We start from the raw sequence: 72,089 nt of genomic DNA on the forward strand, positions 1-72,089 counted from the left end.
TCAATAAAATCTTTAGATTTGCTGAGTCTGGGTTTTGTTGAGACTTAAATTAGATTCAGGTTACCACATCTTTCAAATGTGCTTGGATTCTTAGCACTGGCAAAACTCTGGAGATCACCTTGTTCCTTATAGCTCATTCCACTAAATGATCTGATACTGTCTCAAAAGCCCAGCTTCCAGCATGTCCATGGGCTAGTCTCATTACTTTCCAGTCCTGTGCCTCCAGAGAACTCTCTTCAGCCTACTGCTCTGACAGCAGCCTTCATGTCGGGTCTGCCGCTGGCCGACCCAAACAGCCCTTGCCTCGCTATCAGTCTCTCCCTTGGTGTTCCTTCTGGTGGGCAAGCGAATTGCCCGGATACCTCTTTCCCTCCGGTCCGTTGGAAGGAGACTGGGAAGAGAGCCGTGAAGAGAGGTGAGCACAGCCGCCAGCCCCAACCAGCCGGTTAAAGGACACTCAGACGCTGTGGGGGTTCTGTCCAGCAGTTCCATTTATTATCACACAAGCACTTACTTTTAAAGGCAAATGGGGAAGGGAGGTTTTTACATCCTCCAATCAGCTTAAAGGTTATGAGAGCATGCATCCTGTCTCAATGCCTAGCTATTGCAATCACGCAGTGTTCACGAGCGCGGAAGCACGTATTTGGTCAATAAGAGCTAAGGCAAGGTTCCCGCAGACACTCCCACCCTACTTCCTCCCAGCGCCATCTTAGGCTGCCACGTTAATACGCCCTTGTGGGCCCATAAGAGCGCCACTTGTAAAGTCACTTAAGGTGGCATTAGTTTTTTTTTTTTTTTTTGTCTTTTTTGTGACCAGGAAGGGGATCACAACCCTTGGCTTGGTGTCGCCCACACCGCGCTCAGCCAGTGAGTTCACCGGACATTCCTATATAGGATCCGAACCCACAGTGGGAGTACCACTGCGCTCCCAAGCGCTGCACTCTCTGGAGTGGGCCACGGGGTGGCCCGAGGTGGCATTAGTTTTTAAGGCCCGATACCTTCAGAGAGCTGCTTCAGTGACTGGATGAAGGCTTGGAATCTACAAAGGGATTTCTGTCAGCAATCCTGCCCAATACTCTGCCTTTAACATACTACATTTTAGCACTTAGTGAAGGCCTTTAAGAAAGAGCTGGACAGTGGGTGCCTACTCTAAGACTGGAGCTCCATGAGATTGTGATCTATCATTCCAGCCAACACTCAGCCATTAAATATCTGGCTGGTCTTTCTTTGCCCCTGTTTATTGTGTATTCCTCCTTCTCCCACTATTTTGTAAGGCAGCTATAATTTTTTTCTCCCTTAGGAAGTTCTCATTACCTTTTGTATTTAAGTTTATTTAAATTTATTTGTGTCCTCATCTCTCTGACAAGATTTTTTAACTGTTTTTTGAAAAATTATTCTCTAGTTTGTGCTTGTAGTGAAGAGGAGCAAGTCTTTTTTATTTTTAAATAATTGTTTCAGAATACCTCCTCAAGGAATTCTAGACCCAGTTCTCCTCTTTTCAGCAGTAGTGATGATCACTTAGAAAAAGAGTGAAAATCCTCCCTTCTTTTCTCCCCTCACAACTTAACTTTACATGAGCAGAGTTGTCATTACTTTCATTCATATAGTAAAATGCTACTTGATCTCCTTGTGGCTGTTATGTCTGGCCTTGTTTCTCATTTTCCAAGTCTCCCACTCCAGTCATGTTTTCCTTTTGTCTCTGTACAGTTGGGCTTCCCTGTATCTGAGAGCACTTTTGATCTTGGATAGGAAATATGTAAGTAGAACTTGTCCTAAAGGCCCTTGACTCAGTAAATGACTAAGCTCCATTCTTGGACTGGTTCCTACCACTGATATAATGCTCAGACATTTTGCCTACATCCTTAATGTAGCTGGCTCTTTGTTCAGGGCTTCTCACTCTGTTTTAAAGATTGCCTCTTTCTGAAACCTTTTGTTCCTTTAATACTAACAATCTTGCGTAGGCTTGGAACATGAAACTACTACCTCCAAGCTGGTCTGACCTTTTGGGTTTGACCAGTTGCCTAGATGAACACATAAATTTGCCGGTTATTCTTTGACTTCTCAGGTAGTCTATTGTAATGATCTCTGACCTATCTGGAAAAAAAAAAAAAAAAAAAAACAGTCTCTCAGTTCCTCTTCCCTCCAATTACTTGAACTTCATCTTGAATAGTCTCATTGTTTCCCAAGTCACTTACTAGTTCTGCTGTCTCATCTGAGATTATTGTTCTGCTTATTTGATTTAATATATACCCTTAAGATACTAATACAGGAGATATTATATTGAGATACTAATACTAAGAAAGTACATTATCCTAGAAAGATTTAAATCTTATTCTTCAAGAAAGAATTGAATCCCAAGTTATCTTCAATTTGTAAAACATACGGAGATATAGTCCGAGTATAGCGGGCTTCCTCTACTCCCTGACTTCCATTGGCTATTACTAACCTAATGATTGTCTTGGTTTACCAACCCTATCATTGATCTCACCCCACTGGTTTGTCTGAGAACAAAGTACATAAAACAAATGATGAAATTTCAAATTATGTACCTCTACTCATCAGCTATATTACCATTGTTGCTTGAGGTGTGAAACTCCTTTCTCCAAATTCCATTCTCAACTCCTTCCACAGTCTCCCAGAAAGTATTCAGCGATAACTAATCTTGCTGGTTCTATCTCCCAATGTTTCCTATATATTTATCTTTTCTGCCCACTGGGCATCATTTCTCTTGCCCTGATCCTTGTCATGCTTCTCATCTGGTCTCTCAGCCTCTGGTATCCTTCCCACCCCACTTTCTACTAATTTTCAACAATGATCCAGAATGACCCTTTTGAACGCACATATGATCATGATTAGCATAAAGTCATAACTCACTAACTTTATGCATTGGATCCTTTATGATTAATTTGCTTTCAGGTTTTCAGCCTAGTTTTATTTTCTATTTTTTCCTCCACACAGACTATGCTCCAGTCACACAGATGTTAAAACTTAAATTTACCATACTCTTTCATAGTACAGGGTCTGTGCACATGCTATTTTCTTGCCTGCAATTCCATTTTTGACTTTATTCAGCTAACTCTTCATCAAGTGTCTCCTCTTCCAGGAAGTCTTTTTTAATCTCTAAGTGTGAATTATATTAAATTTCTCTATGTATCCCATGCAAACCCTTCTCACAGAACCTATCACATTATATTGTAATCACTGATTTACTTAACTCTCTCCATCACTACATGGATTGCTTTTGTTGGTAAATTATATTTTTGTTGGACAGCACTGGTATAGAGAATAACAACTTTGTCCACTGCCTGATCTGATAATTGGCATTTCAAAGGAAGAATTTCCATATGCATAAGTTAGTATTTTTATATTCTAATTATTCTATTTAAAATAGAGGAACAAAACAAGAAATTATTTCAAATTTTTAATAGCAGATGTCACTGCATTCTAAAGTGTTGGAAGGAGACTGCTGTGTTTGGGAACAAACATCAGAAGGTGTTTTGGTTATAAAAGAGAGGTCTCTAGGCTGGTCTTATAAGAGAGGCATTGAGAGAAAGTTACAGCTAAACTGCTCTGCATAAGAAGAAGTTTTAGTCTTCACCTGCAGCAGCTTGAGAAAAGAGGACTCTGGACTCCAGGACTTACAAAAAAAGCAGTGGGGAAAAACTCACTGGAGAGTCAAATGGGCTACCGGCAAATTAATGGCAGACTGGGTTCAGGAGGAAGGGGGAAACACTACTATATGACTCTTGATAGAAAGCAAACATTGCACTTTAATAAAAAGTAATATCTGACAGTCAGTTTCAAATTTCCTTTTTCACACTTAAATTAGTTTTTGTTATCTACAAACTTTTGGTAATAAGCTGTTACACGTACAGCTCTCTGTTCATGGTGACTCATGGTGTGACAGAGAGGAACCATATTTAAATGTGCAGCAAGGGGATGTAGAGAGAGCATAAAAGCATTCAGAAGTGATGATGAGAAGCACAAAGTGATCGAGACTTGAGTCAAAAGCACAGCACAGAAAACAATGACCGTCAATTAGTAGCAAAAATTTGTAAGCCTTTCTTTTCACTCTCCCAGAGAAGAGGGTTTAGGTTATTATATTTGCCTTTAACCAAAAGGGTGACTCTGGAAGACTGAAGAACTAGGGAAATACATTGGGTAATTATACACATGAATCTCTACTCAGATATTGTCAGTTTCTCACTCACTTATAATTCCAACCTCAGATTTAATATCTAGTGAGAATGAACAAATTTGTTTAATTAAAGGCTCTAACTAGATTTCAAAAAAACATTATTTTGAGCTCAGGGGATACTAGGTGTGGAAGTGATGAGATCTCTATACAGGAGCTCTCTTGAGACTTAAACTTTAAAATTTTGATTAATTTCAATTAATAAATTAATCAAATTTATTTTTACATTTAGAAGATTACGCATATGATTAGGATGTTAATATTTTTAAAATGACAATCCATATAATATTGAACTCACTGAGACTTCTCCCCATCCCTTCTCACATTGGTGGCTACTGAGGCAACTTTGATGAAACCTGGCAGCCAGAATCAAAGGTGCCCAAGCTATGTTCTGTTTCACAAATAAAAATAAAAACTCACTCTTTTAAATATTATTTTTAATATTTAAATAATTTTAATACTTTTCTAAAAAGAGGAAATGGAAAAACTGCAAAAAACAGGAAGATGAATTCATTCAGGTTTTTCTGAAAAGAAATGTGGGATCACCTAGTAGTGACACACTATGATTGGATTCTGTCTCTCTATCTCTACTTTATAATCATTGTTTCCAAAGACACTTTTGAAAATGAGGAGGAATACTGGCTAGTAAATATATCATTGTCATAATGAGTGAGATCTAAATACAGCTATCTTTATCTAATTGGGCTTTATAATTCATTTCCTTGCCACATTAATCCTGAGCTATTTCATAGTCAGGGTTTTAAATCTAGTCTTCATGGACAACTTCAAGGGAATCTATGAACCCTTTGAAAATGTATACAAATTTTTTTTTGCATGGCTCTTTCTTAGGAAAGGGAAGTCCATATCATATTTTGGATTGTTAAAGAGATCTGTGACCAAAAAATAATTTAACAACCTCTGATCTGGAATATAATTTGAATGAGCTCTAATTTGATAAATCCTATTATCTCTTAAAAAGAGAAACTATGATTGTATTATACATAAAGTATTTGGCTAAGATTTGAAAATACGAAGAAAAGCAAGAACTTTGATCTATTGGGGAGAAGATCGGGAAAAAATTAGAAATAATTTTTGTGAGTATATTTGCTTAAAATCCTATCTCTCCAAGAAGCTTTAGAAAATTATTCTTGCTGCCTTTATCATTCTCTTCCATACAAGTCTATAGCAATTATATTCCTTTCACAGTCTTTAATGTAAAGTTTAAGAATTAATATTATATTGTTATAAAAGGGTACTTCAAAAAAGTTCATGGAAAGATTCATATTATCTTTTAATTCTATTTTTCCACAAACTTTTTTGAATTACTGTAGAGCTAGAGCTAGGGTCTGGAACTCACAGACCCCTTGAGCCCATTCTCAAACCTTTCAAACGCAGGTCTATGAGCTAGGTAACCAGCAAAAAGGTCTTTGGAGCCTTGATTGAAGTAGGAATACTCTTTATTCAGCACACACACATCTAAGAGTTAAACAGTCCAAAAAGAAATTCAGAAGCTAAGCCGCTGCAAAGTCCAAAGAAAAACTCAGCAGCTGCCAGTGGAGTAAACATGCTCTATTTTTAGACATGAGCTCTGCCAGCCAGCCTGCTTCACAAACTCAAGAACACACAATCGCAAAAAACTAAAAAGATACATTGGTACACATGTGCACTAACTCCATCCACACATGACTTGTTTACAAGAAATGTGCTGCTCAACCCCCAACCAGACCTGAGCTAAGGAAGCCTGACTAAATTATCCTATTTTCCCCACAATCCACCCCTTCAGGGTCCCTCGCCATATAAACTACGTGTTAAAAATCTTCTGCAATGTTCCCTTAGCAAGGATAAATGACCCCTTTATTTATACACCCTATTGTCTGTTTGATATGGCTTAAGGCTTGTCCTTAAGGCTTGTCCTGTAGTTCTGTCCTTTAGTCACACATATCTGGTCAGTAGTCATCATTGTTGTGATTTTCCATGGGAATCTTGTAGTCATACTGATGTGAAGTTCAGTGCATATTCAGTAGATGATCACACCAACATATGTACATACCCAGTCGACTCTGTTGCAGTGCCTGCAGCCAGAACACTATGGGCAAAGAGACAGAAGGGTTATTGGTACCAATAGGGGAAGTTCTCACCCCTCTGGTAAGATACATGCCAGTTTACCATCCTGAGAAAGGATGGTTGCAGGAATAGGTATTATATCTGGTTTAGGACTCCCACAAGGCCATACAAACAGAAGACCAGTAACTCTCTGACTTTTGCAATGGGCCCACAAGAATCACCTGCCATAGTGTCAGGGGCACTCTCACATGAGTTATCTGCCCATCAGGGGCACCCATCTGCTAATCGGGAGCACATCTGCCCATCAGGGGCATTTTTTCTTGGGTTAATGCTGAACCTGGCAAGCTGTTGACCACCTAGCCTTGCATACAAAATGCTGCATTCTCCAATGTAGCCACCCAGCTACATCAGCTGCTGGAGCTCTCTCCAGCCACCTTACCTTAGCCAGCACATCAGCTTCATCATTGCCAATTCAACATGAAGCCTCCGGTCCTCACCTGCCCCCAAAAGACAAGCACATTGGCCTGCTCCCTAGTCAAAATGGAACAGTTCATCCGCTTCCTTGGGAGCAGCCAAAGAGTCTTTTAAATCCGTTGAACATACCTTGCTACTTGTTTCCAGATGTTTGGTAAAACGCTGTTCAGGGCACAATTGCTGCCACAAGGCAAACAGAACCACATTTGGCTGCCGGTCAATTTTCTTCCTATCAACCCCTGCTGCAAGGAAGTCAAGCCACATCTGCTTATGGCTAGTCTTGCTCGGTCCCTTTGGGATAAAATCCTGAGTATTTCCCGGGGGTTTGGTCTTAGCCACCTTTCAGACCCCTTTTGCTTGTCTCCTCTCCTCTACTTCACCCAAGCTGGCTATCATGGTTGTTACCTCATGTACAGGATGACCAGTGTGTGGGGCCAGGATGGCCATCAGTGATCCAAAGGATGTTGATGGGGCATTTTGCAGCACTATGTCTCTCATGCTGCCTGTAAAATTTTCATCATCTGGGCCACGGGTGTTAAACATGGACTGCCGCATCCCCGGCTCTCGAACGATTTGAACTAACTCAGCATACGTTTGCCATTTACTCACAGTCTTGGGCAGTTCTCCAGCATTTGCCCACATGGTTCTGGCAGCTACTCACCCATTCCATTAAGGAATGATTACCTGGGCCTTGTGCATATCTGTGGCTGTTCTGCAGCCGCTGCCTCGGGGACAGGTGTATGGTGATAGAAGCCAATTTTTCCATCTCCTTACCAGAGCATATCACACTATCCACCCCTAGGTTCCATAACCACAACAGACAAGCAGCCAGGGGCTCCCCCTGTTTCTGCCAAAACTGTTTCCCCAAGTCAACTAACTCAAGCTGGGTATAGAGGACATAGGTGGTAAATTGGGTGACCTGTGAATTGCCCACTGTTTGCCTTCTCGGTCCCATAAGCTGCTTATGCTTCATTTTCTGATGGACAACAGGTCATACCTGGGGACACATGGTCTCCCCCAACTCACCACTGGGCTCGTTGTCTTCCCTAGTGTGAGAGGCAGGAGTCACCACATGTCACCCTCCAGGAAATCCATCCGCACTTCCAACAACTCAGCTTTTCATTTCATAACTTCTAGTCACTCCACTTCATCCTCTAGGATAATTGTCTGTGCTTCCAAAAACCTTGCTTTCTGCTTCAAATCTTGATCAGCTTGCAGCAGAGTGAGCAGCAGCCAGGCGCTAGTCAGCAGAAAAGTGGCCACTGGGCACTACACGCTCAAGGACAGCCACCTTGCATCCCCCTCCCAAGGGGTTTTCCACTGTAGGTCTATGCTGGCTTGCAGTGCAGTGAGTAGCAACCAGATCCTAGTCAACAGGAAAGTGGCCACAGGGCACAGCGACATTTCCTTCTTCTCCAAGGGCTTCTTGGCTCCTGTACCTGCTCATAATCCTGCCTCTACTATGCCAATTATAGAGCTAGAGCTAGGGTCTGGAGCTCACAGGCCCCTCGAGCCCATTCACAAATCCTTCACACGCAGGTCTATGATCTAGGTAACCAGCAAAAAGTTCCTTGGAGCCTTGGTTGAAATAGAAATAGTCTTTATTCAGAACACACACTTCTAAGAATTAAACAGTCCAAAAAGAAATTTACAAACTCAACTGCTACAGGCAAAGTCCAAAGAAAAGCTCAGCAGCTGCCAGTGGAGTAAACATGCTCTATTTTTAGACATGAGCTCTGCCAGCCAGCTGCGCTTCACAAACTCAAGAACACACAATAGCAACAAAATTAAAAATATACATTGGTGCACATGTGCACTAACTCCATCCACACATGACTTGTTTACAAGAAATGTGCTGCTCGACCCTCAACCAGACCTGAGCCGAGGGAGCTTGACTAAATTATCCTATTTTCCCCACAATTACCCTCATATATCTCTCAGTAGTCATGTATTTTAGCCTTTTCTAAAGACTAAGTTTATCCTCCCCAATGAAATATAGATATTCATGCCCAGGTGGTTAATAGCTGAGGGTTTGCAATCAGAATATCTGAGTTCTAGTTCTACCGTTTGCTAGATCTGTGGCCATAGGCAAGTTTTAGTACCTTGAATTCTCTATTTTCTTTGTTTCAATAAAGATGTGGGATAATAGTAGAACTAAATCCATAGCATTTTTATAAAAATTAAATATGATGAGGTAAACCACTTCACGCAATGCCTGACACAGTAAGTTCATTTTTCAGCAAGCTTTATCAAACTCCTAAAAATTATTTTCATTAGAAATTATAAGTATGACAAAGACCCTATAAAAGATGAAAATAAACTTAAAGTCACTAATTAGTTTTAAATTCATATTTTGCAAAGGAAATTTTAACACATAGGGAGAGCAGATCAGCCCTTCAGGTGTGAATTGATATAGATGAGACTGAGGAGGTATAAGAGATCCTGCTTCAAAAAGCACAGACATGCTTGTTCAGTGAGGTGAGCAAGAGGTTCGAAGAGATGAGTTATTTGCAGAACTTAACACAGTCCACAGCTTTGAAATGAGGGGAAATAATAAAGTTGTGTCAATAGAACCAGGAGTTTATTGCCAGTGAATATAAAACAGATGTCTACAGGAAATTGTAGTTTTGCAACTCATACGCGTCCCTGAAATCCAGCCAGAAGAACCTCAGCCATTTAAATCCCAGTTTTTTAATGTAGCCTAAATAGCCTGGTAAGCCGCGAGAAACTTGCATATCTCCACCTGACAAATTGTATACTTCAGGATAATTAAGACAGCAGAATAAGTATAAATTACTTGTCAGCTTATAATTTTTAATTTTTAAAGCAAATTTCTCATAAAATAATTTTTGCAATATTGCTGACTGCTATTAGGATTTGGATGATTTACCATTAAAAGATATTAAAGAGAGAACTGGCATGAGAGACAAGGCTAAGTTTTCAAGATTTAATTTAACATGGATATATCCTTTAGCTTCAGCATCAATACTGAGTATAATTGGAAATTATTGAGGAAAAATGGTCTTCTATTCAAAGTTACCCTAGACTGCTAAAATCATTGGCCTTTACATCTGATAGTACATAGACTAGCACTAGACTCAGAACTCAGGAAATCATTGTTAATCAAATAATTGGAAGCTTTTCAGAAAATCATTTTCATAATGTGCTTAAATGATGAAAAATCAGGGTATAGGAGTAAATGCACCGAGCATTCAACATTTGTCTTTAAAATACTTTATTGTTATATGAGCAATAAGTTGTCATAATAATATCTAATATATAGTGAGTTCCCCACAGGTGCTATCTCCTGGGTACAACACTTTGAGATAGGCATTACTACTATCTTCATTTTGCAGCTAATAAAAATTAGGTAAAAAGAAGGTGAGTATTTTGCCTGCTGTTATACAGACTTTGTATATCTCTGTCAGGTTGAGCTCATCTTAAGGCGATCTGGCTCTTTAAGGCTGTGTTCCTAGCCATGCCATTAAACTGCTTCTTGCAAGGATTTTCTTGGAGAAAAATTCACTCTTATGTGAACTCCAGTCATTTTAATAATTTCTATGCTGTATGGCCAGTATATTTTAAGTTAAATGATAAGGTTAATTGAGAGAATACCGGCTAAGTACTCCCTTAAGAATTTATGTATTTATTTTTAAATTATTTTATTTTACTTATTTATTTTTGGCAGCTGGCCCTTATGGGGATCTGAATCCTTGACCTTGGTGTTATCAGCATCCCTTAAGAATTAAAAAATAAATAAATAAATAAAAACGTTCTTTGTTTTTTCACTGAAAAGTAATACAAAAATTATAGAAAACTTTGCTAAAAGAATGATGTATATAATAATGAAAAAAACATAATAGTTTCAAACTACAGATGACTATATTTTGTTTATTTCCTTCCATTTCGAGCCAGATATAATGCATTTCTATGTTTATATGTATATGCTCTAAATATATTTATATTATATATTATATAATAAATACAATATATAATATACTTTACATCCTATTTAATACTTTGTATCTTATTTGTTGCTCACTGATTTTATTTAATATTATGTTATTATCACTCTCTATGTAACAAAACATTTTTGTAACATGATTTTTGTTGACTTTATACAAGAATCTCATTGAATGGCTGTTCCATAATTTAAGTAACCCAGTAATTCCAGGAAGAGGGTTATACCTCTACAGGTAATGCTAGAATTAATATGGGGATTTTTTCCCCCTGTGATTCTAATTTGTTTTAACCAAGCTATTTATTTCAAAAGATGACTAAAAAAATCTGCTCTGACCAGGTCACCTAAACTGTAGTGCCTTGGGAAATCTGGGATGAGTCAGTACCATGCCTTGGAAAACATTATCATGAACCATTTTAACTTAGAAGCAGACATACTGGCATCAGAAAAGTAATAAAATAACTTAGAATGCATCCTGTATCCCATACCCTACGATCCCTGCATACAGGTATCCCTGCATACCTAGTAACAATCCCAAATCTACAAGAATAACTCAAAAAGTTCGTTATAAAGCAGAATTAAAAGATAATATAAATCTTCCCATAAACTTTTTAAAGACCCTTCATATACATCAGGTACAAGCAATAGAAAAACTGATGTAATGATAAGGGGCTGTCCTCTTTTCTCTCTCCTTTGATTCTTCTCCCTTCGTGCGATCATAAAATACTAAGCTTTCCAGGCCCCTTTGGAGCGTATTTCTCAGTACGACCTGATCTATGCGTTTCCCTGGTTGCAATCGTAGTATTGGCTCAATAAATCCTATGCTTTAAGTGTTTGGTCTCAATTTCTTTGAGTCCAACACAAAGTGTTAGTGGAGGGCAACCCTACAACGCCCCTTCAGGAAATATGGGCTAAATAAAAGAAGCTGAAATATAATGATTTAATCAATGCCCCATTGTTAGGCATTCTGTTTATTTAAATGGACACACTTTGTACACAAATCCTTTCAGAGTTCTTAGTTTTAAGATAAATTCCAGAGCAGAACTGCTGGGCCAAAGGATGTGACCGTTTTTAATAGTCATGATAGTCGCTGACTACCGCCAGAAAACTTATAAGTTTATACTTTTACCAATAGTGTGTGAGAAGCTCATTATCTCACACGTGTATATATATAATCATTTTAAATATTAAATTGTATATTGTTTTCACTTGCATTTCTTACTCTTGCATATCTTCATATTCCATTGGCCACACTGATCTTGTCAGAACAGAGCAAGGGCAGTGAATCTAGTCGGTACTGGATGCTTTTTACCAACATCTCATCGAATTCTCAAAAAACTTGTTATTTTCCAAGTGCGCGAGGAGGGTGCTCAGTCAACTGAGAGCTGTCAGTGAACATTTGTCCCTTTGCAAAAAGAAGTGGCCAAGTAAGGAGGAAAAAAAAGAGGAGGGACTCTTAAGCCATCCAGGGATAAAGCCGACAACTTTTACTTTTAAGAGACGCAAAGGTAGGGAAACCTTAAAAACACCGAACCATAGCAACGGCGCTTCCAACCTTTAGACAGGCAGAAGGACGCATGCGTCATGCTCGCTCCTGCGCCCCCACCCGCCCCTTCGGGAGCGTTCTGCGCAGGCGCGGGCTCAGTTTGCAGCAGCACGTGGCCTCAGCTGATGTCGTAATCGGCCGGCTCCTCCCCCGCCCCCGACTCCGCGGTAGCCCTGCGCTCCAGCGACTCCCGTCGCTCCACCCCCGGCACCGGGACTGCGGACTCGTTGACCCTGTTCTAGGGCCTGTCCCACCGGAGCAGCCCGGGACTGCGCAGCGCCCCGCGTGCCGGTGAGCGACCCCGGACGCCCAGGCCCCAGGTCCCCTTCCGGAGCGGGGCCGAGCGGCTGTGCCAGGGGCAGAGCCGGGACTGACCAGGAGGTGGAGGAGGGGAGGCCGCTGGGGAGCTGGGCCCGCCGGATGACGGGGGCGGTGCTCAGGGATGGTGGTGGAGGTGTCACGCCGCCGCCTCTTACACGGGCCCAGCCTCCTGCTAAGGAGCTCCAGGCTTCGGCCCAAGCCCAGCGCTCGGGGTCGATCCCAGGCCCCTGCACACCTTGAGCAGCCAGGTGGCCCTTGGTTTTGCTGTTCTTGAATTTTCTTGCCCGGTTGCCTGGATCTTATTTTTAACCTTTACGGAATAGGCTGTGTGCTGTGTTTTGTTTATGGATCGTTTTGAAAAGCGCTGGTTATTTTCTTTCTCAAGTCCTTTCAAAACTGAAACCAGTGTGCACAGATCACGAATCATTTAAAGGAAATGGAGTGCTGTGGTTTTGTTGTTGTTGTCGTCGTCGTTGTTGGTTTTTTTTATCCTTTCCGTACTGAATCTGATATCCGTGTTGGTTTTCAGTATATTAAGAGACTGCGATAAAAACATTGAGCACAGGGAGGAGGAGAAAGGGGTCTAGCACACCTTTTTAAACCAACGAATCTCCAGGAGTAAGTGACTGTACCTGTCAGTGTTCTGAGGAAAATATAGTACGATAGACAGGGATTCCCAGTACCTGAAAGTGTCTGGCGCTTGTCCAAACACCTGCCTAAAGCAGGATAGATCAAAGCAGCTGTTAGAGAAGAGCCCCAGACCAAGAGCCACCCAACTTTGCCTTATGTATCTTTTCCCCCAAGGCCTTCCAGTAGGATGCAATTTACACCCCTGCTGTGTTGACTGAGATTCCAGAAAAGGTGACCGAGACCTTGCTACTGAGGCTAGTTCATCTAATCCCAGTTCATCCAATGTTCCTCATAGACCCCGAATTCACAGTGTTTGGAGACAGTGATGTTAAATCACTTCTGAACCACCTGTGGCTGGCAAGTGTTGGTTTGAATCAGATTTAATGTCATTGAGCCAAATTAAGGTAATGCTATTTTAGAAGTCATAAATAATTTTTGATTTTGAACTTGTGTGGGCAATGTGTGGGTAGATTTTTTTAGTAATGAAATAGTGGGGGGGGGGGGAGGCCTTAAGCCTCATTCTACAATTTTAAGTTTGTACACTAGCTGTATAGTTCTTTTTATCCTGCTGTTTACACTGTGTTTGAGTGATTGCAACCAATGGATGGCATGCCAATCCTAAAAAGCAAATTTTTCTTCTTACCATTGGATAAGTTGAATTATTTAGAGTGTCAGTTTTCCTTATTAAAGTAAATGGAAAACTTTAAAAGAAATATCTGTATGAATGTCTATAATTTACTTTTAGGAACTGATAAAAGATATATGATTAAATTTAGAAAGAGTAGAATTACATTATGTTTAAATTTTACTCTCCCCTTTTATTTAAACTTTTCCTCAGAATATCAACAGGTTGGATTATATGACTTTTAAGTTATTTTCAGCCTTAGGATTGTATGATGTTAACTGCAGTGTCACTGTATTACCTACCTACAGAGGTTATTTTTGTCTAGATACTAGTAAGAATTAGTATTCATACTTGGCTTTTAAATTTATATTTAATTTTCCCTGTATTATTTTGATACTGCTATGCTAAAATTTTGAAGTTAATTTTTAAGATTTTGCTGCTTTGTATCTGTAAAGTATATTTTATGTATTTTTGTTGTTTTGGGGGCTGGCTGGTATGGGGATCCGAATCCTTGACCTTGGTTTCACAACACCCGCTCTAACCAACTGATTAATTGGCCAGCCCTGTAGTTAATATTTTGGAATATTAGCTTCATAATTTTAACTCTGGCAACTGTTGAATCAAAGAAAATCTGCATGATTTGAGAGTTTTGTTGTTGTTGTTGTGAGTGTTTAAATGTTTAAAGCAAGAAATGTAGGGCTGGCCAGTTAGCTCAGTTGGTTAGCTTAGTTGGCACAGCCTTGTAACACCAAGGTCACAGGCTCAGATCCATATACCAGCCAGCCGCCGAAAAAAAGAGAAAAAAATATAAGAATGGAAGTGAGAAGGAGAAGAATATTGTGAATTTTATTTATCATAAAGGGGCATGAATTTTAAAAGGCTGAAAAGTACTACTTTGAAATTACCTAGTGATACACCTAATACTTAGTTGTAATCTGCCCAAAGCAACTTTTGTCTTTACTATTAACAGATTTAAAGGTAGAATGTGTTTTTCTCTTATAAGAAAAATAAAGCCCACATGTTTCTCTTCAGAGTGTAGACTTTTGTGAAATGTTAATGTTGTTTAAAAGCATATTCTCATTACAAACCTGATAGGATATCATTTTATAATAGTTTGTTAGAAAAACACTTCTGGACTCTGGTAAATGGTTTCCTATTACAGACATTATTTTGACTGAATATAATTTTAATCCCCCAAATAGTTTGAACACTTTCTTGCAGTTCTGAATTAACTAGATTAATATAAATATCCCATAGAGTTCTGGAGTGTACTTTTCTCCCTGAAGTTTACTGTAAGATTTTTTTTTTCTTTAGACATGGGAAAGTCTCTTTCTCATTTGCCTTTGCATTCAAATAAAGAAGATGCTTATGATGGAATCACATCAACTGAAAATATGAGGAATGGATTGGTTAATAATGAAGTCCATAATGAAGATGGAAGAAATGGAGATGTCTCTCAGTTTCCTTATGTGGAATTTACAGGAAGAGATAGTGTCACTTGCCCCACTTGTCAAGGAACAGGAAGAATTCCTAGGGGTATGTGTTGTTATGTGGTTTTTCTTTTAAAGAATAATTCCAGGCATTTGTTCAAATATAATAAAACCCATGGGTGTAGGCAAAAAACTTTATCAGTTATCTTCAGTCAAAAGGATACAAACATGAAAATATTAATTAAGCTTCCTAAAGCATAATGAAAACCACATCACTATCTACAGTATTTTTCTTTCCCTTCTGCTATTATAGCAGATATATGCTGTCTCTTGATTGAAAACTTTTAGTTCTGTTTGGCATCTATAAAAGTCACGTCATAGTCGCTTTGCTATATTGGTTGTTAGATGCAATTTAAGTAATTGAGTAACCTAATATTGTTAATTCATTATCTAAAGAATAATAATGAGCTGGTCATGCCCTAATTAGTTAATTATAAAAGGAACTCCATGAAGAGGGATAGTATTTGAAGATGAGCAAATTGGAAAAATTATATATATATATATATATATTCATGGTTTATCATAGGGGAAGTCAGAAGGAAATAATCCCCTATGTTTGTAGGCTACTTTAGTATCAATGGCAATAAGTAGAAATAATAAAGATACCTTGTGCTCTTCTGATTCTCTGCTTGGTAAACATTGGTATGTGACTCCGGAGAGACCCTGAGGGAAAAAGGACGAAGCAATTATATAAGGTATACCAGAGTCTCTGAGAAATGCCTTGAGTTGGAGTTGGAGAAGATTATATTTGCCTTGGCCTTTAAATGTGATGGTTTTATCTTTGTAGAGACAGTAGCTGTTAGAGAGTAATAGAACTATTCTAATTGAAGGGAATAGTGCACCAGGCTGAGGAAAGAATTAAGGGACTGTTCTTGCAGTCTTATATTTTTGACGAATGACGAATAGGCTTTTTTAGCAGCCTGGATATGGATTGTGGAAAGTAAGAAATCAAGGATGACTCCAAAGCTTTTTTGTCTTGAGCAACTGAAAGAATGCAGTAACAATTTATTAAAATGGAGAACGGAAGATTTGAGTGTGTGTGTCAGGTAAGAGATTAGGAGCTCAAATGTAGGCATGCATATTTGGAGATGCCTGTTTGACATTGAAATAGATAGTTTCAATAGGCAGTTATAATAATGGTCTGGAATTCAAGTGCATGACCCAGCCTGGAGTCATCAACGTATAGATAATACTTAATGGTGAGCTGGAGGAGAGCATCAACCGAACCCCAGGACACTACAGTATTTTGAGATCAGTGACATGAGAAGATTAGCAAAAGATACTCAGAAAGAGCAGCTAGAGTAGGAGGAGGAAATCTCTGTATCTGGTGTCCTGGAAGATAAATGAAGTAAGTGTGCCAAGGAGGAAAGCATTATCAACTGTTAGATGCTACTGATAGATCAAGTAATGTGAAGACTGAGAAATGACCATTGGATTTGGTAGTATGGAGGCCACTCCCTGAAAGAGCAGTTAGGTAGTTTGTAAAGGCATGTGTAGCACCATACAGTGGGATCAAGAGCTCATAGGAGGAGAGAAGTTATATATAGAGAAAACAGCTTTTTTGAGGAGTTTTGCCCTATAGGAAAGGAGGGAAGAGACGTGGTAGCTGGAGGGCACTCTGAGGTAAGGAGAGGGATTTTTTAAAGATGGAGTGAATTATAGATGTTTCTGTGCTGATAAGAATGATCCATAGAGAAAACGTTGGGTAATTCAGGAGACGGGAGAATTTTTGGAGCAACGTCCTTGAGTAGTTGAAAGGGGATGAGATCTAGTGCACAAGTGCAGAGGGCTGCTCTTATTTATAGGGAGGAGCACGGGCAGTTTTTCCTTTGTAATAAGAGAGAAAATAGACTATATGGACACAGAAGCAGATAGTGATGGTAGAAGCTTGTAGAAGTTCTCTTTTGTTTGCCACATCATGAACTAAGAATGAGAATGGGGAGAAGATATTGAAGGTTTGAAGAGAGAGTTGAAGCTATGAAATTGTGGTCTTAGAGAGTCAGATTGAGAGTGTGAACTAGGGAAATATAGTATGATTGTTTGCATTATTAAGATTAGTGATCAAAAATGAGACCAGTGAGTATAGTTGTATGTTTTTCTCTATCCACATTTAGTTGTGTGGATATAGGCATAATAGCTAGAGGGTTGGTTTTAACCATTATTGTAGTTTAGCCAGATGAATACCACTAAGCAACATGGGATATGTAAACATGCAGAGATACATATAAACATGTCATGTATATTTATATTATAACTATATGTGGGTGTGATAAAGGGAGTATAGATGAGAGGAAGGGTGTGGAAGTATCAGGGAGGAATAATGAAAGCATTATAGAAAGCTTTAAAGGGAATTTGACAATTCAATAATTTAATAATTGATAGGAAGAGGCAACTTCTGATAAGATTAGAAAATTGACATTTAAAGGTCCATTTAGCCATTAAACCTTATGGATATAGCTTAACCCAAGAAAGAAATCATGGATTTTAAAGTGATTTTAATGTGGATTGAGGTGTGACCTGAATGGGTCGTGGAAGGCTCATTATGTAAGAGCTCTTGAAACTTGAGACTTAGTATGTGTCAGTTTTGGTTTTCGAGGGAGGCAATGATAGAGGGCTCATGAAAGGGAGATAGCAATATTATTCTTCTGCTGTCATCCACATAACCAAATCAGAGACTTAATGGAAAACAGTGAAGCTGAAGGAAGACTTTCTTGGTAAATTCAGATACTGAAAGCTGGAACTTTAGATTTTTTTTAATCAGTGGAAGAAATAATAATGGAGCCAAACATGTAGGTATGAAAAAACACAGTGTTTTCTCTAGAATTCAATTTCTGCTGGATAATTATTGAAGAGTTGGAGAGCAGTTTACTAAAGGAATGAGGTTAAAGCCAGATGGTATTCTGATCTTCCCAACCAGATTTTGATGGGGCAACACTATATTTTAAATTCAGCATGTTAATAAATTTCTAAACCTACTCCTTTCACTTTTAGGGCAAGAAAATCAACTGGTGGCATTGATTCCATATAGTGATCAGAGATTAAGGCCAAGAAGAACGTAAGTGGTTTTAAGAAAAAGGCAGTTTTTTGTTTTTGTTTTTTGCATTTTTTCTTTTCAAATTATACATAAATAATTATTCTAGTTAAAATTATTAAAAGGAAAAATGCTATCAGGATGCTAAGTTATGCCATCATATGCCTTGTGTCATGGAACAAACAAAAAGGATTCCTGGTTGGGGTGAGGTCATGAAAGCAGCGTGGTATCTGTATCTTCTCAAATCTGTGTATTAAAACAGATCTAGAATAGCATTAGGAAACACACAAACACACACAATCCATGTCATGGATAATAAGGTATTACCAACAACCCCAGAATAAAAATGATATTCAGACTGTAATAGCAGGGACTCAAACATACTTAGCAGCTGTGTGGAGGTTGTGAAAGGAAGCTAAAAAGGAGCTCTTAAGGGTCCTAAGAGCCCATATGCACAAAGCACATAATCTGCCCCCAGGAAAGAGGACCTCACTGAGAGTACTCCTACCACTTACTTCTGAGAATAACCTGTTAAAATGGGAAGACTCTGCATGCCTTAGCTTGAAGAAAGTGCAAAAAGGCCACAGTGATCCACTAAGGGGCCATGAAAAGATCAGAAGTAACAGGGCCATCTTAAGACCCCAAAGACATTAGGAACACTCAACAAAAACTTTGCAAAAGGAAAGAGACACATCCTAAGGAAAAAAGCCCTTATGTGTAGAATCTAGTATCTGTAGGGCAGGAATTAGGAGTAGAGGAGAGAAAAGATTCAGATACTAGGAGATAATCCCAGTACTCTGGAGGTGAATACACATACAGGCCACCTTTTTTAATACTTTGTGCAACACCAGAGGATGAAGCCCTTGAGCAGTGAAGCTAGGAAAGCAACTCTGGCCCCTCCCCATCACCCAAAATGGAATCTTTTCTTAAAAAGTACAAAAACTCGTCTCATTTAATCATGAGGAACAGGAAGGGATTGCAGTCAAGCATCATACAAAGGTATTTTTTAAAAAGTCAAAGAAAGTGGACTGAGCAAAATACTGAAATGATAAAAGTATGTGAGAAAAGCAGGTGGAAACTTTAACTTGATGTTATAAAATGTACTAATAGAAATGTACTAATAGAAATTACTATAGAAGCTATGACAGTACAGCATAAGTCAGATGTTGAAAAGCTCAAAATGAAATAGCTGAACAATGGGAGGATGTGAAAGGAGAAGTCTATAGACCCCTGGAAAGAATTAGAAAAAAAATTTTTTTTTACAACACTTGCAAATACAAGTGCAAATAGATTCCCTGGAAAGTATAGTAAGGACAATAGAGGATAAACAGGAGGAATGAAAGCACACGTACACAAATGAATGAAAAGGTTTTGAGAGAAAGTGATACAGAAGACAAAGAAAATTGAACAAGTATGTAATTAGAGCCTCTGAAGAAAATCAAAGGAGTAGAACTGAACAAATACCAAACATTTAATTCAAGAACTCTTCCCTGAAGTGAAAAGAAGACATTGTATTAGTCTATTTCTGTTGCTTCTAACAAAATACATAGAACTAGGTGATTTATAAGAAAACAAAATTTATTGCTTATAGTTTCAAAGGTAAACTAGGAAATCCAAAGTCCATGGAACACATCTGATGAAGGCTTTGTTTGGTGGTGCCTTCAGTGATGGCAGAGTATCACATTGCAAGATGGTGGAAGCAGGGAGAGCAGAAAGTGAGAGCAGAGAATGTAAGAGCAGAAAGAGAGACAGAATCCCCTCTCTCTTAAAGCAGTTTTAAACACACCTCTGACCACCATTTTTTAAACCATTAGCTACTTCATGGTCTTAAAATCTAATCACCTCTTCAAGGCTCCACCTTTCAGTTACCATAATAGTATTTCCCACCCTCTTAACAGTCACAGTGGGGGCCAAGTTTCTAACACCTAAAACTTGGGGGACACAATTCAAGCCTCAATGAGTTTTGGGGAGACATAATTCAATCCTCTACAGACGCGAATCTGTATATTGAAAAGACACCACACTGGGGTGAAAAAAACCCATTCTAATAAAATTCCTGGACTTTGAAGGTTAAAAACAAAACAAAACGAAAAACCCCTCTGAACACCCAGGCAAATGGATCAGTTAATTTGTAAGGGATCGAAAATCAGATTGATATGTTACTTCTTGACCACAGTGCTTCAAACAAGTGAGCAGTAGAGTAACATATTTAGTAATCATGGAAAGAAAATGAATGAAGGATTTTATAAACAGTCTGACCCTTTGTTATAAAATGTGTGGACAGATATGAATGTAAAAGAAATTAGGCTTAATTTCTTTATAACCTGAAAGTGAGAAAACTTTTACAACTATGATTTAGAATCTAGAAGTTATGAAAGAAAAGACAGGTAAATTTAATAAAGTATAGATAAACTTTTACAGGATGAAAACAAAACCTTAATTGAAGTCAAAGTACAAATGGCCAGCTGGGAAGTAATGTCTGCAAGTCATATCACAGTCAGAGGATCAATATCCTTACTCTACAAAGAGCTTCAAAACTTGAGATGAAAAACGCCAACCACCAAAGGAAAAAAAGAATAGAAGCACAAACAGCCAGTTTACAAATGATCTTTAAACATATGAAAAGATGTTTGATCTTGCTCATAAAAAAAATGCAAATTAAAGCTACACTGACATAGCATTTTTATCAGGGTGGCAAAAATCCACAATTTTGACAACATATATTGTTGGCAATACTGAGGGAAAACAATCATACTTATGCCTTGCTAATGAATGGGAATTTGGCATTATCTAGGAAAATTACATATGCGTTTACTCTTTGCCTCAAGAATTGTGCTTTGAAAAATTTATTCTAAGGATAGTTGTCAAATATAGTAAATGATGTATGCACAAGTTATTCTTTGTGCCAATATTTGTAATAGCTAACAACCAGAAACAATACAAGTAACCAATAATAGAGCAGTGGTGGAATAATTTATGCTAATAATTTATAGTGGTAAAATGGAATGAGGAAGAACTGTATTTTACCATAGCGTGATATTTGGAGCATGTTTTTATTTGAAAGTGCACACACACACAGAAGCAATAGAAAGATAAACCGAAGACTAATAACATTGGTTACTCTTAGAGTTTGGAAGGGAACTTACTTGGAAGAGGGAACAGGTAAGCAAGTAAGGGGTGTGTGTGTGTGTGTGTGTGTGTGTGTGTGTGTGTGTGTGTGTGTGTGTGTGTGTGTGTGTGTGTGTGTGTGTGTGTGTGTGTGTGTGTGTGTGTGTGTGTGTGTGTGTGTGTGTGTGTGTGTGTGTGTGTGTGTGTGTGTGTGTGTGTGTGTGTGTGTGTGTGTGTGTGTGTGTGTGTGTGTGTGTGTGTGTGTGTTGTTTAGAACCATATATGATGGGTCTTCAAAAAGTTCATGGAAGGATTCATATAATCTTTTAATTCTGTTTTTCTGTGCACTTTTTGTAGTACCTCTTGTATTTTTTAACATAACTTAAAAGATTAAATCAGAAGTTAAAAAAGTGACTCCTAAAAATTGAAAGAAAAGGAAACAGATGATACAAATTTTATATCAAGTTGGTGAAATAAACACAGCTAAAAGAATTACTTTAAGTGACTTGAAAACATTGTATTTTTATTTTCAGTATTTAGTGAGATGTGTTCCAAATGGCAGAGAAAACCACAGCACTGTTGCATTGTTAGGAGTAGTATTGATGTAATTTAAAATTTTTATACATCAAACAAGTAATTATGTAAATGATATAAGGGAACAAGATTTTCAGCATAATAGCAAAGAGATACAAAGTCAAATAAATAGGATTTTCTACTTCTGACCAAGCTAGAATAACAGGTACTAGATTTAACCTCCCACCCAAAATAACTAAAAAACTAGGTAGATACATGTATCAATATTTTCAGATGGTGGACATCAGACAGAACAGGACAGTGGTCACTGAGAAAGGGTAAAGAAGGGAGATAAGCCCTACAGTTGTACCAGCTTATTGTCTGGAGAAAAGTTCCAGGCTGCAGCACAAGGAAAGGTACCCAGGCAGAGCTCAGTGGTCTTTCTGAATTGAGATGGAGTAGGGAGTCCAGGAAGCCAAAATGACTAGAGTTAGCAGGGCAGAGTACTAGAGGGTAGAGAGCTGCAGAGGGTGCTCTTTAATTTTCAGCTGAGTCCTGATCAACACATATGTGTGAGGAAAGTACCTGAGACTAAGGAAAATCCACCCAGGAGGAGTAGAGGGAACAACCCTCAGAGCTCACATGTCATTTCTTGCTGTGTGACGGAGAAGCAAAGATTACTCAGAGCCCAAATATTAAGAGTGATGAGAAGCCTGCACTGAGCATGGCACAGTCCTGAGTCAATATTTGCTTCAGCTTTTATTGTAAAGACAAAGAAATACAAGAGAAAAACGACTTAATCATTTATCAAATTAATGAAAAGAAATTGGCTATGGGGCATTCTCTGTAAAGCATCTTAAGAAACCAATGAAAAGGAGTGAAGCTGGATAAGAAATGACCTTAATGTTCTTATCTAATCTAGCAGAACATCCTTGAAGATCTTTGCTGTACTAAAGGCTTTTGCCCTTTGAACAATCCGTGTTCTTCCTCAAATCTCTTATCTACACTAAGGGCTTTGTCCCTGTGTAAATTCCCTGGTCTTTCTCAATCTTAACATTTCTACACTCCTCCACATACACAAAGCCAGGAATAATTGTTGTTTCTCAATTTATAGTAAAATAAATATTTGGGAAACAATTCTGGGTCTTTATTTGTTTACCAGTAGTTGGGGGTTGTGATGAGGTAGTTAAAAAATTCTCTCTCTCTCTCTCTCTCCCCCTCCCTCTCCCCCCCCCTCTCTCTCTCTCTCTCTCTCTCTCTCTCTCTATATATATATATATATATATATATATATATATATATATTTTTTTTTTTTTTTTTTTTTTTTTTTTTGGACCGGTAAGGGGATTGCAACCCTCGGCATGGTGTGGTCTGCACCATGCTCAGCCAGTGAGCGCACCAGCCATCCCTATGTAAGATCTGAACCCATGACCTCGGCGCTACCAGCGCCATACTCTCCCAAGTGAGCCACGAGGCCGGCCCAAAATTATATTTTTAATTGCTTTTGTCTACATACTTTAGCTGTGTAATTTAATTCTAAAAACAAACCTATAGATTGTAAAATGGAGGAAAATAAATTGCCTTCAATCCTGCAGGTAGGAATTGACAGATGTGTAATTCTAACTTGACTACAAATATACAACACAACCTTCATAACTTCATCAGTACTAACTCCCAAGATTTGGTTGCTGTCCCTAGAGCTGTAAGAAAAATTATTACTGATGAACTTTGTAATGAAGATCTATATACTTTGTCAGTTAACTAGCCAGTTTTTTAATTTGTTGTCCCAGCAGGTTCAATAGCATTTGTTATGGCTGTAAACTTGGTGTACAGAGTAATTTTGAACACTGATTCACATATTCACAGCTAGGGCTGACTTACAGGCCCTAAGCATTAAACAGATTTTGGTGTGCTTACACGCCTCTAGTAATTAAAAGTAAAAACAAAGCTAAAAGTATAAAAAATCCGACAAAGTTTGGAATATTTATCGTGATAATTTTAAAAGTATTTTTCTGCCTTTTTTTTTTTAGTTGCTTTAGTGTTTTGTAGGTACTATAAACATCTGTTTAAACTACCTAATAGATAATCCAGTAGTGATCACTGCGCTACTCAGGTTGAAAGTCCAAAGTGAGTGGGCCGAACCCGTGGCTCACTCGGGAGAGTGAGGCCGCTGGTTCGGATCCTATATAGGGATGGCCAGTATGCTTACTGGCTGAGTGTGGTGCGGACGACACCAAGCCAAGGGTTACAATCCCCTTACCAGTCACAAAAAAAAAAAAAAAAAAAGTGAGTGGGTGGAACTTCTTTGTTTGCTCAGGACAACAGTATGGACATAGTACCAATGATTTAGCAAATTTTGTTTGCTTGTTTTGTTTTTTAATAAACTATCTTGGTGTCTTTTCTTAAGCAACTTAAAATACTCAGAATTATTTATAAAACATCTGCAGGAGGCACTTTAATAGCTGTTCTGAAGTGTGCAGAGATTAAATCCATCAAGGCATTTAGAAGGGAGTTGGTGGGGAGGAGAGAGTGGAAGTAAGGATAAAATGAAAAATTTTTGTGTGAGTAGAATATAAGGAAAAGATGAAGTAAGTGACATGCAAGATAAAAAGAAACAGAAAGAGTGCTATGACCTTTCAGCAGAGGGCTGTATATTGGAGAGATCAGGAAATGGTTTCTTGAAAAGCTAGTGTTGAGGCTAACCTTGAAGAAATGAGCAAATTTTTGTCTCTGGAGATTGGAAAGAAAAGAGAGAGTGAGAGGTATATTTCAGGAGAGGTAGAAGAACAGTAAAGGTATATAAGGTTTATTTTTTCCTTGTCTTATACTTGCATAATATTATCTCTTTTCTTGATTTTTAAAAAACATTGTAACATCTTCAAAGCAAAGTTGATCAGTGTAAACAATGTTTTAAAAACTGAGTACATATGTACTTTGGGATGAGGAAACTAAAAGACCTGATCATAGTGAGATTGATGAAGCATGTAGTTTTATCAATATTAGTCTTAAAGAGCTTCCCAGGTGGTTCTGATGAGCAGTGACTTTAGGGGATTATATCATGGCAAAACTCACATGTAAAAATTCTGCTTCAGTGAATTCAGAAGGGAGTTTCAAAATCTGTATTCGTACAAAGCTCCTCAGCTTGATTCTAATGTTAGCCTCGTTTGGGAATCACTACAGTAAATGCTCTGGCTATTACAGGTTGAACATCCCAGATCTGAAATCCAAAATGCTTTGAAATCCGAAATGCTCTGAAATACAAAATTTTTTGACATGATACTCAAAGGAAATGCTCAGTGGAGCATTTCAGATTTGGGATTTGGGATGCTTAACAAGTAAGTATAATGCAGATATTACAAAATCCGAAAAAATCTGAAATCTGAAACATTTCAGAAATCCCAAGCATTTTGGATAAAGGATATTGTATAACCTGTATTAGCCTGAAATCCCAGTCTCCAAAAAGGTGAATTCATCTGTTAAGGAGAACATTTAAACGGTTAATAGACTCAGACTCAACCTTACCAAATACTTTAAGAGTGAAAATTTGGTAAAACTATACATGTTTTTCTGATAGCATAATGTATAGGGGGAAATTAAGATTGAAAATATCTTCTGTAATGTTGCATTATGTAATTTTTGATGCACATGTATTTATATACTACTTTTTCCTTTTCAGAAAGCTGTATGTGATGGCTTCTGTGTCTGTCTGTCTGCTCCTTTCCGGATTGGCTGTGTTTTTCCTTTTCCCTCGCTCTATTGATGTGAAATACATTGGTGTAAAATCAGCATATGTCAGTTATGATGTTCAGAAGCGTACAATATATTTAAATATCACGGTAAGTACAAATTTATATTAAAAATGTTTGACTTCATTCCTTCATTTCTGTTAAGAGGATGTTTGTTAAACGTGACTCTGGTTGGTTTGCGTTCTATGAGCCTCTGCTGTATTGACCTTCTCTACCATTTCTGGTAATGCTAAAAATGGTGAGTAATAGATACTTGCAATTATGCATATATACACAATCATTTAGCATTTGAAGATGTCTTTAGAAGGGTATAATAAACTAAACAATTTCTGGCAAAGAAAAAAGTATTACAGTCAATTTACTTTTCAACATTTGAGTCTGAATAGCTCCTGGCAAGGTATTAACATAGTTGATTTGATAGATGTTATAAACATAACATTTTCATTTCCATGTATTTTGTGAAATATTACTTTTGCCATTTTTAACAGGCCATTTCTTTATTGTGTTTAAAGATAATGTACAAGAGACTGATTTCTGTGTTGTAAATTAGTATTTGTGAAAATGTCCTCTGTGTTTCCCAGGACACTGGTTTTTAGTAGGGCTGTGCAGCCTCCTCACTCCTGAAGACAAAAACCAAAAACCTCAGAGAAGTTCTGTTTTACACAGGAACATTCGTTTGAAAAAAATATGCTTTGCTAACCACTGCATTAGAAAAAGCGCAGATAAATACGATTGGCCATGCCATTAGTACTCATTTATGGCTTCAGGCCCGAGGTGTGTCTGTTTGGAAGAGTGAGACTGGACTTAATTGGTTTCCCTCGCAGAGGAGGATGGTATGGTTAAGGCTGCGGTAGAGATGCCTGTGGTGGTGGTTAGGAGCAGGGAGTTTGGGAAGGACAGAGTGAAAGGGAATGGTATGTTAAAGTAGTGGAATCACTACTTGACTACAGGAAAAAAAGAACTCCCACAGATCTATTTATCCTCATTGCTGTCAAAAGTTGCCAATCTAAGGGCTTTAAAAACAAAACGAAACTGTATCTGTAGGAAAAAATATATATGTGAGTAAAACTTTCATAATACAATGCTAATTATAAGTCATTTCATATGACCAGGGAATTATTGTTGGGTATTTTTCCGCTTTAAGAGCCCTTGATAACAAAGAACATATTTTCCTTTTTGTGCAATGTTTAAAGCAGTGGCCAGATTTTTTGGCCTACCTCTAAAGTCTGTTTTAGTTTCAAATACTGTGAATATGTAATAATAAATAATAAAAACCATGTGACATTAACTTTTTTTTTTTTTTTTGGACCGGTAAGGGGATCACAACCCTCGGCACGGTATGGTCCGCACCGCGTTCAGCCAGTGAGCACAACGGCCATCCCTATATAGGATCCGAACCCGCGGCCTCGGCGCTACCAGCACCGCACTCTCCCGAGTGAGCCACGGGGCCAGTCCGACATTAACTCTTAGATACCAGAAAGTGTATTTAATTAAATTGAGAATGACTAAACATTAAATAAGAAATAAGATTATTGTTTAGATGTACATTAGGTTTAACTAGATGACAGTGAGATAAGAGGCTGAGATTTCTATATATTTAACAGTATTTTGAAAAACAGAATCATATTGCTTTTGTTTCTTAAAATGAATAGTACAGTCCTTTCTTGGTATCCTCAGAGGATTTGTTCCAGTACCCCTGTTGATACCAAAATCCACAGATGCTCAAGGCCCTTGTATAAAATCGCTTAGTATCTTGTGTATGACCTAGGCACATCTTCCCGTATGCTTTAAATCATCTCTAGATTACTTATAATAGGTAACACAGTGTAAATGCTATTTAAAGGGTCTTCAAAAAGTTCATGGAAAGATTTATATTACCTTTTAATTCTATTTTTCCATGAATCGTTTGAAGTACCTGTGTATTGTTACACTATATATTTATAATTTTTTGTATTTTCTATTGTATTATTTTTCTTTCTTTTTCTTTTTTTTTTCTGAATGTTTTTCATCTATGGTTGGTTGAATTTGTGGATTCAGAACCACAGATACAGAGGGCAAAGTATATTTTAGTACTGCTTACTCTTTTTTAGTAACATTTATTATCTTTCTACTTATGAAAATACTTAATTAACACTTTAAGATACTTGGAAACTTCTATAATGTTTATTTTTACTTTTACTACCTAGACCTAACTATTAACAATTACATGTGTTTGCTAACAGTGCATATATACATTTACATATGTATATACATTTACAAGTATAATAGAACATTCTCATATATACAGTATATAAAAGGGTAGACACGTCCGCTCATATATATATACACACATGCATACTTTCACTGAGATCACACTACATTTTCCCATATTAAATGATCACATGTAGTCTTTTACATGACTGTATTATAATTTATTCAGCCATTTTCTTAATGGATGTTTAGTTTTGCTATTACAAATATTTATTCAGAAGACATCTTTGTGCCTAAAGTATTTTCATTTTATATTATTTCTTTAGGATAAATTCTTGAAAGTAAGTTTGCCTATTAAAGATCATAGATCATTTAAGACCTTTGGTAATAACATCATTATTTTAAAGCTTATGATTGAGGTCCTTTTTGATTTGTAAATTAAATGGATTCTCACTGCTCTCAGCAACAAAATGTCTGACCTTTTGTACTAAATTTTTATTTATCCTATCTTATTTTTGTTTTTCTTAATGTTTATCTTTGTGTTTTCTTTCTCAATATAGTTTTCTCTAATTCTCATAAGTATTTTTGTTCTCAGTCTGTTTTGCATCATTGATCCCTTTAATATTCTAATGAAATTATGGACACTTCAGCGAAAGGCATGTACCGATATTATTTAGCATATACAGAAGTTTCCAAGATTCTCCTAAATCCCATCCCTTGGTCTGCATCAGAAGATCCACTGACCTCAAATTAACAGTCCCTTTCCTATTGTGTCTAGAAATAAAGTTGATGTGCTTATTAAGAACCAAAAATGAAATGTTTGTATATTTAGCTTAAAAGTTATTTGTCCTATGTTATAGAATTTCTAAAAAATTTTACATTTATAACTATAATAATCTAAGTGAATGCATAAATCTAATCATATAATTACTGATCCCTAGCACATTCGTTTTTATCTTTGTTTACTGAGACATTGCTATCTGCCCTACAAATATTTCTTCTATATTTTCCATTTAATGTTTATTGGTTTTGTTTATGGTATTTTTGCTATGACTGTTTTAGATATTTTATTTATTATCTGTTATTTCTTGGTTTGACATTTTTTTCTTATTTTTATTGACTGTTTTCTAAAGTAATTTGAGTCAGTAGTTCTAAGTTAGAAGTGCAGAAGCTGACCCCGGCTGTTACTTAGAATAGGAATGATGCAACCTCATTTCTGCCCAACCAACCAGACTTGAATCTTTCCCATTTCTGGTGTAAATCTCTACTAGTGTATAAATTAAAATAACAATTTTCCTTAAACAAAAAAGTTTATTTTTTAACATTTTTAATGGTTATCTTGGTATTTAATAGGATAGGAAACAGCTTACTAATAGTTTGTATATATTAAGAGTTAGTAAAAATTTAGATGAAATTTTAAATTTATTTTTATTGAACTTTTGCTAACTAAGGCCACAGATACATTTTCCTAACATTCGTTTTTCTGTATTGCTATACTGTATCATTTTCTGGGTCATTTTGATTTTTATTTTGAATTGTGTTTATTATACACTTATTATATACATAGTGCTTGTGCATAAAACAAAATAATAGGTTCATTTAGTATGTTCTTTGACATTTGTTGTAATACTTTTTCTTCCTTCTAATAAAGGTAGCATAGCCACAGCTGAAGTCATTTTCTTTATTTGGAATATGTATTTGTATCCTTATTTTCAGATAATTTGTACATTTACCGTCTCCTTTCTTTTGCAGAACACTCTAAATATAACGAACAATAACTATTATTCTGTTGAAGTTGAAAACATCACTGCTCAAGTTCAGTTTTCAAAAACTGTTATTGGAAAGGCACGCCTAAACAACATAACCAATATTGGTCCACTTGACATGAAACAAGTAAGCCTCAGTCATGAAATATTTTGGAGAAGTCAGAGTGTCTACCTTGTATAATCACATAACTTGAGGGAGGTGGGGGATTTCCTCAAAAACTTGATTTTGGAATGTGTCCTATACATGAATAAGAGGAAATCTTCTACTCAAGCTCATAAAGGGAAAGACTTTTAACTCTTTGAAGTTATGAAGTGTATCTGAAATATTTGATGTTTTGTTCCTTTATTGATTTTTTTTCTTTTTTTGCCTTTCAGATTGATTACATGGTACCTACTATTATAGCAGAGGAAATGAGTTATATGTAGTGAGTCCTGATTTTTAATAACTTTGTATTATTAAATAACAAAGTACATAGAATAAAGTGTAAAGAATATATATATATATTTTAAATTTCCATGATCTTATTTATCAAAAAGAACACATTTTGGAATATTCCTTCTGACCTCTGATCATCTCTGTTCTTCTCTTCCTCAGTATATATAACATTTATGTACATATAGCTATACACATAAAATTTGGTTTTTATTATTTTTCAAAATTAGTATACGTATACCATGTCACTTTATTTTTAGTTACTGTGTTAAGAAGCATATTCTCGTATATTGTATTTGTTGATGTTTTGGTGTAGGAGGACTAAAAATGCTAATAAAGTAATAATACTCTATTATCGGTTTAACATTCTGAAGTTTTAAAATTAAGTCTAAATAATTATTAACTCTTGTAAGGTAAAAATAATTAATTATAAATTTTCATCATCTTTTGAAATAAACCTAGATATAGAGTTTCTGGGTAGCTAATAAACTGGTTATTAAAATTTCAAAAGGTGAGCAAAATGTACAGTATAAATAAATTGAAATGTTAAAATGACTCTACACCTGTGATGTTATAAATGCATATATTTTTACACTAAGAAGTCACCAATATAAGTTATTATTTGAAGTATAGCAAATGTTCAAGCAATAAATGCTTGTTTATTATATATTTTTAATAACTTTAACATAGGAAGAAGAAATTTAAATTTATAATTTAATAACTTGTATTTGTTCACATTTTAATCTCTTTAACAGTGATTTCTGTACACTGGCATCCATCAAAGTGCATAACATAGTACTCATGATGCAGTAAGTATGAATTTTTTTTAGAGAAATATTTCTTTTAAAATTTCAGATTTGTAACATTGGCTTATAGCATACACAACATCTTTGCAAATGCCATCTCAGTTGGGTTTTACACCTCACAAGAGTGCTATGAGTTTGAGTAAATATTGTCCCACTGTACAAATTAGGAAATGGCTACTCGGAGAAGTATCACATGGCTGCTAAATAGTGAATCTGGACATTACAAGAGCTCAGGAATATGGCAGGGGTTGAGATAGGACTGAGCCCAGCATCCAGTTTTTTGCTGTCTTCGTAAATAATCATTAACAGTAATGAGGAAAGATAATGTTACTGGTTTGTAAATTGGGTGTTATCAAAGCCATTAAAACGTTGGTTATAGGTTTGGTATTTTGGCCATTAAATAACGTTTGATTAACTCTTTTCCTATGATAAGAGAATTATATGATTATTTTTAAGCATGTAGTAAACATTTATGTTTTTAACTAAAGTGTTTTAATAAAATTATGTTAATTGTGTATAATTATTTGGGTAGGGCTTGCTAAGCTGTCATTTTTGTTGTCTTTTGAGGAAGTATTACCTAAGGGGCCTGTGTCCACAATATTAAGTTATCATTAATCAAATAATCCCTTCCTGTAAGGGAATTTTTATATCTAAAAGTATTCTCACTGCAGAAAAACTTTTAATATAACTATTAAATATTTCTCCACATTTATTTTATTTTTAGAGTTACTGTGACAACAACATACTTTGGCCATTCTGAACAGACATCTCAGGAGAGGTACCAGTATGTTGACTGTGGAAGGAACACAACTTATCAGTTGGGGCAGTCTGAATATCTAAACGTACTTCAGCCACATCAATAAAAACTGCAAAAGATGCATTAGAGAAAAAGTATCAGTTGATATTTTCCAAACTCTCAAAGAGGAGGTATTTCCTAAGAGGAGATCTTAAATTGAACAAACTTGAAGTTTACACTTCTATTTCAAGAGTATGGTTAAAAATATATGGACTTGCAATTATTGTAACTCTCCACTCTGTGTTAATGATATATTTGTACCAGGATCTTTTACTTAAATCTAAATTTACCGATTGATTTTTTTCTTCCTGTTTCCAAAGGGAAAAATTGAGACTTCCCCAATGGTAGAATAAATAATTATTTAGAAGTCATAGCTCCAATCACTGCTGAAAACATAATTTTGGTGAAGAACATAATTTGAGAAACTTAATTTCTGAATATTTTTATAGAAAATTACTGAGAACCTATGATTCTTGGAAGACTTAAAAAAAAAAACCTTTTTGCCCTATTTTATAAATTCCCATTGTTACATGGTAGTATTTCAACCACTTCATATTTTAGCTTTTAGCTAAATGTTTTTAGCTTTTCATTTGTTGAAATCCTACTTATTTGCATGTGTTTGTCTTATTTCAAGCTAATGATTGCATAACACTTATAAACCAAAATAATCTTTGCAAAATTCTGTACCTAAAATTTTTAAAGGCCCCTAAATAATGTGTTTCACATGTCTTTCCATATTAGTTATAGTTTTGTGAAATTTTCATGTGATCTTTAACCATAGTTATTTAATGTTCAGTATTGTAAATAAATTATGCATGGCTTTTTACAGCTTTAATAAATGTCAAATAAAGTGGTACAGATTCAAAATTAAAGCCAAGTTGCTCATAAAAATAAATAATATAGGAAAATGAAATTCAGAAACCTATAGAATGTGAATAGTTGCCAATTGTTGGATCTGGCATAAAATAGATTTGAAATAAAATATTTTGACACTCCACTTTTTTTTAATGTTGCTTTTCCTACTAAAGAGTGGTGTAGACACTTTTCACAACAATTAGGTACCCAATTATCAATTTTATGAATGTTTTAGAGGAGGAAATTATTTGTTTGATAGAAATTATTCAAAAATTTTGTCATTAAATGATGGTGGGTATATCAATATAAAACCTGTATTGCTTTTAAAAATTTCATCACTTTCCAGATCACATGGATATGATGTCTCTAAGCCATTACATAAATTTTCTGCTTTTGGTTTTAATTTTATTTAAAATTGTTTTCAAGTATAAATTACTACACTCACTTTGCTGTTTCATGTTTTCAATGCCATTTGCCATTTGGTCTTTGCCTTTTCACTTACCTAGTTCTAAGGACCTTTTAAATACATACCACTAAGCATAGGGGTTATGATACCAAAAAAAAAAGTAAGTGGGTCGAAGTTCATATCTCTCTGTTCTCTAGTAACAGAAATCAGGTTTCCCGTCCCCCACCCCCAAGTGCCTGACTTAGGTCTGAAACATAGTCTAAATAATCAGTCTGACTCTCAACTATAAAATATAAGCTTCATTTGTTTAATTCTGCCTTTAAACACATTCAGGTTTCACCTTAGCTTTCATGTCATTTTCATTTTCCTGAGTGAACATTTTAAATAGGTGGAATGTGCTAACTTTTTTTACTACTTAGTCTTTCCTTAATCCATTACCAAGTCAGCCATCTTAAACCCAAATCACCTGTTTAAATTCATCATGGACTTTCTCGTTAAACCCAATCTTTATTTTCATGTTTCTTCTGCTGTTTGTTCTGACTATTCCCATTCTCCCTGAAACTGTACACTTCTCTAATGTTGATTCTGTTTGTATTTTTCAAGTCATTCTCATTTTATTTTTCTTCCTTCCCTCATTTTGACATGGTCTATGTTTGTTTATGCTCTAGGCCCCCTTTTGCCTCAAAATTTCTAATTTGTGACTTAAAAAAATCACCTGTATCTATAGTAGGGCTGTTAAATCTGTTTCTCCATATCTGACTGGTCACCTATCTAGTTTCACATTTAGCTAGTGAGCTAGAGATATAGTATATCAGTGACTCTCTATATAAAATTTAAAAATGTAAAATAAATGTTATTTTATATTTTCTGTTTTGTTCCCACTCTGTCTTCATGTCCCATTTACTTAAAAATCACCATTCACTTTTTCAATATTATCCTTTTAGATGTGCCTCATACAAAAATCAATCCTCATTTATTTTCTTGCTTTATAGTCTTTTCATCTTGGAAAATTACGTAGTGTAAATTAAACAGATTTTTCTGATGATTTGTGGTTCTTGTATCCTTTTAGAGTGTGTGCATAGCATCTCCTGAAGAGGCAGGAAATTGACTTAATTTTGAATCTTTCTTCATCCTTTAAATTAAAAATTCTTTATTACATATAGTTGCAATGGAGTTTGAGTCAGAAAAAAATTAGAATGTAGAACAAGTAAACTAGTAGAAGAGAAGTAAGGATTGCCCGTGACTACTTTCAGAGAGAGTTAAGTAATTGCAGAATAAGCCTGGAACAAAACAGGCTATAAGTTAATAAAACATTAAAAACACATTCAGGTGAAGCAGAAGTATAGCCATAAAAAAATCTGGAAAGAATGAATGAGGCATTGTTTTAGGTCAATGTTGAATGTGGTTTCTTACATGGGAATAGGAAAGGTAATCAATACATTTTTTAAAAACTAACCTGTCTATTGATATTACATGTATGGCATGTTGGCTATTTTCAGAGCTCTTTAATATGTTTTTCTTCCATGATTTCTAGGCCCCCCTTTGCCTCAAAATTTCTAATTTGTAACTTAAAAAAATCAACTGTATCTATAGTAGGGCTTCTAAATCTATTTCTCCATATTTGACTAGTCACCTATCTCATTTCACATTTAGAAATGTGAGTCAAACAAAGGAGGGTGATAGGATCCTCATCTTTTAAAAGGGGAAGGAGAAGCATGGAGTCGTTGAGGGATTTGCTGAAGATCACATATTTAGTAAATAGTTTAACTGGAGCCAGACCTAGTCTTTCTGTCTCCCTTATCTGTGTGCTCTATCATTTAAAATATCCATTGGAAAGTTCTGCTGACTCAGCTTAGTATGATTGAAAATTAGAGGAAAAGCTCACATAGTTAATAACAACAATCAAAACAATACTAATGGTCTAAGATTGTGGTAGCTTTAACTTGCTATCCGAAATATTTTAAATGGGGAATGAACACTTGTAAAATACTTTGAGCATAATCTATAGCTTAATTTTTCCATTAAAATTTAGTACCCCTTGATTATTCCAATAAAGATAAGACTGATATTTTGTCAGTAAATCTTTTATAAAAAATAAAGAATTAATGTATTTTAGATTTGAAATAAGAATAGTATGAAATTATTAGATACCAGATATATTGCTTGAAATTGTTAAATGACCATCTTTACTGTAGTATGTAACATTTAAATGACTGTAGTTTTGTGTATAGTTTGACTTCTTGGTTTGTTTAGGCCAGTAAGGTAATTATTTTCTCTAAAAAAAATCATGACAAGAAAATATAACTCACTTCAGATCTTCTGACTTATAGTATGGAAATGACACGGCACAGTGTTAAAATAGGTAGGAGGTGACTGTCAAAACAATAAAAGTAATATATTAGGAGACTTGAAACTTTAGCTTAATGAATCCTCTGTGGTTCTTAGCCTTATTCTTGCAATATAATTCTGGATATTTCATTAGGGGGAATGTCCCCAACTCTCCCCCATTTTGTTTGTTTTAAAGTTCTTCAAATAAATAGTTATTTATATAATGATTATATCTTATTTAAGAGAATAGTTTCAGTTAGCTACTTTTTAAAAGAGGTAAGTTTTTAAATTTACAAATAAGTTTTTAAATTTACATATCAGTCTTCTTTGATAAGCAATATGAATTGAATTTCAACTCATTAGGTTACAAGCAAAAGATTACCAAAATGTCATCAGGAAATGATTTTTAAGCTCACAACATGTGGAAGCAGCAACTACTTGGCTCAAGTACATCTAAAGTAATTCGTTTTATTTCTTTTTAGTAAATCAGATTTTAAATGAGATGTTTATCTAACAAGTTTATTTTAAGAAAAAAAATATGTGTTTGAAATGGTGGGGTTAAAAAAAAGACTGTTAAATATCATTTCACTAAAAATTTTATTTTTACATTAAAACAAAATATATTTGTGATGTGCTTGGATAAAAAATTTAACTTCTATATCCCAGATTTACTTATTTCAGAGTAAAAATTTTTTACAGGTCAGCGAAATTCTGATTAGAACTAACATTTGTGTATTTTTGTGCGTAGAATACAAATTTCACAGTGGATTTTGGAAATTTATCCTTAATTTGGATAAAATTAAGTGATATAAAGTTACTATAGGGATAAAAATGCTTTCCATTTTTTAAACTGCTAATGTGCTTATGTTTATAATTCTTTTTACACAGGCTCTAAATTGAAGAATATAGTATGGTCTGTATTTGACCCTAAAATGTTCCATAAATTAACAAATATATGGCAAGTTTTTCATAGCTAAATTTAACTCTTCTAGAAGGAAGTTGTTGCCTTTTGTTTGATTACATTAATTGAAATGTGTCTAAGAGAAATGTTTCCAGCATATTTTGTATACTAAAAAACAAAAAGGATTAGTATTGGGCCAATGGCCAAAAGGTAATATTACTACCATGTAGAATTACAGTTCAAATTGTCCTGCTTCCCCCAGAATTTTAGAAACTAGAAGTCTGGGAGATACTGTATCAGCTGTAGTTGGATGACTCTTAGTGCTCTAGGTACAATTCATCTTTTATTTTTAATTATTGTGTAGGATCAAACAAATGCCAAGTTGCAATAGGTGCAGAATTTCATTATACAACAGTTAGCTTTAGGCGTAAAATATCAGCAAGCATTCCCTTGTGTGTTTTGTCTTATATTTGTCTTTAAAATTAACTAAAATGATTTTGGAAAATGGTTTTTATGTTTGCTCCCTTGGCTCACTTGATCAGAAATTTGAATGATGATATTACTAAATTCTAATCCCTGATTGTGGAATAAAGAATAATATAGTATGTGAGAATATGTTTGGGTACTTACTCTGTTTATATTATGTGGTAGCTTTTATCATGACACATTTTTTAAACTTACAAATTGAGCAGTTCTGTAATTATAACTATTATTGCTGTCTGTGTCACAAAATATGCTTATGACAGTAGCAAATGAATAGAAATGCCCCTAAGTGTTATTTTTTAAATTCAGTTGTAACTGTTGCTCTTGTAATGGTGTATGATGAAATAAAATTTGTAAAAATTTTAGCATGAAAAATAAAATTTGTATCAGTCAAGTATCTCAGGTATGCTTTTGAAATTCTTTTGATATACACAAATCAGTGTGGATATTTGAAATCCTTTAGGTTTAAGCTCTTAAATTCTTATAGTCCTTATCTGAACTCCATGTTAGCATCAACTTTGATTGCTCTTAATTTCATCCACTTAGCTTCCAAGTGGTTTTCAAATTTTATCCATTCTACCTCTGTAATATCTCTGGAATCTATCTCATATTTGAAATCTCTGTTGCTCCTACTCCCTTATTTTTTACTGGGAAAACAAAACAAAACAAACAAACAAACAAAACCCCACCAAGTCCTTACTCTGGTTTTGAGAACCTTTCATTATCTGGCCAAACCTAAATTCACAATCTTATTTCTTCTTATTACCCCTCACCTATATCCCAGCCAAATAAGATGTTTGTCATTCCCTGGAAACAATTCTTTCCTTTATCCCTTTGTTGGTTCCATTATTTTTTCCTTAGAATATTATTTGGCCATTTTTTAAGCCCCCAATTCTATCTTTTTTAATGCCTGGCTCAAGTGTCCTACTCTTCTCTCCCTTTCTTCCAAACTCACTCCAATATTTGATGACTTTTTTCCAAATGGGTGCTTTTAAAGGAATTGTCCAATCACAAAGAAGATTTTGTTTTTGTTTTTGAATTCAAAACATTTTGTTTTGAACTGAGTTTGAAACTTGTTTTAAACTTTTGTTTTATTCAAACAACTTTTGTCAGCTTAGAGTTAGTATTTTAATTACTATCTTAAAAATCTTTTATCAAGTACATGATCTGAAGTTAGATGAAATGTGCCCCAAAATATCTTGGTAGAATAATAGGGTGTAGGGTAGATACTGAACATAACCCTATTCCCTCCTCCCTTGTATTCCAGAGTTCCCCCTCTGTCCTCCCAGGGGGCGGAGGGGGAGGGGTGAGTGCTGCCCCAGCCAAGGTGGTTACCCAAGGAAAGGCATGTCCCCTGTAGATAAATAGGATGCTGGAAGAAGCAGGACACTAAGTACGTGAAAATGATTTATATTAGCTCATTGAGGGCCTGCACGTGAAAATGATTTGCATTCTCACTTTGATTTGTTGACTATATAACTGCTGTGTGTGCTCCATGGCGTGAGGATTTCTTATTGACTGGTTGCCATCGGTGCCTGTCATAAGTCTAATGAACCAATGTCTCTATGTAGAGAAAATGAAATATAAATGGTCAGGGTCCCTCATGGGTTTGGAGTCTTGCTGAGCATTAGATGTAAATATGCACGTCTGCCCAGGTGTTCCTTGGCTATTGTCTAATGTAATTGCACATGTGCACCCAGGTGTCCTGGGTTGTCTGACTCACACCTAAGTGTCTTGGGTTATCAGACTTAAGTATAAAGGACGAGTGGCTCTAATCCACAGACCCTCCCCCCTGAAACCAGAATGCCCTGGGGGGGTCATGGGGAGGCCACTACTGCTGCTGGAGGCTGTTGCTGCAAGCTGTTGCTCCCAGGGCCCCCAGGACCCTCTGGGAGGCTACCGCTGCTGCTCCCGGAGGCTGCTTAAGCTGCTGCTGCTGCTGCTGAAGTAGCTGAGGATGGAGCTGTCATCTGCCAATGGCTTCCGGGATCTTTCCCAATTACCTAGCTCATGGACCTGCATGTGAGGGGTCTGGTGACCCAGCCTGGCATGTGAGGGGGTCTATTACCCAGTCTGTACAACAGGTTTGAAGAGTCTGTGAGCCCTCACCCAACAAGTGGCTCGGTCAGTGGATTCCGACAATTGTCCTAGCCATACACTCTACCTGCTGGACCTCTGGGTGATTTCTTTGGAAAAAACGCTATGCGAGTGCCCTCTCAGATTTGGGGCTCCCGTGTTACATAAGGAAAAAGAAAAAAAAAAAATTACCTGAATGTGCTCTACTTAGCCAGTTTCTCAAGGGAGAAAAATCGTTATCAAATCTGAGGGTTTTTGTTGTTGTGAAATCTATTTTTTAAGCAGCATCTTATGTAGAACCATAATATGTGGCAAAACGTAGCCACTTTCATTCATCTGGGAGAAGACCTGCAGCCTCTGACTGCTCATCCAGTGACCTTGAGCCATCAGCCTAGAGTGGTTTGCGGCTGCTGCCTTAGTGATAACTTACTGAGCGTGACTTAACAAAACTGCTTTGATTTATAACTGAAACATATTTCACAACTGGGCAAATATAAACTTAAATTTATATTTCATGAACAGCTTTGAAAAATGAAAATGAAGACAAAAGCAAGTGTAATTTCTAACTTTCTAAGAAGTCATTTTCCATTTTTACATATATTTCAAATGTTTACTCTTCAAAGAGAACTTCAAAAAAAAGGTGTTTGAGACTTTGTACAATGTGTATCATCTTAACATGATTTCATAATGATTCCAACATTTATTTTAATTTTTTGAATTCCAGATTCATGAATGGAATATATTAAGAGCATTTTTTAAAAAGTTACCCAGAAAAGACAAAGTACAAAGAATTCTAATCCCAAATCTTCTTTGGGTATTTAATTCTTAAATTTAAAAGGATACCCCTCTCAAACAAACAAACAAACTACTCTGACATTGATAATTTGTTAACAAGTCTTTCTATTGTTTAGAATAAATCTAAGTGGAGACATCATTGGTATGTGTAACAACCTATGTAAAGTTAAGAATAAGGTTAAAGTCAGATTTTTCACTGTGTGTTTAAACTTTCACATACCTGAAATTGTCTAATTGTGTTCTCCTGTGTAACTTTTGTACTTTTAAAATTGAGACAAGGAATTTCCTAAAATTACATTATTTGAATATTTATATTATTTCTCACACTTACTTTAAAAGCACAACTTTCTTCAACCAATATCTTTTCCTTCCTAAAATACTAGCTATTTCATAAGTCTGTCTTTTTTAAAAAAAGAAATGAATACTTTCAACACCCCGAACCATGGAATTTCCTATTCTTTTTGTAACTTTTATCTTTTCTGTAGGACTTATCACCATGTAAAATACTGTACATATCTACTGATTTGTTTATTGTCAGCATGCATATACTAGAACATAGTAAACATGAGAACAGGGATTCTCATCTGTTTTATTAACTGCTGCAACATTCAATTACTTATCACTAAAATATTTGTTAATGAAAAAAATTTCAGATAACATCATTAGATTTTTACAGAATTAAAAAAATGTTTTAATATTTTCAAGGTCTTTCATTTGTAAAAGTCAATATGAAAATATTACAGTGGGTGTTTCCTCATTGTTACTTTAGCATTAGTGATTTCAAGAGTAGCATTTCTAACATGATTCAAAGAAGAGGCCATGGCTGTCATATTAAAAAGTCAACTCAAGTTTTATGTATCTGACTGCTGTATGTCAAACTCACATTAAAAAAAAAAATTTATTGAATCAAAATTGATTATACATATTTTGGGGGTTCAGCATTGAGATATGTTGATCAAATCAATATTACTGGCATATATATTGTTACAAATCATTCTTTATGCCCTCTTGTCCAATCTCACCCCATCCCCCTCACCTTCCCCTTCCCCCCTCTAATTACCCTAGCTTTCTTCTCTCCTTCTGAAAGAATAATGGTTACTCTGTTGATTTGTTGCCTAGATGATCTGTCCAGTGCTGAAAGGTGTAATCAGGTCCCCCAATATTATCATAGAGCAGATGCTTCTGTCACTCTGGAATGGGCTTTGTGGAGAGAGACATCCTTTTCTTTATCTCTGCTGGTGACTCTCCTTGTGTCAATGCACTCCAGTGGCTGGCAGATCATCTACATGGTGGTTGTGGCATCTAGCCACTTTCGCACCAACCTTGGTTATTGTGGTGGCTGTGGTGGGCCACCCACATGGAGGTGATGTTTTTGGCATGCTCCTTTGTGCTGGCAGTGTGCCTGGTTGTGGGGTGTGGTCAGGTCCACAGCTCCATCCCTCAGGTCCCTGGGTGGGCCCCAAGGCACTGGCAGTGTGCCTGATTATGGGAGGGGGGCGGGTACAGTCTCAGCTCCAAGCCTCGGGTCCCCTGGCAGGCCCCAGGATGCAAAACTCACATTTTAATGTATGAAAGAGATTATATGAAAGATCATATTAATTCATTTAAGCAGTCGATATTTTGATTTTAGTTTTGAAGAGAAAATGTATAGTTATTCTGGAAAGAAAATAATTGAAAAAGTATGTTGTGCTATTTATATAAGGGGAAATTTTTTCAGTTTACACAAAAAGCCATATATTTACATACTTTCTTAAAAATTTAGTGGTATTCTTTGTGTTCTTTTAATACCTGTTAAGAAATATAACAACCTTGAAAAGTTACCTCAGGATCCAAAGTGTTTAATGAAGTAAAATTGATCAAAGTAATTGCTAAAATGTTAAGAGCTTTTTCTATGTCAGACACTATAATAAGCATTCTTTACACATTATTTTCTCTAATATTTACAGCTTTATGAGGTACAGGCTATTATTGCTATTTTCCATTTTACAGTTTAAAAAGCTGAGGCTGAGTTCAATTTGGGTTTTAATTTTTTTATTTGAACTTTCAACTAAAAAATAGCTCCTTAATAATGTTGGCTTTCCAGCCAGCCTCCAAAAAAAAAAAAAAAAAATAGTTGAGAAAGTGATGCATTATTTTTGGTGCATGCAAATCTGTTTCAACTCTGTGTTTTAACTTAAGTTTGCTTTTATTATTTTAAGATTTATTAAAGGCAAAATGTATTGTGTAAGTAGTACCACAATCTCCTTTTATGAAAACTGTTTTTGTCAGGTTTTTCAAAATATATCCTAAAGACCTAATTATGATACTTAGAATTGCAAAAACTCAAAATGGCATGGTGATGGGTACTCAGAGTTTCAGTCCAGTAAATTATAAGCAACAAATATATACAAGGCATTGTGTTCAATTATAAGAGATACAAAGGTGAAAGTATATAGTTCCAACCTAAAAAAAAAAAAAAAATGGTTGCTAAGAATAAAGTACTTCACAACATTTACATTTATCTCTTGGACGCATTACCCTCCTCTACTTTTCAGTACCCATTTCAGTACTACGATGGAGAAGAGAGCTGGAGTACAACCATAGCATTTTGAAGGGCTGAGAGAATGGCATACAGGGTGAGGAAGATCACAGGGAGCTTAAGTAGAGCTTTCCAATCAGTGTACTGCAAGTGGGTTACAGATGTGAAGCCTTCTGCTGCCAGGTGGATCCTAGGGGTGCCTGGTCATCTCAGATTGAGAATCCTTGTTAGTTTGTCCTAATGGGCTAAACAAATATTTTCTGTGAATGCCATGAAAGAAAAATGTTGGAAAGCTCTGTACTTTAAGAAGGTGATGAACAAAATAATTTCTCCTTATTAATCCTATTAACTCTGAAAGGAAGTATGTATCATATGTCCCAAACTATCATTAGAGGAGACTGTACTATTATTTACCTAATTTTTTCCCTTAAGTCAACTCTGGGTTTTAACTTAGGTCTGCTTTTATTATTTTACAACTTATTAAAGGCAAGTGATTTTGATTTTATTTATTTATTTATTTATTTTTATTTATTATTTTTTTTAAAGGATGACTAATAAGGGGATCTTAACCCTTGACCTGATGTTGTCAGCACCACGCTCTACCAAGTGAGCCATGGGCAGGCCCTAAGGCAAATGATTTTTAAACATAAAAATGTATCTTAATTCAAAGCACTAGTAAGACGAAACTGAGTTCCCTCAATGACAATCGTCCTATATACAGATTTATAGGAAGTCAAAATGACTATATAGGGTGAGCCACTTGAAACATTTAAAAAATTCTTTTATTTATTTTCATTTTTATGGAGCATAATCGATTATACATATTTGGGGGGTACAACATTGACTACCATCACCTGTGTACAATATATGTTGATCAAATCAATATTATTAGGATATTCATCGTTACAATTCCTGCTTATTCCTTATGCCCCTTATCCAATCTCTGCCCATCCCCCTCTCCCTCCTCCTCTCCCTCCTCCTCTCCCTCCTCTAATAACCATAGATTTGTTCACTCTTTCTGAAATATTAATGGTTTCTCTGTAGATTTGTTGCCTAGATGATCTGTCCACTGCTGAGAGATGGTGTTCATGTCCCCCACTATTACCGGAGAGCAGAGATTTCTATTACTCTGGAGTGGACTTTGTGGAGAGAGATGTCCTCTTCCTTTTTGGTCTCCACTAGTGAATCTCCTTGTGTCAATGTAGTCGAGTGTCTGGCGGGCCACCTGCACAGTGGCTGTGGCTACTCCTGTGACATCTAGCTGCATTTGTTGCAGCCTTGGCTGTGGCAGTGGCTGTGCTGGGCCACTACGTGGAAGTGGTGTTTTTGGCATGCTCCTTGTCTGGTTGCGGGCAGAGGGGGTGGCCCTCGACCCCTGCCTGAAAGACCCCTGGGGGGCACCATGGTGGCATGCCCAGTCGCAGATGGAGGGGGTAGCCTTTGGCTCCATACCTCAGGACCCAAGGCAGGAACTGTTTTGAAAATTTTTTTTTAAAGCAACATGATTTTAAGTGTTGGAAGCATTGTTCAAATCCTCTTTTCACTTTTCATTTGTAGAAATACAGTATTCAAGGACACTTGCTCTGAGCAGCGAGTATTTTTATTTCGCTTATCTAGAGTTGTAAACAAAATACCGGCAGCAAACTGCCACTTTGAATTATTTTACAAACTACCTATTTAAAGTTTTATACAGTTCATTCTAATAGGATTCCAGTTGAGCAGCAGAGACATTTAGCCAGGCCAGTTGGCTGTATCCAGAATTAATTGGAACTCAAGCTAGTGCAAACAGGAAATGTGTTCATCTGTATTTACTTTGCAAGGTTACGTTACTTTGTGGCTGAAAAGTTGGAACGTTAAAGCAGCCTGATAACCATGTCTGTTTACTCATTTTATGAGCAGTATTTTCTATTCATATCATAGGTAATGTAATCATCTGTTACTTGTGATTGATTTTTAGCCTACTCACAGGACATGATCTTATGAATAACAAAAAGACAAAAAAGACAAGACGAACACAAGCCCATTCTCTGTAATTCCAATCCGTTTATTCCAGGTATCAATTTTAATCAAAGTATCTGAATGGGAATTTACACGCGAACTCTCAAAGAATTTAAATAAAATGTGAATTTTTTCTTTCAGACTGGAAATTATTAAAAGATTTATATTAGTTATTGGTGACTGAAGTATGGAAATGGCCGTAATTGTGCACTTTTTTTGTAGGAAACTGACATAGCCTCATTGGAGAGCAATTTGTCATTATCTCCCAATTTCAAATATGCATCTACCTGGACCCAATAACTCTGTTTAGGGGAATTATTCTTTCTGAAATATTTATATGAAATAAAAAGAAGTAGGGATTTCAAATTTTAACAGATTAAACATAAACTGCAAGATATATTCTTTCTAACCCAAATTAACTTTTTTTTAAAAAAAGGAATTGTTCTGCTCAAAAACAAGAATTTACGATTGGCTAGCAACTGAAGAAATCTCTGTTAAATAGAAAAAAAGAAAAAGGTGGGATCATATTAAAGAGAGAATGCGGTACATGCATAGTACTATTATAGAAGATGGAAGCAAAAGGCTACATTTCTGAAGGGGTAGAAATGGAAGCAGAAGAGAGCCCGAAGGGGACTTACAGTGTGATCATCTCTGGTTAAAACGATGGGAGCTGAACTACAGAAAACAACTCCAAAATAGAGAAAGCAAAAAGTGATATTACATACTGAGAAATCAAGTAAACAATGTTTTTTTAAAATTAATTAATTAATTAAATTTTATTTTTTACATTCTAAGATGTTGTTGCAGAGCAGTTGGGGGGGAGGGGGATAGGGTGAGAGGAGGAAGGAAGGGAGAACATGGTCGAGGCCAGTGGTATTCCCCTCATTCCAGCAGGGGAGCCCAGGGGGCATCTGGCGGCAACTCAGTTGTGACTGGACTATATGAGGACTTTGGGGCAAGTAAGCAACTTTAATGAGACATTTAACACTTCTTTCTCTGAAATAAAAAGTTCAGATTATTGAAGATTTGTGTAAAAGAATTGATAATCTTTGATCTAATAGTTATTATGGAGATACCTCATCCAATCCAGAGAGTACATATAATTTTCAAACACATAAAATTTTGTCTGAATATTACTATATGCTATTATATTACTATAATATATATTACTAATATATACCAATATAAATTTATATACTATAAACTATGTTACTATATATACTATTACAACCCATTGGGTTATATTAAAACACAATCCAGAGAGTACACATACTTTTCAAACACACATGTATTTAGTCTGAATATTACTATATACTATTACTATAATATATGCTATATTACTAATATAAATATATATACTATAAGCTATGTTACTATATATACTATTACATAGGTAACTTTCAGTCATCTGAATACAATAAACCAAGAATCAACAAACAATAATAAAATTGCATAAAACTGGAAATGTGAACAATGAATAACTCAAGGTAAAGAGAAAATTAAAGTGGAGATCATTTAGAAGTGAGCAACTCTGAGAGAGCATTACATTTCAAAACTGAAGGGCTATATATTGTTCCTACACACAAAAAGGCTGTGATGTGTATTACAAGAAAATACATGTGTTAGACAAGCTTTGTTCAGACTTGAGTTATAGTGCCGTTAGCTGTGAGTTCAATGTTAGTGATTCAACAATGTATTTTAAATAATACATCTTTAAGCAGAAATACATAAAATAGGGTTATGTATTGATGAGTTGACAAAAATATTGTGACCAGAGGCTGGCAGGGTCCTAACTCTGAATTTTCCCTAGGAGAAGTAGTTCAGTATTTGCCAGTCAGTGTTCATGGTGACATAAAACACATCTACCACAGATAATGAGAATCAGTTACACATGTACAAACACATGGAAGTAAGAAATACTCAAAACTATCACAGTCCTTGTTTCTGCAACTGGTCATGTGGTACTTTCTTCTACCACCCACGCGATATTCCCTTTGCCCTCAGTGAGCACCTCAGCTGGTCATGATTCTTTGACTGGTGGGGTGACCCACCCTCATTCCTGAGGGAACTGAGCCATTAGCAGTCCTGCCTGAACTGGATTATTGTAGTTTTCTGTTGACTTTAGTCTGATAGTACGTGGCAGTACTAAGAGTCATCCTACGGGATCTTCTGTATTCCAGACATGCTCCTCTTCACCTTCTTTGCATAATAGCAACGCAGGTTCTCCTTGGTTATCAGGCTTGATCTCACCAACCAGCACAGGAACCCTCTTATTTGCCTGTTGATTCACAGACATGAGGAGCTATGGAGGTAGAATTGAGAGCCAAGGACAATTATTCCCAGGATTTAAAACCTAATGGAATTTGCCCTGCTGGATGTAAAAACTGTGTTGGGCCAGTGGCTACTTTATACCTTCAATTTTCCTTCTTTTTGAACTGGTGTGTATATAATTATTATCCTGTGCCTCTCCACCATCATAAATTGGGAGTGTTGTGACAATATAACTTGTCTCTTCCGTGTCACAGGTCCACAAATGGAGAGGAATCCCAGGAGTTATGCTGAGCAACCTAATCTCCACCTGTTTCAGTTGATTTGGATGAGTTTTGGATTTAGAAATGAAAACTGTGAAGAGTAGTCCTGATAATGTTCAATCTCTGTTTTCAATGTATTCTGTCAACTGTACCTCCGCTTTTTCTTCCCTTGCTTTTTGCTATGTACTTGATTTCTGTCACTTATACAGAAAATAGGAAAATAATAATAGAAGAAAAATATTAGCAAGATATATGACAAAAGGTTATATCCTCAAGAACTCTGAAAAATCAGTAAGAGAAATAAATATAAACACCTTTATTTTTAGAAAAGTCTTCTTTTTAGGCATAAAAGTTCGTTAGAGTTTAAATCAAAATTTTAATCATATTCCCTTTCCATTTTCTCTATTTGGGTATGTAAATATGTAAGAAAGAGTAATTAGAGGAAAAGGGACAGAAGTTTTTCTTTTTTTTTTTCTTTCTTTTTTCTTAACAAGTAGTGTTTTTAATTTTCTTTGAGCTGACAAAACCTGACCATCAAGTCTTCCAGTATGATGGGGAACCTGTGGTGGCTCCTTACTGGAGTGCATTTTTAGGGTCTTTGGGGACTCTGCCATACAGACCTACATCCTGCACTGTTTTCTGGAGTCCCCTTGTCCCAGTAAGCAGTCTCTTATGTAGCTCTTACCGCAGCAGTGACCATAGCCATATGACCTGGGGAAGTTCACAGAAAACTAGGAGGGGTCACTGTGGGCTAAGTGGTCACGCTGACATTCAGAAAGAACATATACCCATTTAGTAACAATGGATATCTCAAGTAGTGGGATTATGAGTGGTTTTAATTTTCTTTTATTAGTATTTTCATAGTCTCTACCTTTTCTAAAATTGACTGATATGTATAATAAAAACAAGTAATATATTCAATCAGTGTGAATCAGAATTGTTTCAGAGAAAGATATTTGAAGGCATTTAGAAAAAAACAAATTAAGATATTATTTCAACAATGTATCTTTCAGTTCCAGTGTGAGCAACATAGTCATTAAAACTTAAATTTATAATTGCTTGTGATTACATTGATAACTGATCCAAATATACTATGTAGTCAGTCTATGTTTATTTTACATAGAGATATTTAAAAAGTCACTTAAACTCAAGGTCTACAGTTTTCTTTTATTTCTTTTATTCAATGCACAGAACAAGCTTACTATAAAATCAATGTTCTAGATGAAGACAATTTAATGTTTTGTTCTCCATATTAGTAAATGATTTTTAAGGAGCAAGAATCTTATAAATACTGGCTAAACAACTGAGGATTACGAAAATCAAGTTATATTGCTTTGTCAATCTTTATATGAAGTATGCTTGTTGAAACACATATGTCATTTATGAATTATATACAATGTAGGTAGGTAAATTGTGCTGATACTGTAAAGGTGATTATAGTGTTTGGGTTAATGTGAGCTCAAAGGACAAAGCAGCTAAAGGACTAATAAATTGGCTGCCCTTTGTGTGAATGGCTTCTTTATGTGTTAGTCATCTACCTATTGGGACTCTCTTACAATTGCAATAGCATAGTTCCTGACAAAGATAATGTCACACCTTCCTTTGATGGAGGCTTTTAGTTGTCTCACAATGTCCATTCTCTTCTTTTCTTGAAATCCTGAGTTTTAGGTGTGGCCCATTGCCAACCAGTTAAGGATCACCTTTACCAGCCTGTCTTGTGGCTAGATGTGGTGTATGACTAAATCTAAGCTGATAATGTGTAAGTGGAGGCATTATATGGGATTCCTGGTCGTGTTTAAAGGGAAAGAGCATGCTCTTATCCCCATCCCCTTTTCTGTTGCCTGAAACTGAGCCTTAATGACAGGAGCTCTTGCAACTCTTTCAGAATATGAAATAACCACAAATTTGGAACCAACTTTGAACGTGATGAAGCAAAAAGATAGGATTCTCAGTCTTTGGTGACACTGTGAAGTCTCCATACTGACCCCAGATTACGTGGCCTTAGAGTTCTTCTACAGAGAGAGAGAAACTTCTACCTCATTTAAGCAAATGTTACACTAAATTTTTCTGTTACATGCAGCTGATTCAGCTGAATTTGATAGAACAGTAAATTTTCTTTTAAAGAAGAATGATTTATAATTTCCTTCCTTCCTTCTTTCCTTCCTTCCTTTTTCTAACTGGTACAGGGATAAACCCTGTACCTTGGTGTTACCAGCACCATGCTCTCACCAACTGAGTTAACTGGCCAGCTTTGATTTAGAATTTTTAAAATATACATGTGCACAAAATAAATCTGTTATTGTCAGCATGTCAGGATGGAGGAAGTGATCATCTTATTCTAAGACTGTTGATATTACCAAGTATAATGAAGATTGAGAGCCAACCATGGGATCTAGTAATGTGAAGATCGTTGCTTGCTCTGAAAAGAACTGTTTCAATGATAGGGAAGGAGCCAAATTTTGGAGTAGGTTTTAACAGAAAGTGGGAAAAGAGGATTTGGAGACAAAGGATACAGGCAATTCTCTTCAGTAATTTTGTTGCAAAGGTGAGATTAAAAAAAGGAGAAAGTATCTAGCAGGGGAAGTGAGGTTAGGAGAAGATATTTTAAGAGCAAGAAAAAAGAGCATTATTATGTGATTGCATGTGTGATCTTGGAAGCAGGGCCATAGGCTGAGAGTGTGGATTGGTGGTGGGGGGTGGGGAGTGGCACTGGAGATTTGGGGTCTGAGAAGCAAGTCCTTTAAGGTGTTGCTTCTTAAGCCTAACTATGCATAAGAATCTCCTGAGATCCTAATAAAACTCAGATTCTTTTTCTCCTTATCTTTTCATTCAATCCAAACCCCTTCTTCACTCAGATTCTTTTTCAGTAGGTCTAGGATGGAGTCTGAGAACCCATCAGAACCCACAGGTAATACCCATGCTGCTGGTCTACGGACTTTTTTACAGTAGTAAAGTTCAAGGGGAAATGAGAAAGTCAGATGAATTAGCAAGGTACTATTTGAGTGTCATTCAGCATTAAGTACCTACTTGAATTCATTTAGCTAAAAATGAAACTACTCTATGTATTTCTATACTTTGACTCAGCCACATTCAACCCCATATATTCAAGCCCAGAGTAGTTGTAAAATAGATATAATCATAATCTTGGTTTGTACAGTGAAAGTGATGAAGGAAGAGAGATATAAGAGTCAAGGGTGTATGCACAGAAGAGCTTATAGTTACTACATTTAAGCTGGGTAAGGAGAGGGCAGGTGTTATGGACTAAATGTTTGTGTCCTCTCAAATTCCTGTGTTGAAGCCCTAATCCTCAATGTGATGATATTTGGAGATGGGGCCTTCGGGAGGTAATTAGGGTCAGGTGAGATCATGAAGGTGGAGCCCTCATGATGGGATTAGTGGCCTTCTAAGAAGAGGAAGACAGAGATCTCTTTCCTTCTGTGTGCACTGAGGAAAGGTCATGTGAGAACATCTCCAGAAGGCAGCTGTCTGCAAGACAGAAAGAGGGTCCTCACCAGAAACTGAATCAGCTGACACCTTGATCTTGGAACTCTTAGCCACCAGAACCATGAGAAAATTAATTTCTTTGTTTAAGTCAGTCTAGGGTATTTTGTTATGGCAGCCCAAACAGACTAATACAGGAGATAGGACGACAAAAAGGTGAGGGTCAGTAAAAAAGACCCCTGGAAGTCATGGTTAAGATTATCAGCATGAGGAAACTAGATATGGAGATTACCGTAAGGGGGATGCCAGGTGTTGATAACGTCAAGGTCTGGGATGTGACCTTAAGGATGGGTGGCTGAATCAGGGTGGAGAACAAGGTTTTAAAAGGAGAGGATTCAAGGAACTGAGAGGCCCATGTTTTACGAGGATTATTCATGTTCTCATCAAAGACTGGAATAAAATTGGAGAGAGTGACAGTGAGTCAGGAGCTAAAAATTATAGTGTTTGATGTAACCGGTGATACAAAGCTGCAAGTTTTAGAGAGAAGCGGTAATAACAATCATGGTAGAAATATCGATACTAGATACTGTTTATCAAATGTCTTCTAGTACAAGTTAAGTACTCTAAGTGCATCGTATATGTTAATTCTCAACCCAGCACTAAAGGGTCGGGGCTATCACCACCATTTACAAATAAAGAATCTGAAGCTCCAAGAGGTTAACTTTCTCACTGTCACACAGCTAGTAAGGGGATGTACTAAGTTTTCAGCACTGATCAGTGTGAATCTAAAGCCTCATGAAAGGACAGGCTGCTTATTTTAAAGTTTTTTTTTTTTTCCTTAAAAGTTTTTACATATCTAGAAGCAGAAGCAAAAAAAATAATTTTCAACATCTCTGTCTCCTCGAAAATAAACAGAAACTAAAGCTAGAGCTCCCAGCCACTGTCTCCTCATCTTCATTCTGTCCACATCCCCTTTCCACACCACCACACACACTTCACAGTCTGAAATGATACAAAACAGGTTTCCCAAGCATTAGGTGTTAATGTCCCACCTTCCTGAGTGTCATCATTTTGTAATATCGTAGATTGATGCAAAAATTATATTATTTTTTAAATAAAATAAAATACATAATTATTAAAGTATATTTATGTACAGAGAAAAATCAGGTCCTGTGTCACTGGTAGGAAGTGTATTATCACATGTTGGGAAATTCAGGGATAGGGATCATAGCACTGGCCTAAAAGTCAAAAGACCATGTTTTGAGGACTAGCTCTGCCACTTAGCAAGCTGTGATTTTGCAAAATATATAAACTTTCAAAGACTCAGTTCCCTTGTCTCTGAAATGGATTTAGCATAATCCAGGCACTTAGTATTTTTTCAATAAATGATAGCAAATATATCAATTTTTCATATTACCCATTGATTACTTTTCACCCTTCAAGTATTTTGCCTCTTCTCCATATCTCAGATAAAGACGAAATGGATTTGTAACTAGAGGATTTCTCAACGCTGCGTAAGCACTATTTCTGCTATGCTACCGGAAGGGGATGATTCTTGGTAACTCACAAAAGACAATCCTAGGAAAGATGAGCTAATTTTATGTACCTGAATTGTGATTCTCAGATGCAGAATATTAAAAAGCCAACACTTCCTGCAAGAGCTATTCAGGACTCCAGGGGAAACTTGATCTGTCTGAATAATAATAAACTATAATGATAATAGCCAAGTGCACCTCACAGGAGTACTAAGCTTTAATGACTCAATATTTGTAGAACCCTTTGAGCACCTCTGAAGTTATGTAAGCATAAATGAATAGGTAGGGATATTATATACCATTGTTATTTCTGCATTAAATCTCTCCTGATAATTTCTTATAATATCTTATAAGGTAGGTGCTGTATGAGACTATTATATGAACAAAGTTATGGAAGAAATGAAACATAAAATAATATATAGTGGTGCTTTCCAGTGAAATTATACTCTTATATTAGTGAAAGAGAATGGGATCATTAATTGCACCTCTAAAAAGTCATTCCTAGATTGTAAAGAAGGAAAATGAGAATCTGGAATAGACACTTAAGATATAAATGTCTATAAAAAGTTTGGAAAAACACTAATTTTTTTTTTCTTATAGAGGAGACAACTAAGTTTTTAGATGCTTTTTTTCACACTGAAGAAATTTTAATGATGTTTTTACTGTTTAATTTATCACTTGTAATGAATTTTTTACACTATTTTTATATATCTTCCATCCCGCTTTCTCCATCACTAACATTATCTATGTACTCTTAACATCCTAGATTAAAAAGAAATATTCACAACCCTGCAGATTTTTACCATATTTTCCCAAATGAACTGCTATGATTGTAATATCGTCTCCAATCTCAACTGAGGTTCCTAAAAATAGAATACAATGGCCAAACCATCTCTTCCTCAAGCTTTGCTGCAAGACCTGGATCTCCACCAATGAAAGATGCATTTCTGCTAGTGAGCATCGTCCATTAAAATGAACAATCCTCTGAGAGAATTCTGTTGAAGAGACTGTTCCTCTCGCCCTCACTTTTTGCATTTTTTCTAACTGGCATCATTTTCTTCAAGACAAAGGGAGTTTCTAAGGGTGAGAAGGAGAGGAAAATTATCAGGTCACTTCTTTATGAGGAGAGTACTTCTGGGCTGGCAACTCTGTACCAAGTTTTGTGCACAGTCCACTTTCCAAGAGAGGACAAGAGACAGGGGGAGGTGGGAGGTCATCAATATGAAATCCACATGCTTCGACTTCTTCCTAGGACCAGATGTGGTTGCCAATAAGCAGCAGAGTCACATGCCTCCAGTAATAAGATTGTATCTCCATTCACTGAATATTCTTCTCATTATTCTGTTTTTATTTACAGCATTGATCTTTTGAGCCCAGTTAATTGCATTTTTTGTGTTGGACACCCTAAATTTTGTCACACCAGTAGAACTGTGATCAGTGTAACTCTTAGACCTGCACAAGAGGGGCCTCTACCCCAGCAGGTGCTAGAGTTGACCTTCCCCATGTACGCCCCACAGCGCCAAAAGCATGTGGCCATCCAGAGCCTGTGCTCTACCTTGTAGACCAGGCCATGGGCACCTGAAAACCAGATTGTCTGTCCCATAAGCCTTGAGCCCATGTCCCAGCCCTGTGGAGCTCTTTCCTGGAGTCTTTCTTTCTGCTGGCCGACCTGCAGGAGGTGCCCATATTCCCAAACCCTAGGAGTGCCAAGAAACAGCTATTAGCAGAGATGTCAATGGATCTTAGTTATGAGAATGTACTATGGGCACTGGAGGCCTCAAAGGGAAGGTGGAGGATATGGTGGAGTGGGAGAGCTAGAGGCAGGGATCCAGCCTCCACCATCACCACATTCAGTTGCAGAACAAAGAGTCTGAAAATTCTGAATTAGAACTGGCCTTCCAGTCTCAGGCTCCTTCCAAGATGTTTAAAGAGCCCGAGAGATGGGACCAGAGGTCATCAAGTAGGAAGAAGTTTCTAGGCAAAGACAAAGATTCTGGGGTGGGCAAAGACAAACCTCAAAGCCACCAAGAAATTTCTCCCCTTCCCTGCCCAGCTGCTTTGTCTCACAGATGTCTTTGGCAGCAAATGAAATTAATTTTGAAATTGTGCTATCCATTACTGTTCCTTTATACATATTTTAAAAATTTTGTTTATGTAAATCTACATTTGTTCTTATAAAGGTAGAAACTATTTCATTTAAGTTTGCTGGCTTATTACTTTTTTTATATTTAGACAGGCTGGACCTGATTATATAACATGTTCTCTTGGCTTTCCTGGTTACAAGATTTAGTGTAGCGATGAGAGGAAATTACTGATTAAGATGAGTATTTTCATAATATTTTCATGCTACCATGCAAAATGGGAAGGGGGGGCTGAAGAAATATTATGCACATTATAAAGTTTTCTTAATGCCATACTTTAAGAAACGTATATTAAAGTGACTCTCTTTTTCCCATTATGAGCAAAGCACTGATCTATACATAAAATGGAAAAATGATTAAATTCCTAATAAGAAGTCTGTGTAGATAAGTGGCTATTATGTAGAAACCCATAATAGAATATATTGAAAAATTATTGTGGAACTTTATCTTAGGCAATAGAATGAAAGAACTTCAGAAATAAGCCTTTATTTTATATGTATAAGGAAGTTGAGACCCTGAGCCTCAGCCAAAGCCTCATAATTAAATATCATGGCACCAGATTCCTAATTTAAGGAGTCCTCTGCTGTAAACCCTCACAAATAGCTGATCCATTATTAAGACAAAATGCCCAAAGGCCACTTTAATAATATTATAACTCCCTAACAAAAGACTATATTTTTGTTAAACTAGTGTAAACATTTACCTGTCCCACCTCTCTTGATTCCTGGTTTGTTACCTAATAACTGCCAATTATGGTTTGTTATCTGATTATTCCTATTAACGGCTTACCTGGAATTGACTGTTACTAAGCAAATATTCTGCAAATGTAAGGAAAAGCTCTACATAAAGATTTAACTGAATAATTATAGTCCTTAGCTCTTAATTTAAGGACTTCTCAGCTAAACAATGAAGGGACAGCTTCGTTCAACCCTAAAAATGTGTTTGCTGTAGATCTTTGGTCAGTATCACAACACCACTTTTCAATTTTTTACTAAAACAGAGTATAAACAGTCTTGTTTATACTTGGGAATGGTCTGATTCGGTTTTTAAAAACATGAATGATTAAAAGGAAGCTTAACACTATTATTATTAAAATTACATGAGCAATTAAATTATTTACTCATTTATTTTATTATTATTTTTTCATCATACGTGTTTATAGGGCACAGTTTGTTGTTTCAATACGTGCATATATTGTATAATGATCCAATCAGAATGGCTAGCATATCTATCACCTAAACATTTATCATTTCTTTGTGGTTATAACATTCAAGGTTCCCTTTTCTGGCTACCTTGAAATATACAATACAGTATTACGAAGGAAAACGTATGTTGTATTTTGAAGATAATGTTTCTATTTTGTCTGTGCAGCACAACTAAAAACCGATTGTGTGGGGAGGGAAGATTTCAACCTACATTGATTTTATTTGTGTGGGAAAAGAGAATATATCTTTTATAAAAATTGAAATATAACTTATATAAAATAAAGTGCCCACATCTTAAATATACAGCTTGATACATTTTCACATGTTGATTCACTCATGTAACCACTACCCTAATCAAGATATAGAACATCCCAAACCCCCTCCCTGGAGATTCCCCCGTGCCCCTACTCAGACAGTACCCCTCACCCCCCAACACTATTCTGACTTTGATCACCATATTAGTTTTGTTTCATTTTGAACCTCCTGTAAATAAAGTCATACATCCTGTACTCTGTGTCTGGCTTATTTCACTCAACGTTTAATCTGTCTGATTCATATACATTGTTGTATGTATCAGTAATCAGCTCCTTTTCACTGCTGTGCAGGAACTGGTAGGTAAAAGTGTATATGTATGCTTAGCATTAGTAGGAAATGCAAGTATTTTTTTCAAATGGATGATAACAGTAAACGTTCCAGTTGCTCCACATTCTCACCCATGCTTCATAGTTTTGGTCTTTTTCATTTTAGCCTTTATGGTGGATATGTGGCTTTAACTTGCATTTCTCTGATAACTAATATTTTGAGAGTCTTTTTACATATTTATTGGGTATTTTGCTATTCTCTCTCAGGAAATGTTGTTTAAATATTTTACCCACTTATAATTAAATTTTCTTATTCTTATGTAATAGAAGGACTTCTTTATATGTTCTAGATATGACACATTATTGGGTATATACATATATTGCAAGTATTTTGGCTTACCATTTATTCTCATACTAATTTATTTTAATAAACAGAAATTCTTATATTAATAAATATCAGTATTTTATGGTCATTGCATGAATTTGTTTTATTGTTTTCTTAAAGAAGCTTGATTGTTTTAGCTTTCACGTTTAAGTCTATGCCTCATCTTCAAGTAATTTTGCATGTAGTAAAAAGTATCCATGTCCTTTTTTATGTAAAATATACATAATCTAAATGACATAGCACTGTTATTGAGAAGATTGTTATGTCTCCCCTGAATTGCAGTTGAGCTTTTATACTAAATCAGGGGATCATATTATAGGGGTCTATTTATGGATCTTTTATTCTTTTCAAAGGATTATTTGACTGTCATTGCACTGATGACACACTGTCTTAATTACTATTTCTTTATAATAGGTGTTTATATCTGTTAGTGTAAGTTTTCCAGGTTTGTTCTTATTCAACATTACTGGACTCTCCTAATTCCTTTGCATTTTATCTATATTTTAGAAATATCTTCTCAATTTTCACTAAAAAAAGGCAGAATTATTTATTTATTTATTTAGGTATTACATTGAATCTATAGAACAATTTAGGAAGGATTCATATGTTAATATTTTCTTCCAATTCAAAATATCATCTGTATTTCTTTTTTAGGTCTTTAATTTCTGTCAGTAATGTTTTGTAGTTTTGAACGTAGACCAGAATTTCTTAAACTCAGCACTACCAATATTATGGATTGGATAATTCTTTCCTGTATGTGGGAGAAGGGAAGAAGGAGCAAAAGGTCTGTTCTTTCATTGCAGGATGTTTAGCATCCCTGGCCTCTACCAACTAGATGCCAATAGCACCCTCAAAACTAGTTGGGTAGACTAAAAATTTCTCCATATATTGCCAAATGTCCCATGAGGGGAAAATTCACCCCACCTGAGAACCACTGGTGTAGAGTACATTTTTCATTATATTTATTACTAGGTATTTCTTTTTTTATAATCTTATTTTTATTCATTACAAGCCACAATCCAATACTTTTTGTTAGTACAATATATATATTAACACAAAGGATTGAATTAGTAAAGCAGGCACACATAAACCATACCAAGTATCAAATTTTACTAATGATTCAATAGTCACACACAAGAATCAAGTACAGCTAAAGTATTTCTTTTGGGGGAGATAGAATTGCTCAAATGTAGCTTCTGAAAAATACCTCGTTGTTTGCTATTAGCATACATTTCAGTTTTGGACTAATAAAGAAATTCTGAAAAATATATGCAAATATTTAAAATAAAGTTTATTTAAAAACATATGCAGACAACTGGTTTAACTCTCACGTGTAAAGTGTTTAGAAGTCATCACTCTGATTCTTACCAGAAAAATGCTGAAAAAATAAAAAATCAATGACTTTTCTTGGATCCAGCAGAGAACTAAGGTTGCAGGGCAAATTACTGAGAGATAAGCAAAAAAAGAATCACAGATGAGATCAGCTTAGGTGGAGCAGAAGCTTCTGGAGCCACAAACTGGTAGGAACACTTAAACAGTGCCTTTGATGAACTACTGGGGGCAGACTATGATCTAGTTTAAGAATGAGAAACCCCTAGGACCTATAGTCAGGGTGGATCCCCACATTTTTCTTGGGTTTTATCTCTAGGTTTTACCCTCATTTTCACTAATTTTGTGTTCTCCTGTGTTCAATATACTGTTAAAACTATTCGTTAAGTTACTAATTTTAAATACTATAGTTTGCTGTTCTGTTGGCATTTTAGGACATTTCATAGATTCTTTTTATATAGTCATAGGACATTTTATAAATTATTTTTATAGTTCTAAATTTCTGCAAAAATCATTTATTTTATATTTATTTCCTCATTTTCTCTATTGTCTTTAATATATTAATCAAAGTAATGTTGATCTTTTTCTGCAACTCTTTTCTAAAAATCATCTGTGAGTTTGATTCCATTGACTATTTTATATCTGCAATATAAAATAGCAGTCACTAGCTGCTTTTGTGCTTATTCAACAATTTTTTTTTTATGTTAAACATTATAAATATTTTTATGTTGGGGGTTCTTGATTATGTAATATTCTAGATTTTGTCAAGCATTTAATTACCAGCACCTACTCTGAACCTGGCAAGGCTTGATTTAAGGATTTGTAGCCCTGGTCTATGTTAGTTATCCTTTTACTCCCAGTTTCGGTCCTTACTTTTTCAACCTTTCTGAATTCTTAACTGAAAGCCCTGATTGCGTACAAGGGACCCTTGGCTGGGTCCAAAATTCAATCTCCCTCTTCACAATATCGTGTAGCTTCTAAAATCTCTGCTAAACCTCTCAATATCCCAGCAGCTATTCTCTCCTATACCCTCCCAGTGCTTCATCCTGAACTTTCAAAGCTTAAGAGTTGGTCAAAAACCAGAGGAAATTTTTTATGTAGATTTTTGGCATTTCATATTGACCTCCTTTTCTTTTGTACTTGGATCTCCAAATCCCAGCCTACTATGTAATTCTGAACTATAACCCCCTTTTTTTTTCTAGCTAGCAAAACTACACTCTCTGGTTAGGCTCTATTTTCCTGAGTAGTTGTTTGGAAAATGCCTCAGCAAGAAAAACAGTGAATGCTGGTGCTCACCTCAAGTTCTTCTTTTCTCTCAAGAATCATAGCTCTGTGTGGGGGTTTTTCAGTGCCCGCCAATTATTGCTTTTGAAATTTAGAAATTTTTTCCAGCTTTTATAGTATTTATAATGGGAATTTAAATCTATTCCTAGCTACTCCATAATAGCCAAAACTAATGAATAAAATTTTGAAACTGATTTCTTACAAGAAAAGATTATATTTTTTTAGTATGTATTTTCAATCAGATAAAGGAATATTTTCTCTAATTTTGAAATTTTGTATTTTATTCCACAATTCCCCCCAACCCCCAAATAAAGACTGTAAGTATAATGGAATTGAGAATAAGGGCCCAAATTTTTAATGATAGTACACTGTATCTGTTTTCTCTGACATATAAAATAATTACAGTAAAGTGGCATTTTAAAAACTAGGTTTCTTATAAAAGATTTATGCTATGTGCTGAATACTTAATCCAAAACCACTGATGTTCTTGAGAAGATAAATGATTGTTTGAGCTAGTCAGGGACCTAGCAAGGGAAAAAGTGACACATTCAATTTGGGTAATTTGAGGAATGTTTCATAAAAAGTTGATTTATAAGCATGTGGACAGGATAAAGAGAAACCACAAAAGGCAGTGCTATATCTTGAGGCTAGTAAGTTGTGGCAGTAATGCCACCCTTAGAAAAGACGGGGCAAAGGGATAAGAGGGCTATTTTGAGAGAAATTCCTGGCGAGAGTTGAGATCTTTAGTCAAGGGACTCATCCAACCCATGTCACCCCACAGGGAGGAAGACAGGGAGAAACGGCACCTCCAAACCTCATTTTCTCCCTTCTAATCTCCTGCTGGGGCTTCTCCTTTGGTCAATATTGAACAGGATGCCAGAGGAAAGGGACCTTGTTGACGTGATTCATATAAGTTCAGGATTCCAGAGCACAGAGTTGGGTGGGAATAAAAGATGTTTCTGGTTGGGCAAATAGACATTGTCCAGCACATTGATGATAGGGTTTGTTTCTTCCTTAATGATCATTGCAGGATGGACACATTTTTTCTCAAAGAAGATAATAAATTCATAATACAAACATCCACACACACATATGTATGTAAGTACACATCTGTCTAACTATTAAGTTATATTTATTATCCTGCATTTTTCGTAGATAGTCATAACTATTTGTTTTGTTATATTTATTATAAATTGGGAATATATTAATTATTCACTGAACTAAAACTATTTTGTAAATTTGGAAATGGAAATTGCTATTTACCCTATCTTGACCATTCTAGTTAGTTCAAAGGCAAAGTTGTGAAGTAAGTTGAGTCCTTTTTCTCCTTACTTTTGATATCTTTCCACCTTTTCCTAATAACTAGAAAATTCAAGGCCTTACTGCAGTGGGACTTCTCCATGATGCTCTGCCCAGAGTTTCAATACCTCGGCATAAAAAACAACAGATCACTTAAAATATGACTTTTACAATACAAGTAATCCATATAGAATATTTTCTATTTAGCCAACCTATTTATTTATTTTTTATTTATTTATGCAGCTGGCTGGTACAGGGATCTGAACCCATAACCTTGGTGTTGTAAGGCTATGCTCTAACTAACTGAGTTAATTGGCCAGCTAGAATATTTGCTTTTGAAGAAGAAAATTTTATAGGACAACAAATCCTTAAAGCCATATTGATGATAATTTCGATGTAGACACATGGCATGAGAAAATGAATCATAAAGTATACATAGTATCCTTTTGTTTATATGAAGGGAGAGGTCCCAGTTTATAGTAACCTTCAGTGCCTCTCTAACACTTTATTCCCCCCCTCCTCAAATAAGGAGAGAGCATTCTACGAGCTCAGAATCATCAAGGTTATTGCCATGACCAACTCAAGTCTATTAATTAATAAAGAGTTCTGTTTTCTTTGTATTAATTTGTTGACAGTTACTCTCAATTAAGAGCAAGTGCTACTGATTTAACATGTATTGATTTCTTATATAAATTTAAGTAAAATGAATCATTTTTAAGAAATGTATTAACTTAATAATAACATAGGCAGTGCATAGATAAGGCGAACTTTATCCAGCTGATAAATGACTAAGGTTTCAGGAAAATTGAGAAGGTCTTTGTTTTCGTCATCTTTGTTGGATTCTCAAGTCTTTGAACAGTATGTGGCACATCATAGATCATCAATAAATATTTGTTGTGTGACTGAATCTTTGGTTGAAATTTAAGACAGATTAGCATATAGGAGTGTCTTTGGAGAGACACTTTTAAGCTATATCATATAGGCCAGTGCTTCTTTTGCCTACTGCTGTAGATTGGATGCCCCCACTCTACCTTATTGAAGCTTAATTCCCACTGTAACTGTTGAGAGTGGGAAATCCTATTATAGTAATAGAAAGGTGGGGCCTTGAAGAGGTGATTAAATTATAAGGATCATGCCTTAGTTCATGGGTGTGTTTCTGAGGGCTTTAAAAGGAGAGCATGTGAGAGTCTCTCTTGCTCTCAGCTTCTGCTATCTTGCAATGTGTTACTCTGTGTCACTGAAGCCAACGCCAAAGAAGACCCTGACCAGATATATTCCCTGGACTTTGGACTTTGGTCTTCCTAGCCTTCAGAACTGTAAGCAATAAATTTCATTTTCTTACAAAGTACCCAGTTCCGAGATTTTGTTATAAGCAACAGAAATGGACTATTACAGAAAATTAGTACCAGCAAAGTGGGGTGTTTGTATGTGGAAAGGATGTGAGTTTTGGGGGGTCAGGGGCAGAATGCTGTAGATTTGATCCCCCCTCTCAACCTCATTGAAGCTTGATTCCCATTGTAACTGTTGAGGTTAGGAAATACTATTGTAGTAATTGAAAGGTGGGGCCTTGAAGAGGTAATTAGTTGTAAAGACCATATCATAGTTCATGGATGTGGTTCCGAGGACTGTAAAAGGAGAGCACATGAGAGTCTCTCTCTCTCCTTCTGCATCCGCCATCTTCCAATGTGATACCCTGTGTCACTGAGGCCACCACCAAGGAAGACCCTCAGCAGATGCATTCCCCAGACCTTGGGCTTCCCAGCCTCTGAAACTGTAAAGAATAAATTGCATTTTCTTATATATTACCCAGTTCCAGGTATTTACATTTATAAGCAACAGAAATGGACTAATACAGCTACCCGAGAGAGGCTGACCCTACTGTTGTAAAATGTGTTACTTGTCTTTCAGATTCTGTCTCTTTTATGGTTTGAATCTTTGCATCTCCTTCAAAATTCATATTGATACTTAATCCCCAATATAACAGTATGAAGAGGTGGGGCCTTTTGGGAAGTGATTGAGTCATGAGGACTCAGCCATCATGAATGAATTAGTGCCTTTATAAAAAGGGCTTGAGGGAACTAGCTAGACTCTTTTTGCTCCTCTGCACATTCGAATTTATGAGCACACAGCATTCAAAGTGCCATCTTGGAAGTAGAGAGAGCAGTCCTTGCCAGACGCTGAAACTACCAGTGCCTTGATCTTGAACTTCTCAGCTTCCAGAACTGGGAGGAAAAAAATTTCTGTTCTTTATAAATTACCTAGTTTCAGGAATCTTGTTATGGTAGCAGAGATGAACAAGACAATCTCAATATATACCTAAAATTTTGTTGAAATATAGCAATTTTGATATTTGCACTATTGCTAAGAACTTTTTGATCCAATTTAAAAATGCTTTTGAAAGGCTAGCAAATAATATCCTAACCAACTTGCTGTTTATTCAGAGTAACAACATATGAATAATTTGTCTTAAAAATAATATCCTTAAATTATTTTAATGGATTTGATTATTTTCTGAGGCAAATCACTACATATTTTTATTACATCTAAGCTTTTATTACTAAACACAAAAATTAACAGACTGTTGACTAAAACATTTAATTTTGTTTCTTATACTCATAAAATGTATAAAAATTTACCATATGAGGGATGTTTACTTTATTTTTAATTAGCCATCAAAGCATGTTTAAACTAGAGGAAAAAATGGTTTTATGAGTCATTAAAGAGCAATGAATTTTCAAGGCATTCTATAAATTTGATAACATACAAATTTTAGAAAAACACAAAATACAGCCTATATTCTTAAAAAGACATATTATCAAAAATGCTGTCAAGGGAAATATAATTAAAGCAATCTCAAAAGTGATTTGAGAAAGTAGAAAGAAAGGTGTTCTGTCCGTAAAGGAAGAACTTCAGTAATGAGTCTTCAATGTGTACGTGAAAGAGTGTATGTCTAGGGAAATTAAATGTAACAGTTTTACAGCAATAAATTCTGAAGTAACGGTGGCTTTTATAGTTTTTCTAGCTTTTTAGAGAAGAGAAGAGAAATACAGTATACTTATAGCAATTATATCAATCAGGGTCCTGGTACAAAATACATGTGAACTCAGGCTTGGTTATTTAGGGGAGTTTAGTAAGGTGAGTCTTTACAATGAGAGCAAGTTTTAGAAAAAGTATCAAAGGGTGATGCACCATTCTTGTGCAAGCAACTACAGAGTACCATTACAAGCACGAAGTTCAAAGAGGCCAGAGGTGATAGCAATGACCAGATCCAGGAGAACAGAGCTGAATAACAAGGCTACCTAGCAGCAGACCACAGACAACACGACGGGATGAGGCATGGAGGAATGTGGATGAATGAATAACTTAACATTATTCTCTTCTCTCCGTCTAATCTCACGGCTTTGTCCAACTGGCTGAAGTCAAAGCCTGTGGGCAAGAAAATTATTGATGCCTCCTGGGCTGCAATACAGGGAGGAGAAAGATGGAGAGGGTATCTGTAGGGACATGCAAAAGGTTCTCAGCATAGCACTGGAAACAGAACATTAAAAAAATAAAAAACATTACCTTCTCACAGGAGCAAATTTATTAAATGTGTTAAAATGTAAAATACTGGTTTAAATGAGGTTTCAACTTGTGCTTAATTTACTTTATCACACATCTCTGATGTGTCTCACAGCTTTTTAAATAAGTTCATGAAAAGGTTTCATCAAAAATATGAAAATTACTTTAGAAAAAAAATAATCTTAATGACCATGTAATAAGCCAAAAGGCTTCAAAATGTTGTTGCATGGTAACTGGCTTGGCGTGATTGTTCAAGCCCTGTGGGGTTCAATATGAGTGCTACGAAGTGGAATGAAAGGATATGGTGAAACAGAGTTTCTCAATTGATTTTAATAACCTTTGAAATTAAAAATAGATGTTCTCTGACAAATAGCTTAACCTCAATTTTCAGTTGAAGTCTCATTGCACTACAGCTTTTCAAACCAGTTACGGTATTAAAGAAAAGTGGATTTTGTATGAGGTAACTCTTTTTAACTGTGAGTTATCCATAACCCATTTTCTAATTTAAAAAATTGTATTCCAGAATTATAAAGGATACTGAAAAAATAATGAGGATAACAATTAAGATTATTTACATTTACATTTCATTTAGAGACTTTTTTTTTGCAGTATCTTAAAATTCTTTACATCAATCCAGCATCACAATGCTGAATTTTTTCCTTACCAATGTGATAACTGATTGTGTATAGTTTACTATTAGAAATTTTACTTTAAGTTGTACCTAAACAGTGTAAAGTGGTGATTTGTAGATTATCTAATTATCATTAAATTAATTATATGCATATTAATTATATCATTATATTATGTAATTGTATACTTATTATATTATTAATTATTGTTTATTACAATTTATTACTCTTGCAAGGTGGGATTTCAAGTAATTAAATGATGGTCACTTTGTGCTAAGTAAAAATAGTGCCTACTCACACAAATATATTTCTTGTAGCAAATACTGTTAGTTGCCTACTCAATATTCATTCTTATTTTCTTCTAACAAAACCTCAATTTTGTTTGTGGTGGCAGTGTGTTCAACTATTTAACACTACTCTAGAGTTGTTTGCAGTTTGCAAAATTCTTTCCCATATGACAAAAGCTAAAGGTTTCTTGGAAAAAAATGTTTGCTTTCCTAATAGAGGCACCATCTTTTCTGCCTTCATAATTTTTCTCTCTGCCTAAAACATGGATGTGAGCCTAGATGTGAGCAGCTATCTTGGGATCATGAATTATCAAGCATGAGAATAGCAACCAAAGCTTACATGGCAGAGTATAATAAGAAGTGGCCTAGGCCACCAGTTATGTCATGGAATCACAGTGTCATACCAACACTCTCAAATCCTGGAATTGTTGTTGTGTAAGAAAAATTAATCCTTATGTGGTAAACTACAATGGTTAGGTTTTCTGCTGTCATCAGCTGAATGCAATTCTAACATTACCACTTTATTATTATTATTTTTGTGTGGCTGGCTATATGGATCAAACCATGGACCTTGGTTTATCAGTACCACACTCTGACCAACTGCGCTAACAGGCCAGCCCTAACATTAACACTTTAAAAATGTTATATATATAAATATAAATATCTAATTTTACGTACAATTATTATATGTATAATTACATGTGCATATTTATATAAGACACATATATATTATATTTATTATATATATAATTTCTATACTTTCTATGCTTTCCATACTTCATTGTGAATATGAAATACATGGAGATCTTTTTAAAATTCACATTATTTTTCAGTATGTCTTTGACAGGATGTAGGATTTGCACTTCTAACATGTCTCCCAGGTAATGTTAAAACTGCTGGTTCAAAGACCATGGATTACACTTTGAGTAGGAAGACTTTAGAGATAATTACTAACTTGGTTAAGAACTGCAATCTTCAGGAAAGATTAGTGCAAAAATCAGGAACTATCATCTTTCTTTGAATATTTTTGTTAACAGTCAAAGTTATCATTGAGAATAAAATATATTTACTAGAATCTGAGAATGGTGTGAAGGTGAAGAAAAAACTAAAATCACATACCTTTTTAAAGATGTGGTAGCTTTTTAAAATTGGATTATTTGGGGTTTTGCTGTTGTTTAAATTCCTATATATTTTATTTATTAATCCCTTGTCAGATAGATAGCTATAAAATATTCCCTCCCATTCTGTAGGTTGTCTTTTCACTCTGTTGATTGTTTCCTTTGCTGTGCACAAGCTTTTTAGTTTGATATAATTCCATTTGTCAATTTTGCATTGTTGCCTGTGCTTTTGAGGTCTTATCCCAAAAATCTTTGCCCAAACCAATGTTCTGAAGCATTTTTTTTATGTTTTCTTCTAGTAGGTTCACAGTTTCAAACCTTACATTACCTATTTAATCCATTTTGAGTTTCTTTATGTATATGGTAAAAAATAGGGGTCTAGTGTCATTGTTTTCACATGGATGTCTAGATCTTCCTGCACAATTTACTGACTTGACTGTTCTTTCCCCAATATATGTTCTTGGTACCTTTGTCAAAAATGAGTTGGTTGTAAATGTGTGGATTTTTTTGAGTTATCTATTTTGTTCCATTGGTCTATGTGTTCATTTTTATACCAGTACCATGCTATTTTGGTTATTATAGCTTTGTAGTATATTTTGAAGTCAAATAATGTAATGCCTTTGGTTTTGTTCAGATTTTTTGTTTTTTTTCCTCAGGATTGCTTTGGTTATTCAGGGTCTTTTCTGGTTCTGTATGAATTTTAGGACTGTTTTTTTCTATTCCTGTGAAGAATGTCATTGGAATGTTGATAAAGATTGCATTGAATCTGTAGATTGCTTTGGGTAGTATGGACATTTTAACAATAATAATTTTTTTCAGTCCATGAACATGGGATATCTTTCTTGTTTTTGTGTCTTCTTCAGTTTCTCTCATCAGCGTTGTATTGTTTTCATCATATAAATCTTCACCATTTTCATTAGATTTATTCCTAGGTATTTTATTTTTCTGAAGCTATTATAAATGGGATAGTATTCTTGATTTCTTTTCAAGATTGTTTACTATTAGCAAATAAAAATTCTACTGCTTTTGTATATTGATTTTGTATTCTGCAACTTTACTAAATTTGTTTATCAGGTCTAATGGTTTTTTGATGTAGTCTTTAGGTATAAGATATAAGATCATGTTGTCTGCAAACAAGGACAATTTGATTTCCTGCTTTCCAACTTGGATGCCCTTTACTTCTTTCATAGGACCTCCAGTACTATGTGGAATAAAAGTGGTGAAAGTGGGCATCCATTTCTGTTCCACACCTTAGAAAAAAGGCTTTCAATTTTTCTCCATTCAGTATGATGTTAACTGTGGGTTTGTCATATATGACCTTTATTGTTTTGAGGTACATTCCTTGTATACCTAATTCTGAGCAAATGACCTAAATTGAACCTTCTCAAAAGAAGATATGCAAATTGCCAAAATGTATGTGAAAAATGCTCAATGTCGCTAATCATTAGGAAAAGCAAATCAAAACCACAATGAGATATACCACTTAAATTAAAATAGCTATTACCAAAAGGAAAAAATTAATAAATACTGTGAGGGTGTGAATAAAGAGGAACTCTTAAACGCTGTTGATGGGAATGTACATTTGTACAGCTATTATGAAAAACAGTATGGAAATTCCCCAGAAAACTAAAAATGAACCTACCATATGATTCAGCAATCCCATGACTAGATTTTTAAAAAATGTGCTATATATTCATTTGCAGCAACATGGATAAGTATGTAGGACATTATGCTAAGCGAAATAAGCCAGAAACAGAAAGGCAAATACCACAGGTTCTCACTCATATGAGGGAACTGAAAAAGTTGATCTCATTGTCTCATAGAGGTAGAGAGTAGAGTAGTGGTTAACAGATGCTGGGAAGGGGAGTGGAAGGGGAGAATAGGTGGAGATTGTTTAATGAGTACAAAATTATAGTTAGAATGGATGAATAAATTTTAGTGTTCTATAGCAAAGTAGAGTGACTACAGTTAATAATAATATATTGTATATTATTATTAATAATAACATATTGTTATTATTAATATATTGTTAATAATAATATATTGTATATTTCAAAGAAGCTAGGGAAGAGGATTGTAAATGTCTCCAACACAAAGAAAAAATAAACGTTTGACATGATTACCCTGATTTGTTCATTACACATTGCTTACAGGTACAGAAATATCACATGTACCCCATAAATATGTACAATTGTTATGTATCAATTTTAAAAAGTAGTAGCCTTTAGATGTTTAGGTAAAGAATATATTATTATAATAATCACTGGGGAACGTTATTCCAAACTATTTTGGGATTCTCTATTAAAAATAAAAATGGGAAACTTTATAATCTTATGCAGTTGTGAAATATTCCATACCATATTCTCAACTTAGTGATTTATAATGGAAACTTTTAGGGCTGTGAGAAGTCTTGCTATAAATAAAGTTTAATCCAGAATTTCCCAGTATACTTTGTATTCTCATTTCTTTCCCTTAAAAGTAGACTCAGACAAAGATTCAAGTACAAGAAGGTTATTTGGGAAGTTATTCTAGGCAACACTGATAGGAATACAGGGGCATGAAATAGAGAAAGAAAAAAAACTAATTATCAAGCAAGTTACTGCTGTTGAAATCAGCGGACAGATCCCAGTCTCTCCTAGCTATTCCCTTGATCCCAGTCAGAGCAAGCCTTGACTTGGGGGAAAGGGGGAATCAGCAAAAGAAAATCTGCTTGATCAAGAAGGATGTGCTGGATTCCTAGGAGTAACAAATTCTGTTGATAATAAGATGAGAGTAGAGTTGATTAAACACAAACTTCCTTAGGCTGAGACTTGCTCTAGAGGCCAGGATGTTTGTTCCTCACACTAAGACTGAATGTGAAGGTCAGAATGTTTCTCAACTGAATGCCTTGTGGCTTAAGATAACATCTGGAATGCCAATCTCAAGTTCTTTCTGCAGATCACCTCCAACTACAACCTTGCTTTGAAGTGCACACATCCTGGACCCTAAGGCACCATGGAAAATATGAGTCAAGATGCTGGGAATAGTTGTGTTGACTTCACCCCAAACCAATCAACTTCTCACATGACTCCTGGGACCCCCAATCATTATTCTGCTCTATAAGCGCTTATGATTCTAAGCTATCAGGAAGTCCAGGGTCTTAAGAGCTCCTTTCACTGCCACAGGCTCCTTTGAATGGCCGTCCAAATAAATTCTAAACTTTAACTCTATAAACTTTGGTGTAAGAGACTTCCTAGTCATTTCAGCAGTGAATGAGGAACCATACTCAGTGTGGCAACACTATGCACAGATGGCGCTAAACCTTTCTGAGGAACCTCTGGGAGACAGTGTCACTCACACATCACAAAGTTATCCGTACCTTGGTTAAGGGCCTCACCTAAGGGGTTAATTTTCTGGCACTTCTGGCTTGTCATGTACACAAGAAAAATGGGCTCCAATTCCCAGGGAAAAACTTCAAATGTAAGGACAAATACTAATTAGAAATAAAAAATGAGAAGCTTAATTTCACCTGTTGAAAATATGAAAAGAGATTTTACTCCCCTCCCTTTTTGTCAGGACATTTACCTTAGAAAATTTGTGAATGTAAGTACTTTATTTTTTAAAAATGTAGATGAATCTTTCTAGAAACTAAATCAGGCTTTTGTTGACTTCATTACCTAGGAATGTCTTTCTCAAGGAACAGGAAGCCATCTCTTTGAAATGTAAACACCAAGGGAAGTAGTTCTTCAAGCTCCCAAATTTCTGGGGAACTGTAGGAGCCTAACTTCAGTGGGTGCCTTGCTGCATGTTTCAAAACTACCTCCTGTCATAAAGATATGAGAGGTTTGTTTTTCCTCTACACAAAGCCAATTACTTAATATAGTCACACCAATTACCAGGTAAAGTTAGGATGAATTAGGTGTTACAAGTGCTACTGTCAAGTCTTCTTACTTGAAGACTAGTTATTGTTTATCATAAAAATCTGTATGTGATGGGTTCTATTTTCTTGGCTATATAAAAAGGTGAGATTCCTTTCTGGTTTTTGCAGTCTCTTAGCAGATAATCTGTGGTGAGCATTGCATTCAGTTTAGTTCTTACTTAATAATAAAACAGTTTTCTTTCTTTACTACCTTTGTGTCAGAGATTTCTGGGTTGTGAAGATTTCTGGGTCAGGAGATGATTTTGTTTTTAATTATATTTTTTCTTTTTTATTTATTTATTTATTTATTATTATTTTTTAAAAAAATTTTATTTTGTCGATATACATTGTAGCTGATTATTTTAATTATATTTTTTCAACACAGGTAAAGAGATTTGAGTGAAAATGGTACATGCCGAGGGAACACCAATAGCATTTGCTACTTTCCACTCATACCCATCATACTGCATTCTCTTCTGTTACTGGTTCTTCAGGATGATGACTGGTCACCATGAAAACAAATTACAAGATTATTTATTTATTTATTTATTTATTTATTTATTTATTTTTTGGCTGGCTGGTGCAGGGATCCAAACCCTTGACTTGGTGTTATAACACCAAACTCTAACCAACTGAGCTAACCAGCCAGCCCTACAATATGATGTTTAATGAAAATAAGACCAATATTCATCATCTTCCTCCTCTGTCACCCATTCTAGAGTCCTCTCCCCTAGGCCAGTGCTTCAGCTGATCTTTGATGCTTGCATGATGGGGTAAGTAACTTTCGTCCCTTGCTCTCTTCAGGCAGTGGCTTGTGCAGTTGCACATTCACTGTTATAATTGGGGGCGATAAAGCATCCAGCATAATTTTTTAAATTTCAGACATATTCTTCCCTACCCCATTATGTAGAAGCAACCTTATCTCTATCTATTATCTGATAATCAGGCCCAATTGCCCCTGTCAGTGTAGTAACCCTTTCTTTGCCTGCTGTTCTGCTACCAGCAGTCCAATGTGTCCAGGAGGTAACCATAGCTGTAGGTTTAGTAAAATCCCTTACTGTGTTCTCTTACAGAAGCCTCCCATCACATAACCCGCCCCCTGCCCCCAGACTAGGACCTCTAATCCAGCAAAGTCTAACGTTGTGAGAGAGTAATCACACATTCCCCAAATGGGTCAGAGGAGTGATAATAAGAGAGCCTACCTTACTCCCGTGCCTTGGATCCAGCCCCATGCATGCTAACTTTCGAGGAAATAATACCATACAATAGCTTTTGGTTTAAGGCATATACTGCATTTTGAAGGACAGAATCTCAACCCCCAACCATTCAGGTGACAACCTAAAAGAAACTGAGGCTGAACATATAACGCATAGGATTTATTGAGCCAATATGACGACTGCAACCAGGAAATGCGTAGGTCAGGTCACCCTGAGATGTACTCTCCCGAGGGATCCAGCAGAGATTAGCATTTTATAATCACAAGAAGAGAGAAGGGTCAAAGAAGAGGGAGAGGACAGCCCTACCTACTTACTTCATCAGGTTTTCTATTGGTATAGATTTAGAATTGTTACTAAGTTATATCATACATGCAGAGAACTAGGTTAATGGTTACAAGAAGAATTCTAGGTTATTTTATGGCTTTCTGGTGCCATAATGTCTGCTTCTAAGTAAAAATGGTCTTATGATTATGTTTTCCAGGACAGTGGATGTGACTACTGACTCATCCCAGATCTCCCAAAGCACTATAATTTAGCTGACCTGGTCAGAGCAGATTTTTTTTTTTTTTGTTATCACAGGATATCATGCTTAGGCTGAAGCTGGGCACTTGAGACCATTTTGAAATTTTATCAGCCTGGAAGATTTTGGGTTATGAGATATAGGTATAGTAGCAGCTGTGAAGTCCATTGTCTTATGCCTTTTGTTGTGCTACCTATGCCTAAAATAAGTCTTCAGTATTAGTTGGAGCTCTTGAAAAAATCTCAGTATTCTTGTTCCTTCAGTGTGCACATGTTGTAGGTCTGCAGGAGACCAGAAAATACCACTCCAAAATATGAATGATTGTTGAAAATATTTTACTTCAAAAATATTTTACTTCAAAAATATTTTACTTCAAAAATATTTTACTTCAAAATATACTTCTTTGGCATATTTCAAGATGGGCTATTCAGAGGGGCTGCAAACACAAGAATAGCTGAAAAGCTGTCTTTCATGGGGGAGATTTGCATCTGTAGAGGCAATAATGTGAAGTAAAAACAGAAGATGCAAACAGGTTCTCTATGGGCTCCACCTCCCTATGTCCCGGATCTAGGAAAAGATTATCTCACAGGAAAAGAACATCAAAGGTCTGGCAGAGAAACTTTTATCACAGGCCAAGTACACTATCCAGTCCTGCTGAGAACTGCTATGTGGGAGGTTTCATCTGCATAACAGGACTGCTTTTGGTCTGGGCCTTTCCTCTTCTCTCCCTTCCATAACTTGTCTTGCCAGGATCCAAGCCCCTATTTTTTCTGTATCCTCAGGATGATATAGAAAATTCAGCCATCTGGTCCTTTTTATGTTTCCATATTTTGTATGATTCCTGTGCACATGTGTGCCTGTAATATATTTGTTATGTTTTTTTCTTGTTAACCTGTCTTTTGTTATGGGATATTGGCCATGATGCTTTATGATGGTAATGAAAAGGATTATCCCCTTTTTGCCCCTACATATATAAACTGGAATTCAAAGCTACCTCTTGGAGAACTACTCATTCCCTGGGTGTCTACCATTGTATAAGTACCATGTACATGTAAACAAACTTCAGTTTGTTT

At 35.8% G+C, this 72,089-nt stretch overlaps 1 protein-coding gene across 4 annotated transcripts; it reads left to right on the forward strand.

Annotated features, from left to right (window-relative positions):
* The first annotated feature begins 12,411 nt into the window (after positions 1 to 12,411).
* TMEM106B (transmembrane protein 106B) lies at positions 12,412 to 46,749 on the forward strand. Of its 4 annotated transcripts, none has more exons than XM_063100627.1 (9): positions 12,412 to 12,531; positions 13,366 to 13,595; positions 15,131 to 15,352; positions 18,298 to 18,361; positions 25,635 to 25,794; positions 29,647 to 29,787; positions 30,036 to 30,085; positions 30,849 to 30,902; positions 46,581 to 46,749. In XM_063100627.1, exons 3-9 carry the CDS (start codon positions 15,133 to 15,135, stop codon positions 46,615 to 46,617), a joined length of 726 nt encoding a protein of 241 aa, XP_062956697.1. In that variant the 5' UTR covers positions 12,412 to 12,531; positions 13,366 to 13,595; positions 15,131 to 15,132; the 3' UTR covers positions 46,618 to 46,749. The 4 variants fall into 4 exon arrangements, with proteins under 4 accessions (XP_062956697.1, XP_062956694.1, XP_062956695.1 ...); XM_063100624.1 differs by lacking the exon at positions 46,581 to 46,749 and adding an exon at positions 31,624 to 32,237; XM_063100625.1 differs by lacking the exon at positions 46,581 to 46,749 and adding an exon at positions 31,624 to 32,237 and having other exon boundaries at positions 13,487 to 13,595.
* The last annotated feature ends 25,340 nt before the right edge of the window (positions 46,750 to 72,089 follow it).

This window comes from Cynocephalus volans, chromosome 6 (genome assembly GCF_027409185.1).
Source record: "Cynocephalus volans isolate mCynVol1 chromosome 6, mCynVol1.pri, whole genome shotgun sequence".
NCBI lineage: Eukaryota > Metazoa > Chordata > Mammalia > Dermoptera > Cynocephalidae > Cynocephalus > Cynocephalus volans.

Bases quoted from the DNA above. Each gene is read 5' to 3' on its own strand.
- TMEM106B (XM_063100624.1), top strand. From the start codon at position 15,133: ATGGGAAAGTCTCTTTCTCATTTGCCTTTGCATTCAAATAAAGAAGAT. The intron at 25,795-29,646 runs GTAAGTACAAAT...TTTCTTTTGCAG, and splicing joins CAATATATTTAAATATCACG to AACACTCTAAATATAACGAA. The intron at 29,788-30,035 runs GTAAGCCTCAGT...TTTGCCTTTCAG, and splicing joins GTCCACTTGACATGAAACAA to ATTGATTACATGGTACCTAC.